Source organism: Stylophora pistillata, chromosome 10 (genome assembly GCF_964205215.1).
Source record: "Stylophora pistillata chromosome 10, jaStyPist1.2, whole genome shotgun sequence".
Lineage (NCBI taxonomy): Eukaryota > Metazoa > Cnidaria > Anthozoa > Scleractinia > Pocilloporidae > Stylophora > Stylophora pistillata.
The window spans coordinates 18,882,862-18,944,000 of NC_142528.1; the positions used below are offsets into that span (position 1 = coordinate 18,882,862).

Here is a 61,139-nt window from a genome sequence, read left to right on the forward strand (position 1 = left end):
GTACCTACGCACCATGATGACCGTCATGGCATGACACATCACGTACTTGTACATGTAACGTGTCTAGTTTATCATTTATCGTTTCCGGCAAAAAAAAATATTGGTTGAGTTATGGTGATAAAAAAAGGCAGCGGAAGCGTATGTTGCTGGCCCATTTGCAGCATACAGAAATGTTCTAAACGAGACCTAGACACCTGAGCCCGACACTGCGCAACAAAAACCTCCATGAGTGCCATGTAACATCTGCCTTGCACATTCACGCAGGAAAGGTCATAACATTCAGGGAAAATAATGGCAGATGCAGATGAAATTTGCTGGCGAAAACCAGGCAGTTGTAATGATAAAGGTTTTTAGAACATTCTAGTGGTGTTACCTTGAAAAGGGGCTTGATAATTACGAAAGGTCACGAGGTCACACTATAAATACCATTTTTACGTGGAAATTTCATTGTGGTGGTAAGGGGCAACAACAACACTTCCCAGTCTTGTTTTCTGGAGAAATAGCGCAATTTGTGACTTGATAGAGCTATTTATATCTCCTTTCAAGCAAGAGAGCAGAGTTTCTCGTCATCCTCTGTATGTAAAAGCCGAAGTTGTTGTGCTCGGGAACTTGTATGTCAACAAGCACGCGGCATGTGACTTTAAAATCTCCTCTCCTGTTACAATCTCTTGATTGTAAACTGTGATGATAAACGATCAAATCAAAGACTAATAAATATTTTTTGCCGTAAGAAATCCATATTTGCCTATTTTTAGCAAATCTCCTAAGTAAACGACAGAAGGGAGAAACGGTACGATTCTCCCATCAATATTTTGCTTATGTGCCTCTCTTTAAACGTGAAATTTACAATTTCTACCGAGAATCTGGAGAGTTACTTACATTTCTCAGCTTTACCTGTCTAAATAACTGCCTACAGCTAGAATTGCGTGACAGGTGTTGTTGAGAGAAGCTTTCACAGTGGCAGATTTCAAAAGGCATTCCAGACAAAAATATGACAGTGCCCAAGGATTTTTTTAATGATTTTCAGATATGAAATAATGGATTAGAAAGAGGCGTTCAAATTAGTGTTGTAGCTTTCTGGCAAGGGGAGATATTTGATCTCAAAGTTACCAAATATTTGAGTGAATCGAAATGTGTAAAAACACAATAATTTATTCACCTCTGTTGATTGACAAGCCGTCAATCGAATCGATTGAGACTTGTATCGTACGATGGGTTGTACCAATACGTATGCAAACCGTCACAGTAATTTGTTGAATACAGTTGCAGTAAGAGCTTCTTACATTTTACCGATTTTGAGGCCATTTTTTAGTGAAAACCTAAAAAAAACCAGGGGGTGATCTATCTCCCCCCGGAAATAACCAAAGCAGAAACCAGTTTGTCTATTTGAGTTTTGGGGTGGGTCCTTTGAACTGGCAAAGTTTCACTGAAATTGGTGAGATGGCATGTATGACGACTGCCTGGTGCTCTCGTGGACACGTTCTTAAACTAATTAAAACGCTGACGACAAAGACGGCATAAACTGACTCGAAACAGGCAATGTAGCCGAAATGGTTAAACTGGGAAATGAACTTACTGGCTGATTTGGTTAAACTTGTGAATACAGCCAAGCTAGCCGAAATGGTAAAACTGGTCAAAATGCGCAGAGAAGCTAAATTGGTTGAACTGGTTATGACAGTCAAACTAGCCGAAATAATTAAATTGGACAAAACGCACAAACTAGCTGAATTCATTTTGTTGCCGAAACTTCAAATCGACATCTTTTGTAACTTGTTTACCCCAATTTATCCCGAAACTCTGCCAGTGTTTTACAAAGCCAAAAAACCCTTCTTCTCTACTCCAAAACATGTGCTTTCTTATCCGGGTTACAAGTTTCTCATTTCACCATTCATGTAATATCAAGTAAATGTCCAATCCATAAAAAGGGAACAAAAACTAAAAAGAAACTATGGGTCTGCGGCGGTAACAAATTTAATTGGTTAAAACTGTAAAATTAGCCGAGACTGTTAAAATCGGCACAAAGCACAAACTGAGTAAATTGGTTAAACTGGCAAAAACAGTAAAGCTAGCCAAACTTGTTAAACTGGACTGGACCAACCGCACAAACTAGCTCGAAACCAGTCAAAGTAGTCAAAATTGTTAAACGGCACAAAACAAACTAGCTGATTTGGAACCTATTAAGACAGTAAAATTAGCCAAAATGCTTTGAGTGCCTATGACACACTAGTTTATTTTTGCGTATTTAGTTAGCTTATCGTATGTACAAACCAATTCCGATAGAAGAAAAAATTTAAAAAAGTGAAAGTCGGTTTTTTCGGGCTCTGAAGTGCTCTTCTTTTGTCTTAAAAGTGTCTTATAGACTGACGACGCGTTAGCAGGTAATGACGTAGAAAACTGTGAAAACTCTTAGTTAACACTTACAAGTCTCTCACATCTCTTGTAATTTTGTAGTCGGAGCTGAAATACTCTTAAAGTACTGTCCGATAGCGATGTATACTTACCTTTAGCAAGCTTAACCGAGGGTAGTGATACATAGTACTCGAGCAGTAACGAAGAAATGGAAGTTGCGAGTACGATTCAGCCCTATGAAGGACATCCACGTGCACAGAACGAAGATTTCTACGAAGACTAACAAAGACTGCTTCTCATCTGCGGTATTCAGGTCAAGATCAGAACAAAAAACTCCCGCTAATGAATGTTTAGTTCCTTGCGTTTGTGTTGTGTTTTCTTTGGCGAAATCTATGTTAAGAATGGGTAGCTGTGTTCGTTTCTGTTAGCATAACATGTTCCTTCGCCCTAAGTGCGGCGAAGGTTCCCCTTGGTCAGTGCTCTAGAGTTTCATTGCTGTAGAGTTCATTAATGTTTGTGCTTCACAATTTATCTCGTTGCATTTCTACTGTCGCAATGAAATTGCTATTGTTGCTACTTTTAGTTTCTTGAGAGCAGAGGTAAATCGATGGCTCGTAAGGGAGATTTTCGTAAACCTAGTAGGTTGGGACAATACATGGCCCCTTCGAGCTCTTGTTTATGTCAGTATCCGCCAGAGGTTTCGCACTGTTCAGGTGACAGGATGTCGGTCAGCTCAGGAAAGCACTTAACCTTTATTACAAATGATGTATTTCTTTTATTGAAATACGATAAAAATTAGGATTTTCATACATCAAAAGTGCAAACGTTGTCATATGGAAAGACAAGCAGTACAAGTACATCTGAAACAAGTGAAATAAGTATAGGTAATCGCATGGGGCCGAGTAAAATTAAGGATTAATTTTACGCGTGTTTTCGGAAGTTGCTGAAATTGCCCGAGTCGCGCTGCGACGAGGGCAATCTCTGCAACTTCCGAAAACACAAGTGATATTAATCCTTTATTACATCCATTTTGAAATCACTGGTGGTCCCTGTAATCTGATTGGCTCTAATTGGTGCGATTTATTCCCAAATCGCACCATTTTTTGCTGTAAATCGCATCTTTTTTCCAGCCAATGAGGAATTTACACTTAAAACAAACAACCAATCAGATTTCAAGGCTTGTTTAAAGAAACCAATGAAATTGCAGGAAAATGAAAAACAAAGAGTATCATCTGGCAAATTTTGCAACTTTTGTTTCCAAAACTCTTATTTTTTCCCCAAAAAATGGATGAGTTTAATTTCTTCCAGTTTTTGAATGATGACAGTGAGATTCTTCAGGCTGAAGACCAACATGCCAGGGACTTTCCTACTTTTTGTCTACATTTTGGTGAATATTTTGACGATTTTGTACCTTCTCAAGCTCAAAATCCGCGCGATCCCGAGTCCACAGAGTCAACAACAAACGAAGAAAATCAAAGCCACTACAAGAGTTGGATGTTGCAAGATTTCCCATCATTGCAAGTGATGAAATACATGAGCTTTAAGTCTGTCACTTCCAACAAAAATACGTCCCGCTCCACAAAACAATGGATGAATGTTTTCAGCAATTTCCCGGCGTCAACAAGGAAAGGGAAAGAGACCCAACAAAGCTCAGCCAATCACATCTGAAGAAGAGTCAGCCCTGGGGGAAAAGGGTCAGTTGGGTTATTTTAATGGAAAGGTCTTGACCGATGTTAACTTTAAAAATTTGACGGAACAACTGGGATTTCGTGGTCGCCAAGAACACTACGATGCGTACGTGGAAGACGTAATTATAAGACAGCGAGAAGAGGGAACTGACTAACAAAATTTACTTGTGCTTATTTATTCCAAATTGCACTCGAAATCATGTGATTACCTATACAAATTGCACTCCACTCAGTTCAATTACCATTATTAATTTTACGAGGAACCATGCGATTACTTGTTTATCATATAAGGGGCAAAATGTTTTCTTACTGATATCGCGCTCTTGCGTAATTTTTGAGGAAGCCATCAAAATGTTCCCGGTAAACTTCAATGAATCATGAAAACGCACAAATGAGCTGGATGAAGGTTTATTTTGGTACAACTACGGCAAGGGCCACAAAACTCTGAAAAAATACACTGACAAGATTTGTGACCAAATCCTTAAAGCAAAAACTGCTTAAACTGCAGAAATGTTTCTCGAGAACCAAAACACTGGATGAATATTCGCTAAAATGGACTGAAAGGAAGTCAATTGTCGATTAACACGCACAAACCCGCTGAATCGGGAGCTGAATGTGGTAAGCGTATTTGCTCGACTACGGGAAGACTCCAACAACTATTCTTTATGATCGAAGTAACAGAAAGTTCAGCCCTTTGACAGTTTTTAATGGGCAAAATGTTTCAAAGTTACTTGGACTCAGAATCCTGGATGACGATTTTCTCCGGAGTTGACCTCGCTAATGCTTGAGCTTTCCTGGGCTGGATTATCACTGAATTATCACCGTTCAACGCGACGCTGCAATTGTTGAAGTTGTACACATGGCCAGGAGCTGAGGATGGGAATGCAGAGGACCTTACAGGATAAAGTTGACTCAATACTCCTCTTGACGTAGCAGGACCGCTGTTGTCGATGATATTTGAAATCATTTGCTGCTCTCGCTCATCACCAGAATCGTAATCATCGAGACCCTGCGCAGAAGTGTGTCCCGTGATACTCTTGATCTCGCATTTTGGTATTCCGGAACTTTTCAACTTCTTTACGACAGTCTTTCGGGCACTATGGTTGGTAATCCTCTTCTCTGGACATAAATCAATCAGAGGTTAGTTTAGCTTCATTTTCTTCATAATGCTGTCGATTGTATTTTCCCCATTGGCGTTTTCTTGAACCATACGTTTGAAACCGGTTTATCGATCATAGAGAGGTAAAATGGGCCTGTGGTTTTCATTTCCTCGGGACGTTTCTCCAGGTAGACCTTAAACAACATTAAAGGGGATCTTTCCTCATGGCCTTTGGCAAACATCTTCGGTATAACCAGTCGGGATTTGACCTTTAGCCCTCCTTGCCTCGTTTTTGTAGGACCCTCGGCGAAAGTAAGGTATTCAATTACATCGTCGTCCCGCTGCAGACAAAAATCTTCAACTTTCATGTTGTGATGCTCTTGTCGCCCCATCAAGCCAAAGTGTTGTGTCAGCAACCACCACATCTGTTGATAAGTGTTCGGGGATTTCCACTGCCAAGCTGACCACTTTTCTAAGGGGTTTCTTCTTCTTCGTTTGTTAAGCCTTTGGATCGGTTCGGACGTTTTCCTCTCCCTTCTTCTCTTAGCTTTCGCGCTTTCCCCTCCAGGACTTTTCTTGAACTGAGGAACTCTCTATCTTTGATAATAGATTTCGGGTACAATTTTGACTTTAAGTGTCGCTCCGAGGCTGCTTGCATGACTCTGAGTGAATCGGGCTCGTAGTCTTCGCCGCTTTCTTTGCGAACCTCTGCATAAAACTGCGACAATGTTTTATCAAGGTCTACACATTCGTATCCTTCTAAATTTTTCTCCTTTCCTCTTTGAGTCGCCCACTTCACGAAAACGTTTTTCCATTGTTCTGTGCTCTTTTTCGAGTTTTCGTTTTCGCTTAGTTCTTTTAGTTCGTCTATACCCTCCTCGTCTACTATCCCAAAACGAGACGCCATTGTTACAAAACAAACAGAAATTTCTTTACCTTCGCAGCCGTTGCTAAGCGATTTTCAGCCAATCATTTTCAAGTAATTTTTCCCGGGGCAATTACAAAAATTAAGAAAAAATGCCCTCTATCTTGACCAATCACAATTCAGTAATTTTGCCCCTTATATGATAAACAACAATACTGAAGATCACCATTCTTCGTTTGCGAAAAGTCAGACGAAAATAACGTGGAACAATCGTGTCGGGCGTGAGAACACGCCTCTTAAACGTTCTTTTAGCTGAATCTATTAGGGGTGGCGAATGGTGAATGCGAGACTTTGCGAGGCGGCGAGACTAGCGTTTTTCTTTGGGAGCCCGAGACGTTTTGACTTTTTGGATTCGCCGTTAGTCTACCAGTAAAACTTCAATCCCGGCCTCGCGAAAACAACCACGCCACGCTTGGCAAGTCAAGTCCCGCTGTCCTATTACTGTAAACTACTACAGCTAGCTATGAAAGATCTGGGTCGCAAGTCGCACTGATGGTGGTTTTACCTGGAATTGTTTGCCCAAGATGGCAAAAGTTGGCAAAATAGGTCGAAATATTAAAAGTACCATACACTCGATAGCTTTCCGGCGATCGCGTCGAAAGCGGGGATATCGAAACCACCAGCTACGTACACAGGAAGCGAAAGTCAATATTCAAAAGATTATTTTTCCGGAAAACAAAGTTAATTCAAACCAAGTATTTGATGAAGGGTCTATTAAGCATAGTATTTTCTTATTTGTTTGCTTATTTCAATTTAATTTCATGTTTTTATCAGAAGATAGAGGAAAACTTAGAGCCGAAGGGAAGAACTGGAACTGGAAATTCGACTTTATGATATCCTAGAACAAAGTAACTGTTTTTTTCTGGCGCCAAAATGACGTTGCGGTAAGTTTTCTAGCTTTTTGTTGAATTCAGAGAATTTAGGAGAAGTTATGATTGACTTTTTCTCGGAAATTGAAAGTTGCTTTAATGAAATTCAATATCAAGTGACGAGAAGACGTCATTTAAAAAGAAACGAACAAACGAATCGGGACTTCGAGACCCTTAGCCTTGCAAAAAATCGAGACTCCGAGACACCTTCGTATAAGAAACGAGACTGCGAGACGCACATAACCGCTGAAAAAACGAGACTGCGAGACCTACGAAATTCGACTAAAATTTTGCGAGACCCAGAGTTTTTGAAGGACCATTCGCCACCCCTTTCATTGGCCATCTTCCCCTGATTTGACGAGTGGTATGTGTACGTAGCAGCCGTCTTCGAAGCCGGGAAAGAGCATAAGGCCGACGACTTTAGAGAGCAAAATCTCCTCGATGTCAACGATCAAAACGCGTCAATTACATCCTTTGGAAATACCCTGTATACGTGTATTGTTCCTATTTTCCGCTCCGGTCACGCGGTACATTCGTCCCCTCTTCCTGATTTCTCCTTTCTTCGCCATAGTTACTGACGTGTCTTCACAGTTTTCTACGTCACGGTTAGGTAACATGATCGTTACCGAAGTGTCTTCACAGTTTTCTACGCCACTGCTAGGTAACATTATCGTTTTGGCCGCTTTATTAATTAGACACTTTTTGGCCGCAAAATCGTACTTTCAGTGCGCAAAAAAATGGTCAAGAAGAACTCGCCAGGCGCTATGGTCAATTATTTCAAATTTTAAATACAGCTATCAAACAGAAAACGCCAAAAAAATTTCGTGTTTTGGGTACTTTAAACTGACCAAAACGCAGAAAAAAACGCTAAATTGGTTAAGCTGTTAAAAACAGTCAGACAAGCCGAAAAGGTAAAACTGGACAAAATGCACAAACTAACCAGATTAGTTTAACTTTTTAAGACTGTCAAACTGACAGAAATGTTTTAACAAGAGAAAACGCCCAAACTAGCTGAATTGGTAAAATTGGTAAAAATTAGTCAAACTAGCGACATTTTGAAAGTAGGACAACCGCACAAACTAGCTTAAAACAGTCGAAGTAGTCAAAAGGGTTGAATTGGACAAAACACAAACTAGCCCGATTGGTTAACCTAGCAGAATTGGTAAGAACAGTTAAACTAGCTGAATTGGTTAAACTAGTGAAATAAGTCAAACTAGCTGCAACAGTTTAACTGGACATCACGCAAAAACTAGCTGAATTGGTTCAATTTATATGATCGTTAAACTAACCCAAATACTTTGACGGAAGTGAGTTCACAAATCAAATTTACAAAAAACAGTCTAACTAGCCAGATTGGTTAAACTTGACAACATGCCTAAATTAGCTCGAAACAGTCAAAGTAGCCAAATGTTTAAACCGGACAAAGCGCACAAACTAACTTTGTGTAACTTTTAAACTGTCAACTTAAAAATGCTCTAACGGGAATAAACGTACAAGCTAGCTGAGTTGGTTAAACTGGTAAAAGTAGTCAAACTAGTCAAAACGGTTATAGTGGACAATATGCATACACAAGCCCAGTTTGTTAAGCTTTTTCAAAGTTCTCAAACTAATCAGACCCAACTGACTGCATATGACTGCATTGGCTCAGATGACCCAGTCCGTTCCTCTAGCCCCCAATACTCAACCAGTTCCAATGACCCAACTCCCTCAAAGGAACAAATAACTGTATCACCTAATCACCGGCTCAAATAACTGTATCACCGGCTCAAATAACTGTATCACCTAAGATGACGCAATCAGTTCCAACGAGCTAACTCTCTCAATTGATGAAATCAGCTCAAATGATTGAATTGCCTAAAATGTCCCAACCGCTTCCAGTGACCCAACTGCCTCAAATGAACTAAAAAGTTCTAGTGACCCAACTGCATGAAACGACCCAACCAGCTTAGATTACTATATTGCCTCAAATGATCCTATCCAAGCCAGTGACCTAACCGCCTCAAATGACCCAAACGGCTCAAATGACTAAATTTCCTCGAATGACCGAGTTAGTTGTAGTGATCCGAGCGCCTCAAATGACTAAATAGCCTTAAAGTGACTCAATCGGTTTCACTGACCCAACTGCCTAAAATGAGTTAGCTAATCTGTTCCAGACCCAGAACTGCCTCACACGACCCAACCGGCGCGGATGATCAAATCTGAGGTAATTTGATCATCCGTTCAAATGACTAAACTGTGTCACGTGACCCAATCAATTGCATTGACCCTACCGCCTCAAGTGAGCTTATCAGTTCTAGTGAACTAACTGCCTCACATGAAACAACCGGAATGACTAATTCGCCCCAAATGGCCCAATAAGTTCCAATGACCCAAACTCCCCAAGTAACCCAAACTCACCAAGTGACCCAACCATCTCAAGTGACTGATTTTCCTGAAATTACCCAATCGCTCTCGGTGGCCCAACTGCCTCAAATGACCAGACTACTTCCAATGACCCAACTGCTTTACACAAGCTCAAATGAAGGCATTGCCTCATATGACGAAGTCCATTCCAATGACCCAACCGCCTCAAATGACCCAAGCAGATTAGCTCACTAAAATTGCCTCAAATGAGCTAGTCATTTTCAGTGACCCAACTGCCTCAAATGACCAAAAGCACCTCAAATGACCAAAAGCACGTCAAGTGACTGAACTGCCTGAAATGATCTAATCAGTTCCAGTAAGGTAACTACCTCAAATGACAATCAGCTGAAATGACTGAATTGCCTCAAATGACAAAGTTGGTTCACGTGACAAAACTACCTTAAATTTACCCAAGCGCCTCAAATGACTAAATTCCCTTAAGTGACTCATGCACTCACTTGCAATGACCGTAATGCCTCGAATGACTCAACCAGCTCCATTCACTTACTTGTTTTAAGTGACGCAATCGGCTCTAGTAGGCCAACTGCTTTAAATGAGCTAGTCAGTTCAATTGACCCAACTGCCTCCAATACACCAACCGGCTAAAAGAATTGAATTGCCTCAAATGACCCAATCAGTTCTAATGACCTAAAGGCCTCAAATTACCCAACTAGCTCAAGTGACTGAATTGCTTATCCTAAAGATGAATTCATACGAAACTTTAGTAGTTTTAAAAGCTTTCTTCACTCTTTTTAGCGGGACAAAGGGCAGGAGTGAGTCCTTAGGCTGTCAACTGTCGCGTGAGGAAATATTTTATCCCATGATATGTTCTCGCGAGAGGTCAAGTCACACATCACAAGACATGTCCAGGGTAGATAAATTGTCTGTATCTGGTAAAATTCTCCACATTCAAAAGTATGATTGAAAAATAAAAGGCAACATCAACAACAACAGTAACAATAAAAGCAAATCATGTCTGGACGCGGTAAAGGGATAGGAAAGTAGGTGCCAAGTGTGATTGAAAGACTTTACGAGACAACATCCAGGAAATCGCCAGGCCAGCAGTCCGACGTCTAGCTCGCCGAGCCGGCGTTAACCGCATTTCTGGGCTTTTTTACGAAAAGATCAGCGGGGTCCCTTAAGTGTATTTGAAGAAACATTATAAGTGATCCTGTGACTTACATCGACATCGGTAAACGCAAGAATGTTACCGTCACCTTGGCGGCTAGAGAATCACAGAAACCTCAAATATTTGATTAACAGCTTCTTCAAGAACCACCACTTCTTGCAAAAGTCGCGATCACCAACAATGATAGTGAAACCTCAAAGTCTAAGGGTTTTAAAACGCGTGAAAGAAGTCGAAAAGCGATTTGTTGAAACTATGCACAATCATACTGTTCTTACGATTGCCCCTAACTACTATGTTAGCGCTAACGCAAACTTTTTAAGTCACATGTCTCAAAACTACCTCTAACTTGAAGGCAAACCAGTATTTTGCTCTAGTGAACGAGGATGGCAAGGACTAGAAAAGATTGGAGCGGATTTTAAAAACCAAGATTTTGATCAACAATCGTTCCATTCAAAGAAAAATGTGTGTCTTTGTCTGGAAAGAAAATAGTGTTACGTACTATAGATTGGAGCGGATTTAAAAGCAAAGTTGTTATCAGGCATTGTATTATTCAAAGTAAAATGGATCTTAATACGAGAGCAATATGTGCAATTTGCAATTTTGACACAAAAAAAGTGACAGCAAAACAATAACGGGCTGTGAAAGTGTCCCGGTGGTTTTGTTCCTTAGAAAAATATGCAATCTCACAATTTCCACTGTCGAACAAAGGAAAGTACAAAAAGTTCAGCGGCAATGTTTTTGATATCGTCAAAGTCCACTAGAACCGATTAGTTCATTTGAGGCTATTCAGTCATATGAGCTGGCTGGGTCATTTGAGGCAATTCAGTCATCTGCGTTTGTGGGGTTAATTGAGGCAGATAGGTCACTGGAACTGATTGAGTCATTTGAGGCAAATCAGTCTTTTAAGCCAGTTGGGTCACTTCAGGCAGTTGGGTCATGGAAACTGACTAGCTTATTTGAGGCAGTTAAGTCACTGGAACTAGTTGGGTCATTTCAGGTAATGTAGTAAGTGGTTGGATGAATTGATGCAGTTGGGTCACTAGAAGTGATTGGGATGTTGAGGGAGCTCAGTTACTACAACTGATTAGGTCATTTAACACAATTCAGACATGTGAGTTGGGTGTTTGACTTAAGGCAGTTGGATCATTGAAACTGACCGGGTCATTTAGGGAAATTCAGTAAGCCGGTTGCGTCAATTGAGACAGTTGGAACCAGTTGCGTCATTTAGTAATTTATACGATGATCCACAAGTATTACGGCAAAAGTTCGTAAACACCACGGCAAAAGTTATTGAACACCACGGCAAAAGTTTGTAAACGCCACGGCAAAAGTGTATAAACACCACGGCAAAAGTTTTCTGAACATCACGCAAAAGTTTGTGAACACCACGGCAAAAGTTTGTGAACACCACGGCAAAAGTTTGTGAACACCACGGAAAAAGTTTGTAAACGCCACGGCAAAAGTTTGTGAACACCACGGAAAAAGTTTGTAAACACCACGGCAAAAGTTTGTGGACATGACGGCAAAAGTTTGTGAACACCACGGTAAAAGTTTGTAAACGCCACTGCAAAAGTTTATGAACATCACGGCAAAAGTTTGTAAACACCACTGCAAAAGTTTGTGAACATAACGGCAAAAGTTTGTGAACACCACGGAAAAAGTTTGTAAACGTCACGGCAAAAGTTTCTCAACATCACGGCAAAAGTTTTTAAACACCACGGCAAAAGTTTGTGAACATCACGGCAAAAGTTTGTGAACACCACAGTAAAAGTTTGTAAACGCCACGGCAAAAGCTTGTGAACATCACGGCAAAAGTTTTTAAACACTACGGCAAAAGTTTGTGAACACCACGGTAAAAGTTTGTAAACGCCACGGCAAAAGTTTGTGAACATCATGGCAAAAGTTTGTAAACACCACTGCAAAAGTTTGTGAACGTCACGGCAAAAGTTTGTGAACACCACGGAAAAAGTTTGTAAACACCACGGCAAAAGTTTGTGGACATGACGGCAAAAGTTTGTGAACACCACGGTAAAAGTTTGTAAACGCCACTGCAAAAGTTTATGAACATCACGGCAAAAGTTTGTAAACACCACTGCAAAAGTTTGTGAACATAACGGCAAAAGTTTGTGAACACCACGGAAAAAGTTTGTAAACGTCACGGCAAAAGTTTCTCAACATCACGGCAAAAGTTTTTAAACACCACGGCAAAAGTTTGTGAACATCACGGCAAAAGTTTGTGAACATACAGTAAAAGTTTGTAAACGCCACGGCAAAAGTTTGTGGACATCACGGCAAAAGTTTTTAAACACTACGGCAAAAGTTTGTGAACACCACGGTAAAAGTTTGTAAACGCCACGGCAAAAGTTTGTGAACATCATGGCAAAAGTTTGTAAACACCACTGCAAAAGTTTGTGAACGTCACGGCAAAAGTTTGTGAACACCACGGCAAAAGTCTCTGAGTTTATAAAAGCCTACAGCGTAACTGAAATTCTAGAGTGAACATGGCTCGCGCCAGTCCTAACATAGCTTCAAATACACAAAATGGCGGATAGAGATGCACATGGAGAAGAGGAGGCGATTCGCGATTATTTCAAGAAAGGATTTACCTATGATGAAATACTTGCACTTTTAGATAAATAACATGGTATTCGAATGAGTATTGCTACTTTTAAAAGGCGCATTAAGGAATACGGCCTGAAAAGAAGAAATATGCGATATGATCTTAATTTAGTTCAAAACAAGATCAGAAGTCTGTTAGACGGACCCGACTGCATGGGAGGCTATAGACATATTTGGCATACTCTCAAGATGCGAGGTATTAGTGTTCCCCTTCCTGTTGTCGAAACTTTGTTTAGAGAGTTGGATCCCGAAGGAACGGAGGAAAGAAGGGCACACAGGCTTCGTAGAAGGACCTACAGGAACAAGGGGCCTAATGACACTTGGCACTGTGATTAGTGTGATGAACTCAAACCCTTCGGCTTTCCTATTCACGTCTGCGTTGATGGATGGACCAGAAAAGTGTTATGGTTGTATGTAACGCGATCAAACAACTGGCCGCATAATATTGCGACCTACTATCTAGAAGGTTTTTCATCAAGCTCGTTTTTAACAAACGACAGTGGCAAATTATTTGTGATTCACAGGCTTTATGACCTTGAAAAGGGTACAAGCGATGAATACTTGCATAGAATCACTCTCATCGGTTTCTTTTCCTTCTCCCCTCTTGTCCATTTTGCCGCATCTACCGACTTCACTGCAAAAATTCCACAGCAATGGCGGCAAATGTCACATGGCTACGTTACTCGACAGAAAACTGGCACGAGCCTTACTTCCGCTTTAAATTTCACTTCCGCCGTGGCGTTTTTAAATTTTTGCCATGATGTTCACAAACTTTTGCTGTGATGTTCTCAAACTTTTTCCATGGTGTTCAAAAAATTTTGCCGTGATGTTCACAAACTTTTGCCGTGGTGTTTACAAAATTTTGCCGTGGCGATTACAAACTTTTGCCGAGGTGTTCAAACTTTTGCCGTGGCGTTTACAAACTTTTGCCGTGATACCTGTGGGCTACCTTAAAATTTAAGTATTTAGTAATAGGTAATGTGCTAATTGAAGCCGATTGGGTAAATTGATCCAGCTGGGCCACTAGAAGTGATTAGCATATTTAGCGGAGTTGAAGCACTGCAATCATTTCGTTCTATAAGGCAGTGTAATCTCTTAAGCTGGTTGTGTCATATGAGGCAGTTTGGTCATTGGAACCGATTGGGTCATATGAGTTATTTGAGTTATTTGAGCCGGTTGGGTTAAGGCAGTTGGGTCACTGGAACTTATCACTTCATTTAAGAGGCTGTCAACGAGAAATCCATGCAAAACCATCCGGAAGGTGCTACAGGCTAGATCACACGATTGGCTTACATTCTTACTATTTTCAAATATGTTATGATTGGGGTCCAAGCTCCTTTCCTTTGTGTAGACGAGGAGGGGTCCCCTCGGGAGTCCATTTTTACTGTTATAGAGGGCCGAAATTTCCTGAAGTTTAGATGCCTTGGTCACCAATAATTTACGACGTGAGCGATAAATGAGTAGCCGACGGTCGAACTGAATGATTTAACTTCGTCTACACGTATAAACCTGAAAGACTGAGGCTTTTTACTTCTCGTGACCGTCTACTAACCGAAGGGCAGTTCAACGCTTTTCTAGAAGCTAGAAAATTATTGCACTTTTAAAATTATATCTAAAAATTTCTCGCAAACCTTACAATAAATGTAATATAGGTTCTGTTGAGAGAATAAGTTGGAGTTTTGTTGTACGCTTTAAAAAATCTGGGTATTGTGAAATTATGGACACTTCAGCCTCGGAACTATGACCACAGGTAGCCCATACAATCTGTTTGTGTAGCTGACTGTTGCTTTATAGTGAATGTACCAGATTTACCGTTTGCCTCACCTATAGTGATATATTGCTGACTATGTATATAAATCAATGATAAATAAACGTTGAATTACTTTACTGTAGTGCATAGCCGTCCTTTTGTCTCAAAAATGTTTTTTAGCGATTTTGAATACGTCTGAGTTCGTCGTTTATGTAACGTATAAAAGAAAGACAAGGGTGGAGTTCTTGTCTTGAAAGAGTCCCAGCGCCCGAGCGATTTTTCCCCCCAAAATCGCATCGCTTTGCTTTCAAACTTCGCAGCATTAAGGTCAAAAGATTCACAATTCTCTTCGTACCTTCCAATCGAAAATTCATCCAAACGGACCGGAGCTAGCCCTCGAAGAAAATCAAAATCCCACAGTATTTTAGCGTCCGGGATTCGTAGCAAGATTCTCACGTGCCAGCCAGAAACCTTCACGCGGTTGCCCTTTTCTGATTGGAAGACGTTACACGATGACCAATTCAAAATATTCAGTGCAAGTCTAACACTCGTCGATACCATGTGGCAATTCGAAGTACTATATATCGTAACATCAAAGAGTATGTGCCACTCCGTAGTGGCAGGAGAGATATAAGGGACTTTAAGCAACGAGAGGGGGGACGGCGACGGGGACTCCAAAACCCTTATAAGACTGGGGAGAGAACGTCGTCGTGGCGGGAATTTCTAAACAGTTAAGCAGCCATTACAAAACGCCGCTTATTATGTCTTTGAAAGAAGTTCGAAATCAACTTTTGATTAGCCACAGTGATGGTTTGATAAACGATGAGGAACTTCTACTCCTGTACGATTTAAACAGGTCCGGTAATGTCGATCTTCCTTATAATTCTTATCTTGGTTTTGACTTGGATGATTTAGAAGACGACGCGTGCCGTTCAGAGTTTCGCTTCTACAAGAACGACTTACCATTTCTAGCTGAAGTATTGGGAATTCCTGAGGTAGTGGAATGCTATCAAAGAAGTATCTGGATTGGAGGCTCTTTGCATTTTTCTAAAGAGACATAGCTATCCTTGTCGATATTCAGACATGATAGCTCGCTTTGGGAAGCCTGTTCCAGTGTTGTGCATGATAAACAACTACATGATCGACTACATTTACAAGGCACACAGTCACACAATTTTGCAGTGGAATGATAGCATCCTCAACCCTCATTCACTGGAAATATACAGTAACGCCATAACAGCTAAGGGATCCCCCTTGGATAACTGTTTTGGACAGTTAGACCAATAAGCAAGCCTGGCCAAAATCAGCGCATTGTCTACAATGGTCACAAAAGAGTTCACGGTGTAAAATTCCAATCCGTGGCATTACCAAATGGAATTATTGGAAATATGTATGGACCAATCGGTAAGGGAAATGGAATATAAAATTACCCTTCAGAAAAAGACCCGAAAATTTTTAATCTAAATGTTTTTAATTTGTCTTCTTTTTTTCATAGAGGGGAGACGACACGACGCTGCCATGCTAGCAGACTCCAATCTTCTTCAAGATATGCAACGCTACGCTTTTTCACCTGGGCCAGCGGATCGTCCACTTTGTGTTTATGGAGACCCCGCCTATCCATTGAGGATGCACCTCCAGACCCCTTTTAGAAACATGATACTCACCCCACAGATGGTAAATTTTAATAAGGCTATGAGCTCAGTGAGAGTATCTGTAGAGCTGCTCTTTGGAGACATAGTTGGGTACTTCAAGTTTGTAGATTTCAAAAAGAACCTCAAGGTAGGTAGGTAGGTAGATAAGTTTATTTCTCACATTTTCACAGAAAATCTGAATTACAATGCGGTTACAATTATTTAACAAATACATAAAATTACATGCGTGGATAGGGACTGGGCTACAGTGGGTTTAGAAATACAAGATAATTAATTAAATAATTAAGAATTAACATTTAACTATGTGGGTATGCAGACTCTTATTTGTTGAAGGCTAAAATAGTCCTTGGGAAAAAGCTGCGGCGCAGTCTTTCGGTCTTGCATTTAGGGAGGTCATTTTAAAATTCAACCAAAAGTACTTGGAAAATATGTAGTTATCTTAGAGGTAATATGACTTCATTAGTACCTACATGCAGCTCTCTGTAACTTTACTTTAAAGTACCCCAGGGGTCAAACACGAGAAAGGATATTATACTTCTCCCTCCCATCCCATCAACCTACACAGCAGAATGTATTAAATATATTAAGTATTATTAATATTCTTTAATGTGTGGCAAATCCTTATCCTCCCTCCCCAAAATTAAGCAAAGTATTCTTCCAAGATGGGAGGATCCAGCACAAAAACTCGGAGGTTGTGCTGTCATATAAGCATGTTAATGCATTTCTTAATAAGGCACAAACAATGTAAATCTTTCCTATTGAAGAAAGTCCAATCTTGGATAACTCCTGAACTCAAGCTCATGATTAAAGACCGACAGAAAGCATTTCACAGCGGCAACGTCCCAACCTGGCGCTCTTTGAAATATAAAGTCCAGCAAGAAATAGCGAAGAGGAAAAAGTCCTTTTATAAGAACAAAGTACAACACCTAAAGAAAGATGACTGCCGCAAGTGGTGGAACTTTATCAACCAAATGTCTGGCAGATCTGAAAAGCCATCCCTTATTTCACTGGAGCGTGGCGGGAAAATCATGAGCCAACAAGAACTCGGCGACAGTTTAAATCGATTTTACGTTTCAGTTAATGCGGACATACCGCCACTTGACAGTAATCTACTACCAGCCTTCCTCCCTGCTGAGGCAGAAGCCCCATTTGTGCAACCCCACGAAGTCTGCAAGAAGTTACTTGCCATAAAAGCCTCCAAGGCCCATGGTCCAGACAACGTACCCTGTCGCATTGTCAAAGAGTTTGCTTACGAACTAGCTGAACCTATCACCACCATCTTTAACACATCACTCCGATCTGGCATTGTACCAGCAGCCTGGAAAGAATCTAATATAATACCCATCCCAAAAGTACATCCACCTATGGATGATGGCGACACCAGACCTATTTCGTTGACTCCCTGTCTGTCTAAAGTCCTTGAGGACTTCGTAGTTACATGGTTAATTGACGATGTCAAGGATAAAATCGACCCAAATCAGTTTGGGTGCCTGAAAGGAACTTCAACAACGTATTGTTTACTGGACATGATTCACACCTGGCTTACGTACCTCGACTCATCCGGACGACACCTCCGCCTTTGCTTTCTAGATTTCTCTAAGGCTTTCGATCGTATCGGGTACAACGTACTGATAGAGAAGCTTTTGGGCTTAGGAGTTCGCATATTTTTAATACCGTGGATAATAAGCTTCCTGACTAACCATCGACAACGCGTTAAGTTACCTGGCTCCATCTCTGACTGGCTTCCAACAACAGCCGGCGTCCCCCAGGGAACAAAACTCGGTCCAATGTTGTTCCTGGTGATGATAAATAACTTGAACATCTCTAATCCTGAATCCTGCACTTGGAAGTTTGTAGATGATATATCGTTGTCTGAGGGGCTCGTAAGGAACAGCACCTCAACTATCCAAACAAGTCTCGATACTGTCGCCTCTTGGAGCTCCAGTAACTGGATGAAACTCAACGCTAAAAAGTGTAAAGAAATGCAGATATGCTTTCTCAAGGAACCCATAGAACTCCCTCATTTGAAGATCGGCGACCAACAATTAGAGCTTGTGACTTCACACAAAGTACTTGGCCTGGTGATTCAAAATAACTTAAAATGGAACAATCACATTGAAGCTACTGTCACTAAGGCTTCTAAACGCCTACACATACTCAGAGTACTCCGTCGAGGGGGTGTGGAGATGAATGATTTAACCACTATCTATATCTCACTGATACGATCTGTTCTTGAGTATTGCTGTGTAGTATGGCACCACGCCCTCCCATCCTACCTTTCACAAGAGCTAGAACGAATACAGAAGCGTGCTCTTAGAATCATAGTACATACTTTATCTTACCCAGAAGCTCTGCAATTCCTTAATTTAAGAACATTAGTTGAAAGACGTAGTGAACTTTGTGTTAAAACTCTTGAAAATATCTCAAGAGGAGGGCCACTTTTTAAACATCTCCCGAAAGAAAGAAAGCAAGTGCATCAGTATCAATTGAGGAACGCTAGCAATTTTTTGTGGAAGGTGGCTAATCTGGTTCCAGGTCTTAAGTCTGGTGACAAGGAAATGGTTGAAAACTATAGAGGGATATCATTACTGTGTATCATCTCCAAAGTCCTTGAAAAGTGCGTTAGTTCATGTGTTTTTTCCTTTATCCAGCCTAAACTTTACCATCTACAAGACGGTTTTGTCAAAGGACGTTCATGTGTTACAAGTCTTCTCAGATCTACATTTTTCTTTGCCAAAGCACTTGATGAGGAGAAACAGCTTGATGCAGTATTTCTGGATTACAGTAAAGCATTTGATTCTGTATCATTGAACTGCTTATTAAGGGAACTGTATGGCGTTGGTATAAGAGGGAACTTGCTATCTTGGTTTAGAAGTTATCTGACAGATCGTTTGCATATGACAGTTATAGATGGCCGAGCATCCTCTTTACTACCTATTTCATCCGGTGTGCCCCAGGGGTCTATCCTGGGACCCTTGTTGTTTATAATATATATTTACAGTGCCCCAAGTGTGACAGATGGTAAGACTACTGTCCAACTCTATGCGGATGATATGAAGTGTTATCGAGTTATTGATAACGGTGCTGACGCAGTTCAACTACAAAGAGACTTACTAAGCTTAACTGGCGGGTCGTCTGAGCATTTCATGAATTTCAACGCTAATAAGTGTAAGTACCTTGTCGTGACAAAGAAAAAGAGTTTTATGCACACATCATATAATCTGAGCGGGTCACGGGTTGCAGTCGTTTCAACTGAGAAAGATCTAGGCGTTCATGTTTCTTCGAATTATCCTGGAACGATCACATTGACTTTGCTATAAGTAAAGTAAATAAGATGTTGGGTATTATCTACAGAACGTGCACCATTGATTGCGACCAAAAAACTATGTTGATTCTATATAAATCGTTGGTACGACCGCAGCTGGAGTACGCATCTCAAGTTTGGTCTCCCTATACTAAAGAAAAAATTAAGGCCCTTGAGCGTGTTCAAAGGCGTGCCACCAAATTTATCTTGAAATGTGATTTAACTTATCCAGAACGTTTACTAAAATTAGGTCTTTTGTCTCTCGAGTTTAGAAGGGAGGTTTTAGATTTATATTTCTTTTTTAAATGTTTGAAGGGGCACATTGATTTTGACGTCCTATCATATGTTAGCTTCAAATCATATAAGTACGATATGAGGAACACAGAAGCCATACTTGCCAAGGGTCGCTTTAGAACCGATGTTTTAAAATTCTCATTTTTTAATCGCATTGTGGATTTATGGAATGACCTGCCTCTAGCTATTAGGACAATTGATCGAGTATCATTGTTTAGTAAGAAAGTGAATCAGTTTTATATCAGTAAATTTAACTTAAGTAAGGATAAATTTTTATAATTTTTGATTACGTATTGTTGTCGCTATTTGTCTAAGTTAGTTTTTAATTTTTTTTGTATTTTATCACAGGCAGTTTATTTAAGACAAGGAATCTAGAATTCTGTATAAACTGGCCTAATTACTCAGATATCTCTTTTTTATACTTGTATATATATTTAACTCCTTGTTTTTGTTTTTGTTTTGATTATCTGAGTAATTGAATTTGAGTAAATAAATAAATAGATAAATAAATTTAAAAAAAAAACATGTAAGGATGCTATGACTTGATTAAAATTTGATGGACAGATAATCATGAGACTAACTAGGTTACAACGCCTGCTGGCATTTCGTATTTTCCCCCGGTTTGTCTGCTCTATGGCTCATTTTTCCCGAGAAATGGGAATGTTCATGAGCATGGTGCTGCGTTTTTGAATACCCTTTTCGTTTGATTTTTTTCTGATAATTGCTTTTTTAAACGGGAGATTGAATTATTTCTCTTCGAATCATTGTCATTGAATTGCGTCGATGTATCGTTGTTATTTTCTTCACTTGCGGAATTTTGTATAGAATTTAAAACACTTTCGTCACTGCTAGTGATCACACTCACGCGTTACAGTTTATTTTTAATTAAGATTTGAACTAAAGTAAACATATTTATTGAGAAAAAAGCTATCGCCTGTTTATACTTCGAACGGACCATTGTTCATTCTCAGAGAATTTTGAATACTCATGAACTGAGTGATCACCATCCGAACTATTTTCATTTTATTGGAGTGGGATGAATTATTCACATCCCATCCTAGGGTTTAGGCGGAAACAAACCTCTTTTATTCTCGATTTTTTTTACACGATACCAATGCTAATGACATCTTGAAATCATTTTCCTTAAGGGAGGATTAAACACCATTTTAGGTTTCATTATTTTTATTGTTTTTACACCATCTTAGATGAGCTTTATTTTCAAATTATGAAAAAAAACACGCTCTTATAACCTAAGCAATTTAACCCTAAACCAGGATTTATTCAACGCTTTTATTTTGTGATTCCTTCCTACATCTCTCATACATTTCCTTCTAATTTTCAAGTGTGGGTACTCTATTGTCCTAGAACCGGTATGGGTAGTTGCGTGACACTGTGTATCATTCATAAGAAACATTCATATTTCGTATATCCACTTTGGTTTCTAGGGTGCTCTTATTCTTTTTAAATTGTCCTGCCAAAACGCTTCTCTCTCTATTTCTTTTTCTTCTTTTAGTGCACACCATTCGCACTGACCGCAAACAAGTGACTACCTACATCGAGGAAAATTAAACCTACGACCAGGAAGTGGGAGAAAAAAAATACATCCATCGAAAAATCATCCAAAAACATATTCCATCGGTTATACTGTCAACTGACGCCTTCATTTTTGGTCTATGTCACTTATTTTCAAGTTCTTCGCTCTAAATACCTTGTATGACAACGTAATGTGTGACAAATAACCGTCTTTTGTGAAATATGCAAAAATCTTGCGTGTCTATTCTTGTTTACCAAACTTGCGTTTTAAACGACATTCATTTTTTAAACGTAAAAGTCATGCGTCCTGAATAACCTTTACCACATGCGTGTGAAAACCTTTTGGGACTCTTATAAATACCTATTCTGCTCGCAGTCTTAGTCGGTTAGACTACAATGTCTAACCCGCGATACCCAAACGCTTAATATAGGGTCCATTCTCTTTTCCCTGTGTTGTGTGACAATAAACATAATGTATAACGCGGTTACGCGGTTGTTTTCAGCCATTGCTCTCACGTTAATTTTTTAGATACACAATGACACCTGAAAAACAACTGTTCCTAGCACATTTGGATGAAGAGATCGAACAGAATCCCCAGTGGGCCGGAGCCGTCTTAGGCGAACTTTTTTCCATTGTCAAAGAAAAAGCTACCACGCAAGATCTTTGTGAAATACGCAGACAAGTGACAAGATACGTTGACGAGATTGAAACCTATGATGCACAAGTAGGCGAACAAACTACTTTCCATCAATTGTACAGAGACATGATGACTGCCTTTGTAGCTTATGTCACGTATTTACAAATAAAATACCGCGCTGTGACAATAAAAATTGTACTATGCAAAACAGTGTGTTGGAGATAATCCCTTCGCCATTTTGGATTCTTTTGTTTTCGTTATGAACCGTTAATTTTTTTTAAAAAACTACTCGTGAACCTACGCGAAAAACAAACCCTAACCCTAATAACCCCTCGCACACCTACGCTACATTTAACCCTAACCCCACCTAACGCCCCTTAAACCCTAACCCCTAAAAACCCCTCGTACACTTACACGATATGAATAACTAATTAGATCTTACTCGGCCGAGACATTCGGACCCAGACCTCTCGGTTTTACCCATACAGGCCCAACATACTACTGCTTAACGTAGCATGCGTTACTGCGTAACGTAGCATGTATTTAACCGTATTGTTCATCGTAGTTTGTGAAGTTTGTTCAGTATTTGTCCAGTTTTCGAGTTTTTGGTCACTCGCTTCGTGCAGCTATTTCGCCACTAGGCAGGAAATCCACAACATATCAACAAATTTTTAATCGTGTCGTTTCGTTTCGTGTTGAAAATTGTGCGGTTAGAGTTTCTCCTTACCAATAAAAATAATCAGTTGCCCGTGGCACTTACATCGTTAAAATTTGTTCGAAGCTTTAATGATGTCTTCAGAACGAGCACTTGAAGAATCGGACGAAGTAAATCCGCGAACAAGACCTAGAAGACCGGATACGATCCTCGAATCGGATGGAGTTCGTAGCGAAAGGATACGAAGCCTTAAGAACATTCGAAGAGGTCCCATCAAACGTAACTGCTAAAGTTAATGAAGTCATCGAATTACTTTCTGACGAAAGAAACTTACAAAAAGTAAAGGAAAATCTTACAACCTCCGAAGAGGCCTCTTCGTATGTTTGGGGAAACGCACAAAAAGTATGCAGCGGAACTCGTAGACGAAGAAGAGAAGATTAAGTGCATGGATTATTTCAGCCGCGTAGAGGAGAAGTTTATTGACATCTGTCGACAAGTATTAGACTGGATCTTCAGAGTCGAAGAAAACCTCCTGGTTGTTTCACTTCAAGTGGATTCTGAAGTAAACCCAGACGATTCCGTTAACTGTGCAGATGCGAAAACTTTCTCCAAAGCCTCGAAGATTTCAGAGCACTCAGGTCACGCCAGCTCACATGCCAGCAGCAAATCATTCCTCCTACTAGCGAGGGCAAGGGAAGACGCTCGTGTTGCAGAACTTAAAGCAGAGGAAGCTATGTTAAAGAAGAGACAGGAATTGGAAGAGCAGAAGTTCCGCCTAAAGTAGGAAGAGTTGTGTCTTGATTTAGAAGCCGAGATTGCAAAGACAGCGGCGAAAGAACAAGCTTTGAGAGGCACAGTAACTCAGCCACTCCCTTCCACGAATCTAAAGCCCGTGAAGTTGGAGAAAGAATTTAATCGCAAAGAAGAATTTAGTCCACCTGCGTGCCCGCAAAGCCGTACAGCTTTAAAACCACTGGCACTCGAATGGCCACAAGCCAGAGCTGCTGTTTCCGTCCCAAACGTGCCCATCGCGAGCGAAAGGTTAGTTGATGACCAAAGTACGCTGCAACGAGAACAAAATTCCCTGCAGATGCAACAGAATCGGATCGTGGAAATGCTGGTGATTCCAGCTTTCGTTTTGAAGCGTTACTGTAGCTTTGAAGGTTTCTGATGTATGGTTGCCGTTTATTTTTGTACTGGTTGCCAGAGGAAGCAAGTCAAACTAAAAAGCAAATACAGATTTTTTTAAATATTGAATAGCATTTGAGAGTTTAACGAAATTTTAACTTACAATTCGTAGGGCATTCCATACTTCTTATATATCTTTTGGTGATTTCTGGCTGACCGTTATCTGAATATTAGATTCTTCGCGACTTTAAATAAAAAGAGGGGTTGGTCCCCAGACTCCCTGGGACAACGCTCTGGCGCCAAAACTATAAAACACTAAGTGCAAATCAGCTGGCATCTAATCAGAACAAAAGTAGAATTCCCCAACCTCGTCACGATTTTTGATGGCAATCTTTTGGAGTATAACACCTCTCTTCGTCCCTTCGAGAGCTTAGTCGAATCAAGAACGTCTATTAGTACAGAAAGACTGTATTACTTATAACGGTACACTGCCGGGGACGTAAAGGAGCTTATACGTTCGTGTCATCATTTGCCACCCGACGAAGGGTATCACGAGGCCTGCAGACTGATGACAAAGAAATTTGTTGACGAGTTTAGAATTGCGTCTGCATACGAATCCAAAGCAATGAATTTGCCTCCCATTAAGCCCGAGGATGGAACAGCTCTCAGTCGATTCTCCATCTACCTGGCTAGCTGTAGAAACGCAACAACGCACGAGGTGAGTCACGTGCTTAGCATACGTCATAACATTCCTCCCTTCCTTAGGAAAAGTATCAACGAACACTAAATAATAAAACGTCATAGTTCCTTTGGACAGTCTCAAGCTCACTAAGGAACTTGTTCAATAAGGCGCTTAGGCGGTCTTCGGACACGAACTGGGTAGCGTCTCTCTGGAAAAACAGTCTGGTCACGTCGATCAGACTTCTTGTATGAAACGGCTGCTTCTTGATTTACAAGATCCCTTGGTTGTTCTGGGGCTGGTTTCGCCTCCGTGGCACGAGGTTGACTCTGGTTGGGTGTTGGTTCAGTATGTCAAGGAACGTGTCCTACTGTGGTGACGGGCATTTCAGTTGGCGAATATGCTGCTAAAGACTGAGGCACATTCACTTCCAAATCCTCTGATTGTTCCTGCTTAGGGGGTTGCATCTTCGTTTCTGAGAGGTCTTTCAACTGATCGATCTGTCGTTTCCAAAATAACTCTTTTACCTGTACACGATAAGTCACAGGTCCTAACTTTGCAACTACCACTCGCTTGACTCAAGGATCTTGACTCTTCCTGTAGTCTTGTACCAAGACTGGATCTCCTACACTAAGCTGTCTCTTGGGCGCAGTAGGTTGTAACTTGGAGGATTTAGATACTTTCTTTCGAAGATCTGGGCGTAAAAGATCTAGACGTGTCCGTAGTCTTCGGTTCATCAGCAATTCAGCGGGCGTACATCTTGTTGCCGTGTGCAGTGTAGTGCGATAGCTCAATAAGAATGAACAAATCTGCTGTGATATGGTACCAGGCTCACTTTTAGCTGCTTTCATCGCTTGTTTAAAGGTTCTTACTGCTCTCTCCGCTTCGCCGTTAGATGCTGGATGGTATGGTGCGCTGGGGATTTGTTTCACATGGTTGTATCTTAGGAAATCTTTAAACTCTTGTGGAATAAACTCAGGGCCATTATCTGAGATAATCTCTTCGGGTAAACCATGAATAGGAAAGAGAGAGCGTAATGCGTCCACCGTTGCTTGAGCTGTTGTGCTTGACATGGGTATCACTTCTAGCCATTTAGACTTCGCGTCTACGACAACCAAAAAGAAACCACCAAGAAATGGACCACAATAATCGACATGAACTCGTTGCCAAGGTCGGTGCGGCCACATCCAGGGATTATCGGAGGTTAGTGGCGCTTTACTGTGCGTTATCTGACAGGTCTCACAGTCTCCAACTAACTGTTCAATATCTGAGTCTCCAACTAACTGTTCAATACGCCGGCCACCAAACATGAATTCTAGCTAATGCTTTCATTCGTACAATTCCAGGGTGACTCAGATGTAACTCTGCTAACACAGTCTCCTCTGGAATCACTGGAATCACGACTCTTGTTCCTCTCAAAAGACATCCGTCCTCCATTGTAAACTCATTTCGTTTAGCAAAATAGCTTTTCAAATTTTCTGAAACCTCGGACTTGTCCGACCATCCATAAAGGGTGAAGTGAATGACTCGCGATAACACTGGGTCCGGCTCGGGCTGCATCTTCCCGAAGCCGTGTAGAATTGATTGGAACTCTAGCAACTTGGACCCTGTTGACGTCTGCGGATTCTTCGTCAATGTGTAAGCCAACGTCAGTTCCTTTACACGGAAGTCTTGATAAGGCGTCTGCATTCTCATTCTGCTTTGATCTGCGGTACTTGATATCATACTGGTAAACTGAAAGCTGGATTGCCCATCTTTGAATCCGTGATGCAGCTACGGCTGGAATCGCCTTCTTGGAACCAAACAATAACGTTAGGGACTGATGGTCTGTCAGAAGGGTAAATCTGCGGCCATACAGAAATTGCTGGAATCTGCGAATACCGAAAATGATGGCTAGAGCTTCTTTTTCAATTACCGAATAATTTCGTTCAGATTTGGTTAAAGATCGCGAGGCGTAAGCAATAGGACGCTCAGTTCCATTAGCAGTGATGTGTGAAGTTACTGCTCCCAGGCCTACTGGTGAAGCGTCTACGGCTAACTGAACCTGAAGCTTGGTATTGTGATGAACCAACACTTTTGAAGAAGCCAGAGTATCTTAAAGAGCTTGAAATGATACTTGACACTCCCTATTCCAACACCAGGGTGCGTCCCTCGATAGTAACTGGTTCAAAGGACTGACCAATGTTGACATGTTTGGGATGAATTTGCGATAGTAGTTTACCAAACCTAAAAATGATTTTGACCAGTGACGATCAAATCATCCAATATTGCGCCAGTTTGGGTCAGGCCATCTAGCATTTTGTCAATCATCTGTAGGAATATTCCAGGTGCAGCTGCCACTCCAAATGGTAGTCTAGTGTACCGGTATAAACCTAAGTGGGTATTGATGGTGACATAGGGTTGGGTCTTCTCATCCAGGACTACTTGCTGGTAGGCATGACTGAGCTCTAGCTTAGTAGATAATTCACCTCCATTCAACTTTGTGAATAATTCGTCTGGTGTCGGCATAGGGTACTCTGGGACATCTAAGTAAGGGTTAATGGTGAGTTTGAAATCGCCACAAATTCTCACGGTTCCATCTGGTTTAAGAACGGGAACAATTGGTGTGGCCCAGTCCGAACTTTCAACCTTTTTTAATACTCCTTCTTTCACCAGGCGCTTCAGCTCCTTTTTACCTTCTCCCTGAGTGCGTAAGGCATCGGACGAGACTTGAGATACCGACGTGTAGCATTCTCTTTTACTTTGAGTTGAGCTGTGAATCCGGTAATGGTACCTAGTTTACCATCAAACAATTTGGGGTACTGTTGAACTACGTCTTCTAACTTGGGTCTTGGTTGGTTAGCTTGTCAAACATCATTAATGCGGTGCCACTTCAACTTAATCTTGGACAACCAATCTCTTCCCATGAGAGCAACACCTTTCCCTTTAGTAACTATAATGGGTAGGTCAAGTTCTTGGAAGCCATACTTAACATGAAAAGCAGTATCTCCATACACTGGTATCGAATGCCCAGAATAGCTCCTTAAAGTCACGTTAGACTTTTGCAAAGGAACTGAGCCAAAATCTTTCTGCCATATTTCTTCAGGGATCACAGTCACTGCAGCTCCTGTATTCAATTCTAATTTACAGGGAACATTGTTGATATTAAGCGGTATCAATATCTCATCCGATTTCTTTTTTGAGGAATTTCGTACAGAAAACATAGGCCATTCACGGTGATATGCGTCACCGGAGTTTTCAGGATGTGAGGAGTCAGAGGCCTCACTACCAGAACCACTTCCAGTGCCTAACTACTTAATTCTTGAATCTTTTTTCTTCTTCTTTCCCTGTTTAAATTTTAACGGCTTGAGTTTACCTTGGGTTGGGGATTTCGCAGACTTCTTCTGCAGACATAGTGGACTGATGTGCCCATTTCGTTTGCATATGTGACAATCGGAATCTTTATGAAAACACTTTTCAGGTGAATAATTTCGCCTGCCACAACGAAAACATGGATCATGTACCTCCACCTTCCGAACGGGTCGAGGCTCACTAGAAATCTCGAATATTTCCTTGTCCGTCAACTCCATGCCAACGGCGATATCTACTGCTGTCTTTAGTGTTAAATCTGCTCCTCTTAATAATTTTTATTCGAATCGTTTGTGAGGTAATGCCACACACCAGTCTATTCCTCAATGCTTCATCGCGATATACCCCAAACTCACAAGTTTCTGCTAATTTTTGCAACTTAGCTAAATATTCACGAATTGACTGACCTTCCACTTGATTGTACTTGTGAAATTTGTACCTTTCGGCGATGATAATTGGTTTCGGCGTCAAATGTCGGCCCATAACTTCTACAATTTCCGTGAACGATAACTCAGTCGGTTTAGTCGGCGTAGTTAAACTCTTTAACAAAGCATACATCTTCCCACCAATCAAGGTAAGTAAACTGGCTGCGTTTTTCTCGTTGGGAACATTGTTCACCACAAAGAACATCTCCAAACGCTCTACGTATGTCGACCACTCTTCCACTTTCGGGTCAAAATTCTCCATTCGTCCGAAATAACCAGCAACTGGAGCACTGAGTGAAGCTGCACTCGCTCCTTCGACTTCGACCTCGGTGGTATTATCTCCCCCGGGCATGTTACTTAATCCCGTAACTCGTCGCCAAAATTTGTAGTGTTCGGAAAGACGAGAATAGAGTCAATTGCAATATTAACTCAACTAGTTTAATGGCGGATGCACTAACAACAACAACGCACGAGGTGAGTCACGTGCTTAGCATACGTCATAACAGTGGGGTCCTCACCTGATTTCGGCAAGAGCTAGGGGCAGTCATTGCGGACATCCAGGCGATGTTCATCAGTTAAAAGTTCCAGACGCTAACCGCTCCTTTCTTCCCTTTCTGTGGTGGCCGAATGGCGATTTGTCCTGTGCACTGAAGGAATACCAGATGTCAGTTCACTTGTTTGGTGCCGTTTCTTTGCCAGCCTGTGCTAATTTTGCACTCCTAAAGATGGCAGAGGATAACAGCCAGCATTTCTCAGCCGATGTCATAAGCACCGTCAGAGGAAACTTCTACGTGGATGACTGCCTCAAGTCATTGCCTTCAGCAGAAGATACTATTGCCCATGTCAGCGAGTTGCGCAGCTTACTACAGCGAGGGGGCTTCCGAGAGCACGCACAGACCACCAAGGAAATCAGCCTCGAACATGTAGTTGAACGAGCACTCGGCGTGCAATAGAGAGTAAACACCGATACCTTTGGCTTCGACGTCAGTGTCAAAGAAAGATCCCCCTTGCGCGGAGAGGTATCTTGTCCATTATTGGATCAGTGTTCTACCCCTTTGGCTTCGCTGCACCATTTGTCCTTACAGCCAAGAAAATTCTACAAGACCTTTGCAAGATGAGGTTGGGCTGGGATGATGAAATACCTCCAGAGTACAATGTACTTGGCAAAAATGGCTTACAGACCTTCCTATGCTGTCAAAGCTTGCGATCAACCGTTGTTTTAACCCAGCCAACTTTGGGACCATCGCTTATAGCCAGTTGCACCATTTTTCAGACGCTTCAGAGATTGGTTTTGGTTCAGTATCTTACCTGTGCCGGGTTGATATCAACGATAGAGTCCATTGCGCCATCCTTCAAGGAAAGTCATGGCTCGCACCTTTGAAGAAATTTACTATCCCTCGATTAGAGCTTTCAGCGGCAACAGTGTCAGTGCGGTCAGACAAAGCCATAAAGAGAGAGCGAGAACTCCCACTTACCGAGCCATCAGTTTTCTGGACGGATATTACATCAGTGTTGCGTTATGTGAAGAATGAAGACAAAAGATTTCACGCATTTGTAGCTAACTGCATCGCAATCATTCGAGACGGATCCGACCCTGACCGGTGGAGGTATGTGAGTGAAGAATCTAATCTAATCGACGACCTCTCAAGAGGGCTATCAGCAGAGACGCTGCTTGACTGCGTGGTTCCTCTCCTTGGAGATCAGCTTTAGCGACAGTAAGCCATCTACAACCTGGCTGTTACTAAAGTTCGGAGACTTTAAAAACGTGTCTCTGTAAGAATCAAACATCTTGGGAAATGAAAATTTTCAACCCCCTTCAAATTTTGCATGCAGTTAGGCACTCAGGGGGATGCACAAAAATGCCTTTTTAAAGGCTGCAGCACTCTTGTTTCCATGGTAACAACGACTGCTTGTTCGAGGCCTGGGACGTCATTTTCATACAAAAACATCGTAAAAAGTGTAAAAATGTTTATTTCTCTAGCATACATAGTGACATCATTCGTCTTTACTTTTATGCACTCAATTTTCCCTGGGAGTGAATGTGAATACATCAATAGATTACTTATCTTGGTACAGTTTCGGTCATTCTTACTGTAGGGTAAAACAGGGAAAACGTTTGTCTAAATTTCTCGAAAAGTACACCGATTCTGGAACTGAGACTACGCACTTAGTTTGTTATAATATTATAGTGTGTAAATATGTAAAACCTCTGTGGTAATTCTCTAGCGAAGCTCAAAAATCAGATATTGCATAAATTGACAATGTTTACATCTAATGTTCTGAACAACAAACGTTTCAGACAAACGAAAAGTGCAAGACTTTGGAAGAATGTTATCTTCTAAGCAATATCCCCAAGAGAAATCTCGCCTCTAGCTTTAATATTTTTAAAAACAATTCATCAACCTTCATGAAGGACTTCTCGACGTAACTAAAGACTTGTACCTTAAATTACTTGCAAATTATCCAGATTCTGAGTACTGTACCCTCTTTCATGGGAATTTAAGCAATCCGAAATCCTCTGACGATACAGCGTTATACTTGTCTGTCATTTGAAACATGTTAAAGTTGGCTGATCTACACGAAGCAATCGTAACACGACAGGGATGAAAAACGTCTGCCCATGCGTGGCGTGAGTATGTTGATGTTGTCGTTGCGTCGGCGAGTTCGATCGTTTGATCAACGAAATGTTGGCGCAATTTAAGCTGTGTATTCGTGGACATATTTTGCCTTTCAGACTGGAATGTAAGGACGCTATTTGAAAATAGCTTCTGTAAACTGAACTCGTCGACATGTTGAACGTATTATTTTTGGGAAATGTTTATTTGCTTGCTCAACAGCCAACTTTCAGTACTCGGTAAGAAAACACATTGCAAGCTTAATTTCTTTGAGTCTAAGTTACCTCCAGTTTAGATAATAAGGTAAGATTCAAATTGATAGCAGGTAAATAATGCCATGCTTTGGTAATACATGTGAATCTCGAAGAAAAATGGAAGTTACCATATTTTTATCAAGGCAAAGCGAAAGCACACCCATCCTACACGGTGTTACATGAACAAATCAAAACCGCTGTAAAATATCGCGTTACCCCATGCATATCGCTCTCACTGGAACTTAACATTCGTTACAGTCCTAAGAGTGTATTGGAAATTAGTTATTTCCATATGGTATGAGAGGAGCTCCTATGAATGCTGCCACTCAGCAAAAGCCACATGAAACCCATTGTTCTCGTGCATGTGCTATCAAAAAGAAAAACTCCTGGGAAGGTTGGAATAAGTACAATGGTGTTGGAACTCAAATGAAAACAGAAGCCAGAATTGCTTCAGGATTAGTGCTGACAGGAAGTTCAGGGCCAAAAGAGCGTTTTCACTCACGTGACCAAATTTCTTTATCGTCATGGTAACCGACTTCATCTGCCATGTTGGTGTTCCATGATAATCAGCTCTGAGTATTGTGACAGGGAACATTTGGAGCACATTTTACGGTTCTGAGAAGACAATCGTGTAATATTTATATTTTCGCTATCACAGTCCTTTGCCTTGTCATTAGCTGTGGGAACAAAACAGGGAAGAAGTGGTCTAACGTCGAAAAAGTAATGTTTTTTCGTGTCCCACGTGTTCAGTATAGTCAAGGAGAGTACACCGAAGAACTTACTTCTGAGCGAAGAAGAATGGGGATCTGTGCGATAAGTAGAGATGACTTAACTGATGATATTTAAGAACGCGATAGGGTCTGCAGCCGGCACTTCGTTTCAGAAGAAGCTGCGAAAGATTGGGATCGATTCAACGTAGACTGGGTCCCTTCCCTCCATCTTGAGCATTCAAGTATGCAGGTCCATTGCATCGGGCAACTATTTTATTTTCACTATAATAAAGTGGGTATTCTTTCTCTCCAAAAATTGTTTAACTGTAGATGTACCTTAAGCAGTCTAAAATTTAGGAAACATTTTCAATACACCAGATTTTAAAGACTGATCGATATAAATGGTTTCTCATTTTAGGGACATCAAATTGCATTGTTTCAAGGTGTATACCACGAGCAAGACATGTAGCAATGGTGGCAGCAAATAGTCCACAGTCACTGCTATTTGTCTGTTGTTGCACAGGGACAACTTGAATGCTAGTAAAATTTGAACGTCCAACAAGATTGAGTACCTGCTCTTGTACTTCATTTAGAATAATGTTATGATACAAACTGTCATACAGGTTGACAGTGCCATCTTCACACCCAACTGAGCTTACACATACCCAGTGGGCATTGCCAGTATGCAGAATCTAAATAAATTCCCCAATAACCTGATTAAAGTTTCTAACAGGGCCTAAAGTTGGTCTCTGAAAGCCCTCCACATCTGGATTAATGTTTCTTAGACAAACATGTACTTCATGGATCATAGTCAAGCCACAGTCAAGCCAACCATTGGGTGATGAGCTCAATTGGTAATGCCCATCATTCAGCTTTGCAAGTGATGCTGACTTTTCTGAAGAGTATTTTGAAACACCAGTTATCACAACACCATCATCAGATGCATTGAAAGTGTCACTAACAACCTTTGTTCAGTTTTTCCTCCTGATTTACACACCATACATTCCCAAGTTGTCACTGCATTGTTCAGCACCTGCTTGAAGTATAAGCAGGGCAAATGAAAAAACTTTCTACCTTGACAAAATGGGTTGTGGCATTTGAGCAGTTTATCTGAACAGTAGCTTCTGTTTGCATGTGTAGATAAAATCTAATTTGAGAGCTTCATCCAAGATATCTCTCGTCTGTTGCATTTTTGATTTTTCATTTTTGGCTGCTGGTGTTTTTAGACACAGGGGAAAAAACCACTTGTTAGGTACTTTTGTAATTTTCAAACAAGATAAATGAAAAGTAGAGATGGGACATGCTTGGTTTGTGCATGTTACCACAGGCTCTCTAGCTGCCAGTCTGCAAAAACAAGCGAAAACAATTGGGATAAGGGGATGAGTGAGACGAACTTCACTTTTGAGTATACCACCTTCCCAAAATTTCTGGTAGCACACAGTATCTCCAGAAGTGATTAAGTTTGGAAACAACAGAGTGCCATTGTCTGACATCAGGCAAAATTCTTTCACAGAAGAGATCAATTTGCTCACGAAAACCACAAACAACAAAGTCACAATAAAGCTTTTCAGCAGTGAATATTTAATGTTGGATTTGGTAAAAGTAGGCATGAGTTGTATTTGTTAATATACAGCTCCAAGTCTATATCATTTAAACAATACGGGCTTTTGACCTTCCCACATCCATTCCCACAGCAATCGCACCTACACAAAACGTCAGGTGTGGCATGTAACCATGGATATTGTTTATTGATAAACGTGCCACATTTCGTTACCTGAAAGTTGATGTGCTTTTCCATCATGATCTTTTCATAGGTTTCAATATCAACACTTTCATGTTTACAGCCATGTTCTGTAGACTTCTATACGCCTTAAAATAGTCTTTACTGTAATAACTCGTGTCAAGCACCAAAAACAACAATAAATCCATCGATTCGACCAGGGGCAGGCACTCTGGATCGTATTTTTTGTCTGATAACAAGAGAGGATCGATTTCAACGCAAGAAATCTTCTCTATTAAGGTTTTTTTACGAGGGTATCGAGCGTGTTCGCATAATCTGAGAGAGGATATCCCACCATGTTGAAAAATGTGGAACTCCAACATGGCGACTCAACTTTCCCGCGAAATTTGTGACGTCATGTGCAAACGCTCTATAGTGGTATGGTCGATGAAATTGTTTTGTGCTTTGGGGCCTTGCAGAAGTTGTAGCACACCAAAGGTTTGGGGAACTTTTGTGTGATTGAATCATAGATCCTGTTGCCTAGTAAGATTCCTTGAACAATTATCTGGTACAATCACGCCTGACTCAGTGGACTTCTTATCACAGATATATCCACATTGGATGAATAAAACAATTTGCTAAACAAAAGGGCAATAAGTGTACACGAGTCGCTTCCTGTTCTGCCAAGAACTGTTGACCGTAAAATAGTGCTCAGAAAGAACCAGAAAGTGACATCGCCATGTTGATGTGGTTGGATATTGACTGTTTTTTTTTATTTTTTGAGAAAGAAAAACTTTTTTTAAAAAAATGCAATAGATCTATCTAGCAACCTTTGTGGCATTACATGCTTAGAGCGCCGGATTGTGTTGTGAGGGAGGTCGAAGGTTCGACCCCAGCTGGAGCAATATTCATGGCCTCAGAAATTACTGAGGAGAATTTGCTACCTTTCTATATTATCAAGAAATGGATAGATATTCTAGTATTCTCGGATAAGGACGAGTAAACCGTAGGCCTCGTCTCCTGCAGGGTTAGGGGTAGGAGACGTGGGAAATTTCCCACGCACAAGATTACTGTGTGGTTGATGTCCTCCCCTGGGGTGGGATGGGTGGGTTGGTGTCTTACGTTTCATACATGAACCTCTGGCTTGGGCAGTCTGGGTAACGTATAGTCACGTATAGAAAATAAACTTGATTGATTCATTGATTGATTGTGTAAGAGTATGGAATCCCAAATGAAAGGGTTCCCAAATCTCCACAAAAATAGTGGGTTAATAAGGGGAAAGGAATGGTGAGGGTGGCAAGTGTTCAAAGTGTGAAATGATGAAAGTAAGATGTTAGTTGTTCAATAGAGAATTTGCACTGAGGGACCTACAAACTGCAAGGCAGTTATGTCAGTCATAAGGCAGCATTAAAATAAAAACTATCAGTAGTTCAATTGGGTACGAGCATTGAGGGTCCACACTTTCATTTTAATTTTTACAAGGTATTCCTTTGACCTGCAGATAGTGGGTCAAATTTTTCTTAACTTAATATAATTACACTGGAAATAAAATGAAAATGAAGAAATACAACATAAAAAGACAAAAAGATACACAAGAAAAGAAAAAAAAGGAAAATGAAAGATTTTCATTATAAAGGACTCCATATAAAGGAACCTTTAGTCTCTAGAAAATTGGAAAGCCCATTTTGCTTGTTTTTTTCTTTTTAATTTCTTTGACAAATTTGTTTATTCATTATTTTTATATTCAATTTGCAAGGCAGCCACTTCAAGGCAGTACAAAACTTTATAATAATAATAATAATAATAATAAGGAAGGTTACAATGAAATAAGAAGAGATAGTCATGATCAGAGGAGAAGGAATGAGGGAGATGAGTAACATGTTGGTCATCCTCGGAGACCCAGGGGCTGTTCATGCCCTAACTTGAAATCGACCCACAGCCCATGGGTCTCCGAGGATGCATGTTGGTTAGTATTAAAAGGAATAGAGGAGGTTAGGTATAGGGAGCCAAAAAAGTTTTTGAACTGAAAATTTTGATTGATATGATGGGGGGTGGGAGTTAAGGATGGGCTGGTCTGAGTTGGTTTGATTGACAAGTGGTTTAAAGTAAATGATTGATCGAAATTACTGGTATCTGTCTTGAACTTGAATGGTGATAATAACAGACACAGAAATAAATTATGAAACCTTAACTAAGCTATTTTGACAACGCAGTAAATAATGGAACTGTTGCACGATATTAATGAAAGAAAAATTCCCTCTTCTCCAATATTAGCGTAATTAAAATAGTGGAAGCTTACCTATGTAAAATTAACAGTAATTCGTCTTGAAATGATATATATTTAACGTGGGTTAAAAAATAAATGGCTTCTTGTTTCGTAATTTTTCCAATCCTAAAGATAAAAAAATAAAGTAAAACCAAAGGCATGATTTTGAGTCAACATAGTGTACAACGAAATCCATCTGTTATCGCCATACCTTAGTCTCCTTCGGCACTTAAGTAAAATTTTATTTCACAGGCGTTACACTACTTGCTCCCTGATTGATATCTCGCTTTCTTTCGTCCCTGTATGTCCAAACTTGCGAAAAGGCTTACAGGAATTAAGTTTGATTAATTGGAATGTCGGTCGGAAAACGGCGATGAGCAGCGATTATCCACAGGAGGCCCAAGCTCTGTCACAGGCTCTTTCACAGTTTGTATAGTGGTTTAGTTGGACTTGCTTTTGAGCTCCGTAAATGTAAAGTTGTGTGAAATAATCAAAGAAATAAAGTCTTATCTTCATAGAGAGTATTCTGTGTTGTTCTCCTCGCGATTTGAAGCCGTTTTGATGTGTTTTAGCTTGACGCCCTAAATTACCGTGCGTAAAATACGGGAAGGTCGGAAACCTCTGTTGACACATGCTCGCCAAAATCGCTCGAAAACAACACTTAAATACTTTCCCTCGAATCAAAACTCGGCAGCACGAGAGCCAAATAGTTTCCCTATAAGTTCACCGAAAAACATCCCACAATAGTCGGTTTGTCGAGCAACCAATCCAGCGAGAATTTCAAATTAACGGCCGTTCTGAATTCTTCTAATGCGTGGAGCGTGAGTAGTCCACTATACAAACTGTGAATTCTTCTAATCCGTGTGAGGCGTGAGTGATCCAGTGGTCAGTGCGCTGGACTCTGGGTTAAACGGCCCGGGTTCAAGTCCTGGCTGGGGCTTAACGTTGAGTCCTTAAGCAAGACGCTCCACTCACATTGTTTCGTGTTCTCGGATAGGCCGTAAAGCCGGAGGTCCCGTCTCTTAAAGGGTAAGGAGTAAGAGACGTTATTTTCCCACGCACGAGATTACTGTGGGCTGGAGGTCCTCCCCTGGGGTGGGTTGGGTGGGAAAACAGCAGGTCCACATCAGCTTATACAGTTGCCAATAAATTCAACCTGCTTGAACAAATAAACATAATGATGATGATGATGATGATGAGGAACTTCTTGTGCAGCTGAGAGACCGTTAATGCGCGGTCAACTGGGACCCTAGTCAAATCTCTCTCAACGAGTCCTCCCCATAGTCTTCTAACACCAACTCTTCACACATACTAAGGTACCACGGGTAAGAGGATATTTGTAAAAATCCATTGAAAACAGTGAAGATGGACAGTACTGTTGCATAGTCAGCAATTCACTTGCGCCATTTATTCACGCCGCCATTTACGATTTATCACAATAGAAATCGTTGCTAATCAGTGTACATCGTAGCGTGACCGTAATATATGCAAAATGCTAGCAGGTATAAAACTCGTGAATTTTGGCTCTACATTTTATTATTACTTGGATTAGTGTGTGCCGAATAAAGAACTTTTTTTACATAACCGAGTAGTTAACAAGTATCGACGATCTAGTCAAGTCGATGAGTTTACCCGGGGTACCTTAGTAGGTGTGAAGAGTTGGTGTTAGAAGACTATATGGAGGACCCGTCGAGAGAGATTTGACAAGGGTCCAGGTTGACCGCGCATTAACGGTCTCTGAGCTGCACAAGAAGCTCCTTCCACGCATTAGAAGAATTCAGAGCGGCCGTTAATTTGAAATTCTCGCTGGATTGGTTGCTCGACAAACCGACTTTTGTGGGATGTTTTTCGGTGAACTTATAGGGAAACTATTTGGCTTTCGTGCTGCCGAGTTTTGATTCGAGGGAAAGTATTTAAGTGTTGTTTTCGAGCGATTTTGGCGAGCATGTGTCAACAGAAGTTTCCGACCTTACCGTATTTTATGCACGGTAATTTAGGGCGTCAAGCTAAAACACATCAAAACGGTTTCAAATCGCGAGGAGAACAACACAGAATACTCTCTATGAAGGTAAGACTTTATTTCTTTGATTATTTCACACAACTTTACATTTACGGAGCTCAAAAGCAAGTCCAACTAAACCACTATACAAACTCTTTAATTATTCACTGTGAAAGAGCCTGTGAGAGAGCTTGGGCTATCTGTGCGATAATTAAGTGAATAAATGAATGAGGCACATAACAAATGTGCTACTTTTTTCTTTGTTATTATTATTATTATTATTTTTTTGTAATCCTGCACCTTAGAAGAGAATTTGGTGTTAAATCAGACAATATCTCCAATCCCTATTTTTCACCTTTCTGCTTGTACTATGTATTGATTTATGATTTATGATTTATGATTTATGTACTATGTTTTGATTTATGTGTAATTCTGCAGGGTTAAAAAAAATTAAAATTGAAAAGCAGGAACTAATGTGTATGACAATTGCAGGGGACAATGCATCTGTTCTGTATAAACTGGATCCAAATGGATTGTAAACGAGGTGTGCAGCTAATTCATGCCTGTACTTGTTGCAATTGTGCTTTTTGATGATAAACTGTTAAGTAGACTTTATGGATTACTGGACTTGTATGTGTGACATTTCCATGATCTCTTTGAGTTAATGGCTCATGCTGGTCCCTTGACACACTCTGGGTGGAACCATTCATGGTACATGTAGCACTCCATGTAGTGTTCACCATCATCTGGCGTTTTGCATGTGCAGTAGATTGGCCCAACGGCTTTTGACACTGATTTAAGCATAGGTACCCTCTTATCTGGGGTTGGAAATGGAGTCATCTTGAGAGACTCCAAACATTTGATGTAGTGCACTCTAAGAAGGGGCTGATCATACTTCATTTCCACAGGATCTCTACCAAAGCAGAGAGTAGTGGCAAAAGCAATTGCAAAAAACCCACAGTCACTGTTCCCTTTTTGTTGTTGCACTTTCTGGTTTGATACAGTGACTTCTACAACTGTGTGAAACAACATTTGAGAAGCAGTCAAAATTGCTGTAGTAGTAGGCCTACTAAATACAGCTTAACAAAACCACTTGGGTATTCCAGTGTACCTAGTAAGCAAATCCAGTACATACCAGTGTTTACAATTTGGATAAATTCTGATATTGCAGGTGTCACCAGATCAGCTTTGATGATATCTGAGTCATTAAGGCCGTCAATATGTGGAAATTGTATTTTCAGAAGCTGTTGAGCAGCATGGATTCCAGAATCCGTCAGCCAACCTTTGCTGTTATAAATGTTTGATTTGCTTGCTTCATATAGCCTGACATTAATGCCATTGGTGTTGTCACTAAAGGTTACCCACTGTTTTGGGTCTGCTGATGTGTCATCTATGACAACCGGTTTGTTTTGGTTGGTTGTAACAGTTAATTTAGCCATTGTTGAATTTAAGCTTTCATACCACTCCTTTTTGCACATTGACTTCCAAAAAGTTTTTTTCATTTTCATTAAGCCGCGTTCTTCTTCTACAAAACATGACATACCTATGTACAACCCCTAAACCCGTGGAAACCCTGAGTATTCTTTGTGGAGGGTGAGGGAGGGATTGGTTTAGACTCTAACACATCATTCGAAGTTGTTGCTTTTTGACTTGATGGATTTTTGTGACGGACTGGTAGCGTGCCACCATATGACCCATGTGTTCTCTTTGTTTTCTGACCCTTTTGAGTGAAAGACTTTTCTTTGGCAGTTTCGTTTCCGTGAATTTGCCATTCTCTGATGCCAGCAAAATGTTTTCACATTATCAGTTTGCAGTTTGCGAACCATGTCCATAACCTGCTTGAATATTTTACTTTGAATTCATTGAGTTTCACCCTTGCAATTTGAATAAGTGATTCATATCTGCACCACAAATGAGGCACATTTCAAACGTTTCGTACGATTCTAGGCAGATAAATTTAGGTAATACCGTATTTCTTCACCTATAAGCCGATCTCGGCTATAAGCCGAGACCCTGACTTTCAGGGTCTTTACGCTACACTCAAGCTGCCCAAAAAAAAAGGTAAAACCATCGGCTATAAGCCGAGAGCGAAATTATTGATTGTAACTGGCCATTTGAGCAAGCGAACCTCACGGAAAACATAAGAAATTGACTCACTAAACACAAAACCTAATGAATTACAATAAACACAAAAGAAAAAAAGCGAACCAATCAAGAGATATGAATATCAATTGATCCAACGAACTGTATAAATACTACCACGCGACAACAGATTAACCACAACAACAATAATAATCTCAGTTAAACGTTTCAAAGTATCAATCTATCGAGTATACCTTTCGTCGCTGTCACTTTTTATCATCATGCCTAAAGCACGCCGTTCCTCGTATAGTATGGCTTTCAAGATAAAAGTTATCGCGGAAGCTGAAGCGGTAGAAAACAACTCGGAAATCGCTCGAGAATATGGACTAAGCGAGTCCATGGTACGACGCTGGAGAAGAGACCAGGCGACTATTCTTTCCGGAGAGCTGAAGATGTCTGCAAAACGTGCGACGATGGGCCGTTTCACTCCGAAATATCCCGAACTAGACCAGCAAGTGATGGAGTGGTTTTCACAGCAAAGAGAACAAGGTTGGTATTTACTTTTCTGTCTAAAATTTTAAGAGTTTTTGAAGAGTTGAATGATATCGTCTTTCAGTGCGTGGGAAACAGAGACTTTGATTGGTCAGAAATATGTTGTTGTCATGACAATTTCATAACATGTCACGAAAAGAGTGCTGCAGTCACGAATCTACGGTTATCTCGCAGCAAAATAAGATTGTTATTTTATTTTTCGTAGGTATTGCGGTGAGTGGATTGATCCTTCGCCTTAAAGCTAAAGAGCTCTCCGATGATCCTGCTTTCAAAGCTTCCCGTGGATGGTACGAGAAATGGAAACGACGCCACTCGGTCAGCATGCGAACCAAAACAACTCTGGCCCAGCGATTGCCCGCCGATCTCGAAGAGAACATTGTGTGCTTTCATCGCTTCGTCATTGCAGCAAGAAGACGCGCCGACTACCCTTTATCCCGCATCTACAACATGGATGAGACACCCATGCGTTTTGAGCTGCCATCGAACCGAACACTGGAATTCAGTGGAAGCCGAACAGTGCCAGTAAAATCTTGCGGAGCGGAAAAGCGGAGCTTCACCGTCGTTCTTGCTGTTGCTGCCGATGGAGCAAAGGTGCCACCGAAAGTCATCTTCAAAGGCGTCCGTACACCGAGAGATCTGGTTGTGCCGCATCCTCTTCGTGTTTCCTTCCATAAGAAAGGGTGGATGGATGAACAGGGCATCCGAGAATGGATTCGACAGAGTTTGCCCCGTGCCGAGCGTTCCCTTTTGGTGTGGGACTCATTCCGAGCTCACTTGACCGATTCCGTGAAAGATGACCTGAAGCAGCGAAACATTGACGTCGCAGTTATCCCTGGTGGCCTAACCCCGGTTGTACAGCCCTTGGATAAGTGCCTAAACAAGCCATTTAAAGATAATGTGCGCCGAAAGTACTTGGCGTGGATGACATCTGGGCCATTTGAGTTTACCCCAGCTGGGAAGAAGAAGGCGCCAAGCAGAAATCTTGTCCTCAGGTGGATCAAGGAAGCATGGGCAGAGATACCCGAAGAGATGGTTGTCAAATCCTTCAAGACCTGCGGTATTTCCAATGCCTTGGACGGAACAGAGGACGACGTGGTCTACTCTGAGGAAACCCCAGAAGTAGATGATGAATACATAGAAGAGAACGAGTTCGACACAGACAGCGAAAACGAAACGGATGGCGAGTAAACCATTGGGTTGAAAGCCCTTGCACGTATCCGTCAAACGGCTCCTTTAGGAGCCACCAATTTCATAAAAGTGAATAACCAATATTCAGAAGTTATTTTTGTTGTGTTTTATTACTTCTGCTTCATTGCTAACTTGACTACAAGCCGGGGGGGTAAAGTTATTCAGCAACTGTATATTTTTAAAATGTAAAACCCTCGGCTATAAGCCGAACCCCGTTCTCCGTGAAAAATCTCCCAAAATTTTGGGTCGAAAACTGAAAAAATCGCTCGGCTTATAGGTGAAGAAATACGGTATGCTTCTGCTCTATTTTATTTTAATGAGTTTCTTTTGATTTAAACTTTAAAATTTAATTTACTTCTTAAACTGCTTACAAATAATTAAATTTTGTTTTAATTCGAGTGTGTGAAGATAAAACTGAGGTGTTGCAGGGTTCTCTTTTCAAAGTAAACTCATGTGAACAAGTGTCACTCTTGATATAGTATGATTCTCCCAAATCTGCAATATTATTGCCCTGGATCTTTACAAAGCCTCCTTTGTATATCTGTGTTCTAGCCAATGATTAAAGTCTCATTAAAAAGATATGCTATATTTTAGCAGCTCCATTTTAAGTAAATTCCATCTTTAAGGTTTTTGGTATTTCCCCTCTGAAAGTTTTAAAATGGCATTGCTGCTACGTCCTCGTAAAGAGGTATTACACATTTCTATTTTTAAAACCCGAATTACAAAGTCAACTTTACTTCAATTAGTTTGAAATTCTATACTACAGAAGAGCACCTTGACTGAAGTATGATACAGTTTTACTTATTTGCCATCTTTCTCATCCATAGGACTGTGTCTTAAACTGGGCAAATGATTTATATTGTAGTGATTAAAATGCTTTCAAATACATGTATGAAATAATGAATAGCTGTTGTGAAACACTTAAAATGGGAAAACCTGCTACTGGTAGCCTTGGTGTTAAATTTCTAAGCTGTCAGAGATAAGGAAGTGAATTTAAATCTTCTCATAATTCTTACTGCTGAAGTTTTTTTGTGATTGAGTTGGGACAATTAGAGTGATAGTGGCAGGAAAAACACAGTGAGGCTTTTCCCATTTAAAAGCAAGTTTATAAGACCTTGGATTCTACATTTAAACTTGGTGAGATAATCAGATTAAATTTATTCATATCTTATGTTTCAATGTGGTTTGCTTACATGGATAGGTAGTTGCAATTATAGCTTCACAGATGTTTTTCTCATAAAACAGGAGGTTTTGATTTTGAATGTAGGAAAATCTCATATGTGTAATGTGGCTTCATGAAATGTATGGAAGTGTTCCTCGCGGCAATAACCCTGCTTATCTAGTAGGTGAAAATAAGACCAAAAAAATGACTTGCTCCCAGTTGGCTTGTTAGTTCGGTTGGTAGAGCACTGCACTCGTGTCGCAATGAATTTTGAATATATGAAAATCATATATGTGTACTGCAGTCTCTGAAATATGAACCAACATAATGACCAGCTCCCAGTTAGCTTGTTAGCACAGTTAGTAGAGCACTGCACTGGTATCGCAGAGGTCATGGGTTTCAATCCTGTACGGGCCTGAATTTTTTTTCAGGCCTTATCCACAATTACAACTGAAATTAATGGGCACCCCCCTCTTTAATTCATGTTTTTACTGCCTTCACCCCTTCAATTTTAGGGGCACACATGAAGAAAATGGTTGGGTTGAAATATATACCACAAAGATTTGCCAGCTTGTTACAGCATAAGTGGAAAATGTAATGTTTTGATAGTATTCCTATCGGAAGTTGTCCTAGCGGAAGTGCTGGAACATTGCAAAGGATCATGGATACTTGTGTGGGCCATGCTTTCCGGTTGTCATGGTATTTGAATAAAGTGTAGTTTCTTTTTATAGTTAAATCTGGTTTATTACACGACCATCCAAGTGACATCGTTACATTGGCGGCGAGGATGGGATTCGTTTTGTGAGGTAGTGGATATTTTGGAAGTCATTTGTGCGCAAAGTCTTCGCATTTTCTCAGACGATGGTGGACAGTGGAACCAGTTAGAGTACAACTTCAAGTTCACAAGCTTCGCCAGCTGCGACGTTTGTTCCTCTTATTCATGTGGCCAGCCTTTCTCCATTCAATCCAAAGGAAGATCCGAACACACTTGCAGCTCGCTGGAAGTTGTGGAAACGCTCGTTTAATCTGTATTTAGTGGCAAAAGGTATTACGAAGGATGCACAGAAAACTGCATAGCTGTTACATACTGGAGGGTTGAGTTTACAGGAGCTTTATTACACGTTATTGACCGGTGCTGATATCAAGCCGTTTGCTGATAGTATGGAGTTGTTGGATAACTATTTCCCACCACAGTTGAATAATAATAATAAGTCTTTTATTAGGAGCTCCATCACAATAGTGGTTTACATAGAGGTCCTAAATACTAGATGTGTATTATATAAAAATATAATTAAAATATAGAAATTTGAGCTAAAATCGAAATATAAAAATGATTACAACATATACACTGCAAAAATTAATTTAAAAAATACTTAAGTATAAAAAGAAGAAAAAAGACACGTCTTAAAAATTGGCAAACTTACTGAGTTTCTTACAGTTCTCTCTAACTCCTTAAAGTCTTTGAAACAGTGATACCGCGAACGATATTTTCCCCAATTGTATTTGATTCTGGGGAGCTTTATAGTATCGTTATTGCGCGTATTGTAGGAGTGCATATCACTCTTTCTTACAATGTCCAAAGAATGATTAATTTCGCCATTAATACACTTGTATGCATATATACATCGATGGCATTTCATACGTTCTTCAAGATTTAGCCATCTCAAGGCGGTTAATGCATCAGTGGATGAGGAGTGAAGTGATCTGTGGATCAGTTTGTTTGTCGGTTGAGGCAGAAAGCGATCTCCTGCGAGTTTGAAAATGTCGATGAGGCGATAGGAGGTCAACTTATTGAGAAATGAAAGGATTCCAGTCTTCGCCGTAAGTTCCTTGAGAAAGCAAATGCTACTCCGAAAGATTTACAAGATTTGGCTCGTGTGCAGGAAGCAGTGAACATGCAGGTCAAGGCTATGGATCAATCATCGAGTCAGGTAAATGCTGTTTCCGGCCAACCTCATTGCCAAGGAAAAAGGACGGCACAAGGTAGTGGCAGAGGGTATAAGCCCGGTAAACCGTCTGGTGGTTCTCAGGAGACAAAAGTGAGAGGCTGTTTCGCTGTAATTACACTGACCATATGGCTCGCGACCCGAATTGTTCTACCCGTGGCAAGAAATGTAATGCATGCGGCGAGATTAGACATTTTGCAGTCTGTTGTAAAACAAAGGGACGCAAGCTTTTCGCAAGAGATGACGAGCGAAGGAATAATACACGGGGTAGAGCTTACCAGCTATCTGAGGATTCAGCCACTGGCCAAAAAGATTATTATGCATTTGCAGTTGGAGTTGGTCAGCCTACAAGTGGTAGTGAAGTAGATTTGAAGATTGGAGGAGTGATGTTACCCGGGGTACTTATTGACTCTGGCGCGTGAAGCAATGTGATCGACCAAGCAACCTGGGAAATTCTGAAGAAGAAGAGTGTTCAGTGTGAATCCAAGAAATCAAGCAAAAAGTTGTTTGTTTATTGGCAGAAAGATCCTATTAAGGTGAGTGGGACATTTGTGTCTGAGATTGCATGCGAAAATTAGTGGCATCAGTTGTGTCGATGAATTCACAGTGGGTAAAGGTCTAGGGAGACCTCTACTCGGAAAGAGCACTGCAGAGAAGTTGGGTGTATTAAGGGTCGGTCCAGATCTGTGCTCATTAACTACTGAAAGAAGTGATGCCGACATCCGTAAGAAGTACAGAGAGGTTTTTACAGGGGAAACTGAAGGATTTCCAGCTGAAATTACATATAAAAGACAATGTCAAGCCTGTTGCACAACCCGTACGGAGACTGCCATTTGGGTTAAGAGACAAGGTTGACGAGAAGTTGGATGAGCTGTTAGGAAAAGATATCATCGAGGAGGTGTCACACAACCCAACTGAGTGGGTGTGGCCGTTGGTTGTTGTCCCGATGACAGATGGTGACATTCGGATTTGCGGAGACATGCGTAGGGCGAATTCAGCAAGAGAGAGGGAAAGACAGCCTATCCCGACAATTGAGGAAGTCTTGTATGACCTTAATGGCTCAACTGTTTTCTCAAAGCTCGACCTCAAGGGGGGTTTCCACCAGGTGGAACTTGATAAAAGATCACGCGAAATCACAACGTTTGTTTCACACCGTGGTTTGTACAGGTACAGACGTTTGATGTTTGGGGTAACATCGGCGCCTGAAGAGTACCAGCAAGTTGTGGCGGATGTTCTGCATGTTAGCGAGAGAGTAGCTAATATGGCAGATGATTTGATTGTGCATGGTTGTGGCATAAAGGAACGCGACAGGAATTTACATGCCGTACTGACCCGATTGAAAGAGAATGGACTGACTTTGAATGGGGACAAATGCCAGTTTCGTCTTCCCAAGCTGACATTCTTCGGTCACGACCTAAGTAGGCAAGGTGTTGCACCCAGTGAAAAGAAAGTAGCTGCCATCTTGAACGCAAGCCCTCCACAAGATGCTTCACAGGTCAGATCATTTGTTTAACTTGTACAGTATTCTGAAAAGTTTCTTCCCAACTTCGTGCAAGAAGCAGAACCACTCAGGAGCCTCCTGAAGAAGAATGCGCCTTTCATTTGGGGTGAAGCACAGGAAAAGTCCTTCCAGAAGTTGAAACAGCTTGTTGCACAGGCCACTTCGCTTGCGTATTTCAGGGGAGACTGTAACACGCGTAATTTAATTTAATAATAAGTTCTTATATAGCACATTAAAATTGAACTCTATGCACATTACAATTACAATTAATAAAATTTCAATAAAAATCCTATACATGCAATTTTCGCTACTCTATCTAAACTAATGAATTATTACGTGTTATACATATATTTGACAACATACAATATCAAAAAAAATCTGGTGGCTTAATTTTTGAAAAGATAAGTTTTCAATAAGCGTTTAAAAAAGTCAACAGATTCGGCGTTTTTATGCATTCAGGTAGTTGATTCCACAAATACGGTGCAGCGTAGGAGAATGCTCTTTGCCCATATGTTTTAGTTCGAATTGTTGGGACCTCAAGTAGACTCATGTTTGATGAACGGAGGTTTCGTTCAGGAATATATCGACTAAGAAGCTCAACAAGATAGGTTGGAGCCATGTCATTTAGTGCTTTGTATGTTATCAACAGTATCTTGAATTGAATTCGTTTTGTGACCGGGAGCCAATGAAGTTTCATAAGTATAGGTGTTATACTGTCTCTTGATTTAGCACCGACTAACAAGTGGGCAGCTGTGTTTTGGATCCATTCGAATTTTTCGATGTCACAAATCGGTAGACCGTACAATAGGCTATTACAGTAATCAAGTCTCGATGAGATGAAGGCGTGTATCAATCTTTCATTTTGCTGCGTCGAGAGGTATTTACGAACGCGACCAATATTTCTGATTGCTTGAGACGACGATTTACAGATGGAATTTATACGCGAGCGTAAGTTCATCACAGAATCAAGCATGGCGCCTAGGTCTCGGACAGTATTAGATAAATTAAATATATCATCTCCAATATTGATATTACAGAAAGGAGGATTTTTTGAGAAGCGTGAGAGGAAATGAATGATTTCTGTATTTGAAGGGTTGCACTGCAATCTGTTTTTCCTGGCCCACTCCATGATTGCATTAACACATGATTTCAATCTTTCCATACCCAGCATTCTGTCGGAGGAGTTTATCTTCATTTACAGTTGGGAATCATCAGCATATATCACAGTTTAGGCCATGTTCAGCAACAATGTCTTCTGTAGGCGAGGTATACATTAGAAAGGGTAGTGGACCAGGTACTGATCCCTGCGGTACGCCGTAGGAGATATGTCGAGGCTTAGAGATAGAGTGTTTGATCTTCACTGACTGAACACGATGTTCTAGGTATGATTTGAACCATTTTAGTGCGATACCTCCAAATCCGAAACGTTTCTCCATTCTTTCAAGTAATATGTTGTGGTCGATCGTGTCGAACGCAGCGGAAAGGTCTAGCAAAACAAGTACTACTTCTTTTTTTATCTACAGCTCTTAAGATGTCATTTGAGACTTTTAGTAAAGCAGTTTCAGTTGAGTAGTACTTGCGGTATGCTGACTGCATCGCTGGAAATAACTGGTTCTAAGCCATATATTTGTATATTTGATTTGCGACCACCCTTTCGATTGTTTTCGAGAGAAAAGATAGATTTGCAATCGGTCTGTAATTTGAGAGACAGTTCGGGTCCAATGAAGGCTTCTTTAAGGATGGACGTACCATGGATTGTTTTAACTGATCAGGAAATTCTCCGTTAGCCATGGAGGCGTTGATAATCTTGGTTATAATTGGCGTCAAGTGTGGAATTGACTTTAGGATTCGTCTTGAGATGGGATCCAGTTGTCAAGATTTAGTTGGAGATTGAACGATAAGTTTGTGAACAATATCAGCAGATACAGGTTGAAAAGTTTGGAACGACGAGGTGACTGGATAATTGACGTTGATGTCGGGTGCTTGGGCAGTATGGGAGTCCAAATCCGATCTTATTTTCTCGATTTTTTTGATAAAAAAATCGTTAAACGTCTCGGTCAATGTATCCAGTGAATCATTATTAGGGAGTGCAGCAATGTTCTTTGATAAGAATAGGCGAGATACCATCTTGAATAGTTGTGATTGGTCAGAGGAGCTGATCAGAGTCAGATAATAGTTTGTCTTTGTCGATGTTAGAAGATCATTGTAGTGTTTGCAGGAATCAATAAATATTTCGTGGTGAATTTGAAGACCAGATGAAATATATCTTCTTTAATGACGAAGTTTGTCTTGCTTAGCCTTACGAAGTTCATCGGTATACCAAGGAGAATGCGGTCGCAGAGTGACTCATCTCTCGTTCACAGGAGCATGTTGATCAAAGATAGAAGAGATTAGTATTATATTGTGTAGTCAGCTCAGTTACACAAGACTTTAGATTAGTAATGAGATTAGATTCTTCGATGTCTTTGATCATACTAGCTAAATCAAGCCTTTTGGTGTTTCTGTGTTTAACATGTAGTGTAGAAGGTTTCGGTTTTGTACATGTCACCTTACAAGTAACCAAATTATGATCTGAAATATTGTCGGCTGATAGAATGCGAACGTCCGTTATAACATTATTCTCTTCACGGGATAATATTAAGTCCAATGTGTGGCCCAGGCGATGAGTGGATCCAGATACATTTTGAATTAGATCAGTGGACTCAAGGAGATTTAGAAAGGAGGCAGCTTCAGGATTTGATAGATCATCAAGATGGTAGTTAAAATCACCGGCAATTACAATGGGCTGCCTTGATAATGTAAGTTCTTCAAGAAAAGATGAGAATTCTTGCAAAAAGCTATTTCCAGTGTTGTTCTTTTTGCACAGAGGAGGGCTATAGAGAACAATTAAACGGAATGTCTCACTTTTGTTGGATATGGTCACATCTAAGTACTCAAATGAGCTTGTGTTCATAATGGAATTTTGCAGTACGGTATAACCATCTCGTATCAACAAAGCGACTCCGCCACCCTTACGATTCCTTCTTGGTATGTGGTTGAGTTTAAAATGCGGAAGAATGTTGTTGATGTCAGTAATAACATGGTTGTCATCCTCGGTTCCTTTAAGCCAAGTCTCTGTTATGGCCAGGATGTCTAAATGGTGGGAGATGACCAAATCGCATAAATTAGTTGATTTTTTAGCAATCGAACGTGCATTGAGGAGAGCAAAATTACTGGTGGATTTGGCTCTCGGTAGATGGCAAACGCGTGTCATAGAGATTACATTGTTGATGTTTCTTGAGTAAATTTTCTTTGATGGTCGTCGATGCTAGAAACAATGCTTGGAATGTAATGATATTGAGAATCTTCGTTTTGAATAATTAAATCTTCCATCGGTTGAGAAATTGCTCCAAAGTAAAATTGTGACGATAAGAAACTTATTTCAGGACCAGGGTTAGAAGCAATGTCACCACTTAAAGTAAGACGAGCTTGGTTGAAGGTGGCAGTTGAGTTAGCGTAGTATTTGACTTTGGATGCGTTGTAACCTTTAGGTCGTAGACAAACAAAGCGAGGTCGATTAGATGTTGAATACCAAGGTAGTAATACAGCAGAAATCCACTTGTTAGGATACAAACAATGATTCTTGCAAATATAATCCAAAGAGAAAATGTTTAGGTAATCCATATGTCGTTTTTGAATTGCAATAATATAAAGAACTGTGAAAAAAATAAAGAAAATCAAGCAGCAATATGAAGCACGTCCGTTCCCCATAATTAGCGCTCTTCTTGTTCGAGAAGTTTCTCTTGCGTATTATTGCCGATGCAGGTCCACAGGGTTTGGGTGTGGTGCTGACTCAACTTTAAGACGGAGAGTGGCGAGCAATCTCATACGCGTCCAGGAACCTCACCGAAGTGAAACGGAGATACAGCCAGACCGAGAAGCAGGCCCTTACGCTAGTATGGGCTTGTGAGAGGTTCAAAATTTATGTGTTCGGGCGGAAATTTGAACTTGAAACTGATCACAAGCCACTGGACTGTATTTTTGGCAAGCTTTCCAAACCATCAGCACGCATTGAACGATGGGTTCTGAGACTCCAGGGGTATGACTTCAGACTGGTTTATCGGACTGGCAAAGTGAACATTGCAGACTCTCTCTCAAGACTCAGTCAATGTGAACCTAAAGACTCAAGTGGGGAGGAATTTGACTTTGTCAAGGCAGTTGCTGAGGAAAGTTTACCTGTTGCTCTGACAGCGAAACAAATCGAATTGGTTTCTGATAGTGACCCAGAACTTGCGAGCCTGAGACAGTACATTTTAGGTGGGGACTGGTCTCAATGTAAGATGACAGCTTATGTGTGTGTCAAGGATGAATTGTGTGTGTTGGGCAAACTTGTTTTGCGTGGTACAAGAATTGTTGTTCCGAAGGCTTTACGGGGAGAAGTCTTGTGTCTTGCCCACGAGGGACATCAAGGCATCGTTAAAATGAAGGCACGCTTAAGGACAGGTTTGGTGGCCAAAGATTGACTCAGACGCAGAGCGGATGTGTAAGTCTTGTCATGGATGCCAAGTCGTAGGTGAATTTCAAGTTCCTGAGCCCATGAAAAGAGTAAAGCCGCCTACTGGACCCTGGCAAGACATCGCCATAGACTTCTTGGGCCCCCTTCCCACTAGAGAAAGTTTGCTCGTAGTCGTAGACTATTACAGTAGATTCTACGAGGTAGCGATCATGCGCTCAACAGCAGCTAAGAGAGTGGTGGATGTACTGACACAGATATTCTCCAGATATAGATTTCCATTTACTCTCAAATCTGACAACTGTCCCCAGTTTTGCTGTGAGGAGTTCGAGAAGTTTCTCTCTGATCACGGAATCGAACACTTGACATCTCCACCACTCTAGCCGCAGGCTAATGGACATGTCGAAACTCTGCTTAATTCTTTGAAAGTTGCTCACGTCGAGGGAAAGAACTGGCGTGAAGAGCTGCAGAAGTTTCTGTTAGCATATAGTTCCACACCGCAAACAAGCACTGGTGTTACTCCTGCGTTCCTCATGTTTGGCAGCGAGTTGAAAACAAAACGTCCAGAGTTAAGGTGTGGTGGTAACCTGTTTGACGACGGGGTCAGAGATCGTGATTGGAATCACAAGTTGGTCCACAAGGAACATGTTGACAACAAGCGGGGTGCTACAGAAAGCCCTGTAGCGCCTGGGGATCTAGTTTTATTGAAGAACATGAAAACTTCTGGCAAGCTGGAAGCAAATTTCGAGAGTGAGCAATACACAGTGCAGACTAAGGAAGACAGTGAGGTGACTGTCAGGTCCAAAAGAGGGTATGGAATGTAGGCGGAAGAGTGCATTGGTTAAGCGGTACAACCCACCAGGGGAATTACCGGGAGCCACAGAAGCCATTATTTAAGACGCTTCCAATACCCTTCCACTGGAGGAGAACATAGCGACATCAAGACCAAGACGGACTGTCAGAATGCCGGAGAAGTACAGGGACTATGTACTTTATGAACTGAACTCTGTTGACACGTTGGACTTATGTTGAAGTCTGTTAGATTCGGTTTCATGTTACTAAGTTTTATTGAAAAGTTTTCATGCAGATAGATTTATTTATGTTTTTTTGCGGTTGTTTGTTTGTCTCTATAGAAGGAAAGGGATGTAATTTTTTGATAGTATTCCTACCGGAAGTTGTCCTAGCGGAAGTTCTAGAACATTGCAAAGGATCATGGATATTTGTGTGGGCCATGCTTTCCGATTGTCATGGCGGTTGAATAAAGTGTAGTTTCTTTTTATAGTTAAATCTGGTTTATTACACGACTGTCCAAGTGACATCGTTACAGAAAAATGGAAAACATAGCTTTGCATTTAATGTATAACCTGAGTTGCTGCATGGGTTATCCAATTCCAACAAATATCCAAGCCTTTTCAAAAACTTTCATGTGAACATTTTTCTTAGTGAACTGGTTAAAGTCTGAGTAGGTGGTCAAATGATTACTTTTTTCAGTTTATTGCTGTGTTTCATATTAGAATGTTGCTTCAATTCCACCTTCCAGGAAATTCATCTATAGGCTGACATGAGATACCATTTAAAACCCCTTTAAGGCCAATAACAACTTTAAAACCCAATGAATTAATTTCTGTAATTTACATGTACAAATGAGATCCAGTTATTTGTTCTAGGTGTTGACAAACATCTTCATTATTGAATTCTAAGTCTCTCTAAATCATTAAGTTTGAAAACTAATCTTGTTCTAGCTTGTCTTCGTTTAAATCAAACTTTGGCAGCGAAAAAAAACAGGTGCAAGATAAATTTTTTATCTCAGTAGCTAGAGTTTCCAAGATTATGTTTCAGACACTGACATTATCTATAGTTACAGCAGAGGTTACCAAATTAGATAACAGAAAACTCTCAAAAGGACGCCGTGTATCAATAGCGAAACGCGAATTGTCGAAAGACAAGGAAGAAATAACAGAGGAGAGAAGTAGAGAAATAACCTCGAGTTGAAAGTGACTTCTTTTAAATTTTCTACGCTTACCAGCGGAGGGTGACACGTTGGAGAAATTTGTTGGAGCAGTCCCTCCGTCTCCTCCCCGACACAGACTGGTCCGTTAGTCCCCTAGATAACCTCTTTGACAGCCAGTGCTGATAAAGATAAGTTGATAAACTGATCAATTTAATAGAGTGAATGGCTAGAAATACATTTACTGGAGCTCTGCTAAATCTATCTATTAAAAAAATACGTTTTTTCTTGTTTGTAGGCACTTGTTGCAAAACCGTGTTTTCTGAGCCACTTTCTACTTTTTCAGCAAGATTTCGCTAAAAACATTGCGTTTCCTCTAGATCTCGTGTTTTCTTACAGATTTCAACGCAATCCAATGAAAAAAGTGCATTTTCACTTGTTTCCAGATACCTTTTCCAAGAGCGCGTTTTTGAGCCCGATTTGAGCTTGTTTTAGGGTAGCCTGCGAACCTCTGCTTCGCGCCGTTGTGCTCCTCCAAGCCGGGAGCCTGTTCGCAGGCTAGTTTTGGGGCAACCTTAGCGCTTTTCACTCTTTGGCTAAATTTTGCCGACAACATTGCATTTCACCTGGATTTCATGTTTTCTTATAGATATCGACGCAATATAATTAAAAAAATATGCGTTTATGCTCGTTTGCACATACTTTTTGCAAAACCGTGTTTTTGACCCCTATTAGAGTGTGTTTTGATCCAAATGAGCTATTTTTGTACACTTCCGGCTGAATTTCGTTGAAAACTTTGTGTTTCCGCCTCACGTCGGTGTTTTCTTACAGATTCTATATTAATGTAACTAAGAACATTGCGTTTTGGCTTGTTTGCAGCGTTTTTAGCCGGAAAAATACAAAACTAGCGCGTTTTAGGGTAGACTTAGCAATTTTTACTTTTTGGCCAGATCTCACTGAAAACATTGCGTTTAAGCTAGATTTTATTGTTCTCTTACAAATTTCAACGCAATCTGCAGCAGGAAAGGTTTAACTATGGTGTTAAAGATCCTGATTTTGATGATGATCTTCCGGCTAGGCTACGCCCAAATGTTCTCCTTTTGGAAGAAGAAGAAGGATGCTCTCACTGCCAACTTTCACTTTTACATCGGTATCGGACCCACTGTGTTTATCAATAATGCCACCTAGGTAAGAAAACTTTTCATGTCTTAATTTCATGGTTAGCTCATTTCATTTCATTTTGAGCTCACAGAACGCGTTTAAAAATTACCAATATTTCAAAATCTAAATATCGCATTTTGTAGCAAATTTTCAGTTATCATTTTCCCCATATAAAAATTAGATTGGGGCTTTTCATATCCGCACGGAAAAACTAGGCTGAACTTTGTGAAAATCGCAACATCGTATTTACGTCACAACGTAATCTAATTAGGCACCCAGTGTTTAAATCCGGAGTTACGAGCACATTTTAGAAGTTCGCAACGTGTTCGATCAGGAATTCAATACAGTGAGCTAACCTTGCATAACCTCGCTCTCGTTTCAAGTCCTCCATTTCCCATTGCGAAATTGTTTATAATAACACCGTTTTCCGTAAGCTAGCGGAGGGCGTCTGTTTTTCTTTCTTGTCTTCTGCCGAAGACGCTGAAGACGGCAGGCAATCTGATACTAATGTAGATTTAACATACTCAAGCGTTTGTCACGCAAGGTCGAAATAATTTCAATCACAAAAACATATTTTATTGGTCCCTTCTTGCGGTTTTTCGGTCACAAAAGTCACTTTTAATAAACGTCTTCACTAGATAATATAGAATATGTTACCTTGGAAGAGTGTTTCATTGAAAAGCAGAGATACAACTGTAGGAGGACCCACCCCCATCACGTTGAAAACTCCTATTTTTAACGGAAGATTATTAGACTCAGTCGTGGGTGATAGAACACACTATGGCACGGTTTTGCTCGGTAATTATCAAACAGATGACAACGTTTGACGGAGGGGTACTGAAGGTATTATGCTAGAAGAAAAAAGTGATGCGTTGATCAACCGTCTCCCGGTTAGCCCAATGGATAGAGCGCTGGACTGTTGTGCGGGAGGTCGAGGGTTCGACCCCGGCGGACCAACACTCGAGGTCTTAAAATAATTGAGAAGAATATGCTACCTTTCTATAACATGAAGAAATGGTTAGATATTCTAGTCTTTTCGGATAGGGACGAATAAATGGAGGTCCCGTCTCCTGCAGGGTTAGGTGTAGGAGGCGTTAATTTCCCACGCACAAGATTACTGTACCATGGATGTCCTCCCCTGGGGTGAGATGGGTGGGTTTGTTGAGCTTAAACCTTGTAGGGGACCCATGTCCTATTGTTTCTGCTCCAGTACCTGATACAAATCCTTAAATAAATAAATTAATTAAAAGTTTCAACATCGCCTCGCCTCGCCTCCCCTCAGTAATTTTAACTTTTAAAGATTGGTTCCAGCCTTCCTGAGCCAAAATCATGTTAAAATGCCCTCCCCAGGTACCAGATTTTTGTGGATCCCACCGGGGTTAACTGTTAGCCGCAAAACGGCAAAAATTAGTCGCTAGGCGCAAAAATTGACAAACTTTAACCGTGAGTGGTAAAAATAATGTAACCATAAAGAAAGTTAGCATTAGCCACTGACACTGATTCAACACCTTTTGAACGTCACCATCTAAAATTAGTACGCTAAGCAAAACTAATTTGATTGAGTTAACGACCACACGAATAAAAAAAGACAACAACAAACCCTATGATCATCAATTTGTCTAGAATGAATTTCTAGTAGAAAAACGCAGGCACGAGGTAAAAAGTTGCAAGGACAGGTATTTTCAAACAAAAAGCTCAGTGAGAAAATAAACTATTGATGAAAATATCTCAAGCTTTAAGGTTATAACAACGTACTATATAGCAGGGCAATCGTGAGGTAAATCCGAGCCTTCTTACTTGGTCTGGATTTTGTCAGATGGACCATTTCCTCGGAAGCGGTTCATGAGCAGTCTATTTTTGCTCCCAAAATCCGAAAAATTAAAAGTAGAGAATTTTTCCCGAACGCCATGTTAGAATACTTAATAACATCGCTTGCTTGAGCTGTTTTGGGAAATATTGGTCCTCGGTCGCTTTTGTACGGACCTCGCTGAGCTCGCGCCTTGCTACCACGATTTCGGGCCAATAATCCTCAGTACGGCCCTGGCGCTTGGTTGGTCAGAAATCATTCTTTGCGGCAACTGCCTATTTCTCTTCCTTTGCACAGCCTCTGTAATTAAGAAAGCTGCCACAAAAGTCTCTGAGCAGACCACAAATTTAAAGAAAATGCGGATCTACGTGGCGTGCCATTTTGGCAGTTTGTCTAGACCGGCTCTTTGCAACATTTGGAAAAGTTCTTCGAAATGATAATTTTTAGCGACGAAAGCCTGAAAAAAAAAAAATAAAAAAAGGGTAAGCTAGAAAATTGTTCTAAAGGATGCCTTAATGACCCTGCGATAAGGCTTGCGCGATTTTCCTTTAGCATGGCTGGCTAACTCTTCTAGAAGGCACGGCATTGGTATTTAGTCCATGGGCCAGGGCCCAAAAATTGGCACTTCAGTACCAGTGTTATCATACACTTTTGAAAACTACAATTACAATCAGGTTTAATCTAATGTATGATAACAGTGTCCAATGAGTAGCTGAACAGGCGTTATCACGTGATCAAGTGACGTCACTGCTCTCTACAGAATTGACAGAGACAAACGATAACTGCCTGACGCTATTCTTTAGAAGCGCGTTAACTTTTCTTTAAGGGTGTATTTTTTTTGTATAAAAACGATATAGTGGTTTCTTCCAGATGAGTTTTTAAACTTACATTTTAACGACTTTTTTCCACACCAACGCTAAAATTTACCCAGGTATAGGAGTAAAATTCCGAAGTATTTTTGCTTCATGTCTTTTCTCACAAAGCTCTCACCAAATAGAAGAAGAAAATAATAACAGATTCACAGCCAATAGTTAAGTTAGATGCTATCGCTAAAAAGACAAGATATCTTAACTAATATCCGCGCGCCATCGTGCATCTGCCGTGTTGCTTTCGCCATCTTGGATATTTAGAAACGACTACTCTAACATAAAATGAGGCGAAATTGTTTGAAACCATAAAGCATCGTACGTTTCAAGTAGAAATACTTATTATTCAACTTTCAAACACTCTCTTTATTAAAAAAGGATACAATTATGATAAAATGTTTAATAAATCAGAGTATTTAAGGCTCTTTGATTAGCCTGAATAGAAGGATCCGATTCACATGGAGGAATAATGATTTCGTAATTATTGTAAGAAATACACAACTTTTTTGAGAGACATGTCTCGGCATGCTTACGCCATCTTCAATCAATGAGTAACTGAACGTGAGTAATTATATAGCATACAAGTAGATGAATAAAATATTTACAGTATGATGTAATACAAAAGCGGGTACTAACTACAAAGTGACACCAAACATCAAAGGTGTGAACTAAAACGATAGAAAAGTGTTATAATGCTGTAATTGTTTGTTAAGTTCAGGTTTGGTCTTATTTATATAAAAAGCTTCTTTGAGTTTTAAATCAATTGAGTTGTTAATAGAATCCAGAATACTAAAGCAAGAAAGGGAGTATTTGTTCTTACAAGAAGGAGATGTGTTGAAATGCTTAAAAATATGCGAGTTTTTATCGCTTTCCGTATGCTCCTTTATCCTACTACAAATGAATAAAGGCTGATAGATTCGAAAGAAACTGTTTGGGGATTAACTAGGCTCGTCATCCTCAAGAGGACACCAATTTTGCAGTTTTCTTTCTTACAGACTTGTTGAATGTGTGCATCAAAACTAAGTTTATTATCTATAAGAACTCCTAATAGTGGTAATGAACTTGTGCATTTAATTTCTTCATTGTCAATGACAAATCTGCGCCTCTTGCGATTCTTTGCTTTGGACGCTAGAAACATTGCCTAGAATTTGGCTTTGTTTGCCTGCAGGAAATTATTTTTATACCAGTCGGATACAATCTTAGCCAAGTTGTTTAACAGAGTAGCAACGTTTTGAATCAGCTGATGATAGGCACATATTCGATGGTCGTTTGCATCCATAGATAAATCACAGTTTTTAATGTTATAACTGAAGTCATTCTGAAACGTGTTCCACAACAATGGTCTGAGACATGGCCCTTGAGGGCAGCCTCTTTTTATACCGCGCCAAGAGCTGTTAACGGTGGCAAGCTTAGCCCTTCCTTGCCGGTCTGGGAAATTCGATCTTAGGAGACGTATTGAAACGTCAGAGAAATCTTAGGCTTGTAGTTTCTTGCCCATGAGCGACTAAAGGAGAGAGTCTGAAATGGATGACAATTTGAAACGAGAGCAGGGATTAAAACCAATCTGCCGTCGTTAGCTATGCAAGGTTAGCTTACTGTATTTATTTCCTGATCGAACACGGTGCTAACTTCTAAAACGTGCTTGCAATTCTGGATTTAACCACGGGGTACCTAATTGGATTATGTCGTGACGTAAATGACGATGTTGCGATTTTCACAAAGTTTCACCCTGGTATTTCTGTGCGGATGTGAGGAACCCCTAACTAATTTTTGTATCCTCGAAAACAACACTATCTCCACTTATCATGAGCTTAACCTGAACCGATTCTGAGTTATGCCGCATGGGGAAAGTGATAATTGAAAGTTTGATACGAAATGCGATATTTCGATTTTGAAATATTGGTGATCTTTAAAGTGTGCCGTAAGCTCATAATTCAATTAAATGATCCCGTGTTAGAGTTACGCCATACCTTGACTATTCCTATAGAAATCTGTTCAATACATACCCGCTCGTAGTTCTTTTGCGAATTTCACGAGCAAAGCTGATTTGCCATTACTCGGGGGACTGATCTCCGCCATTTCGCAATTACCAACACTCACTTTAGTTTTTCGTGAATTTTCTAGGATGAAGAGGCAAGCTCTAGGAATATGAGGATGGTCATTTTTCGGTCAATGTGCCACCTGTCACGCTGTGTTGGAAAAAAAGTCGCTCTTAAGAAGACTCAGCGCTTTTGAACTTTAGGCCAAATTTCGCTGAAACATTTTAATTCACCTGGACTTCGTGTTTTCTTACAGATTTCAACACAAACTAATAAAAAGGGCCTTTTGCTTGTTTGCACATATTTTTTGCAAAAACCGGCGCCAATGAGTAAATCGCCCCTGACTGCATGATTGACTGATGGATTGGCAGGCTGACTCTTTCACTGACTGACTTGCTGACTTAGAGGGTGACTTACTGGTTGACAGACAGCGTTACTGACTGGCTGACTAAGTTGGTGACTGCTTGACTGACTCGTTGACTGACGTGCTGGCTGACTAGTGACTGACTGGCTGACCGACTGGCTGACTGTATGACTGGTAACTGACCGGCTGACTGACCGGTTGACTGCGTTATCGACTAACTGACTGGTCGAATGACTTTCTGATTGACTGACTGGTTACTGACTGGTTACTGACTGGTTACTGACTGGTTACTCACTGGTTACTCACTGGTTACTGACTGGTTACTGACTGGTTACTGACTGGTTACTGACTGGTTACTGACTGGTTACTGACTGGTTACTGACTGGTTACTGACTGGTTACTGACTGGTTACTGACTGGTTACTGACTGGTTACTGACTGGTTACTGACTGGTTACTGACTGGTTACTGACTGGTTACTGACTGGTTACTGACTGGTTACTGACTGGTTACTGACTGGTTACTGACTGGTTACTGACTGGTTACTGACTGGTTACTGACTGGTTACTGACTGGTTACTGACTGGTTACTGACTGGTTACTGACTGGTTACTGACTGGTTACTGACTGGTTACTGACTGGTTACTGACTGGTTACTGACTGGTTACTGACTGGTTACTGACTGGTTACTGACTGGTTACTGACTGGTTACTGACTGGCGACTGACTAGCTGACTGACCCACTGGTAACTTACTGGCTGACTGACTGGCTAACCATGACTTGTTGACTGGCTAACTGACTGATGGGTTTGTTGACCACTGAATTGCCTTGAATTATTTAACTAAGTCCATCTGATTCAAATGAACTAATCAGTTCCAGTCACCCAACTTCCCCAAATGAGCCAATCAGTTCCAATGACCAAACTCCATTAATGACTGAATTGCCTAAGATTATCCAATCAGTTACAAACTGCCCCAAATGACTTAGTCAAATAAGGGCATCCGTTCCAGTGACCCAACGGCCTTAATTGACGCTACCGGCTCAAATGACTAAATTGTCTCTTAGTGGCTGACTAAATGATTGACTGACAGCCTGAATGACTGACTGGCTCACCGACATGCTGACTGACTTGTTGATTGATAGGCTGACTCACCATTGGACTGGCTAGCCGTCTGACTTTGCTACGGCCTGACTGTTTTGCTGACTGATTTGCTTACTAAATAGTTGACTGTAGGTGGACTGACGTGCCCACTGACTTGGTGGCTGAGTAGCTAATTGACTGGTTAATAGACTAAGTGACTGACTCGTTACTGACCAACATACCAGTGACTGACTGGATCGCTGACATTTTGAATAAGTGGTTGACTGACTGTTTTCCTGACTGACTGGTTGACTGACTAGTTGACTGACCGGTTGACTGACTTACTAAATGACTGACTGGTTGACTGACTGACTGACTGGCTGACATGCTAATAGGGTCGAGGCAGAGACTGAATACTCTCACAGCTTCACCAACAATTAGAATGAAAAATACTCAAGTGAGCCAGGTTTCAGCTACAAAATCGCTTGGTGTAATAATAGACGATAAACTCGATTGGCATAGTCACATCGAAAAACTAACGAAAAAGATCGCCTCTGGTATCGGGGCCCTAAAGCGAATTAGGCACCTGATCCCAGCATCAACCTTACATCTCATCTACCAAGCTTTAGTAAAACCTCACTTTGATTACTGTGACATTGTTTGGGGTAGCTGTGGGAAAACGCTACGAGACAAACTGCAGAAATTGCAGAATAGAGCAGCCCGTGTGTTGACATTCTCTAACTATGATGCTGATGCAACTGAGCTACTCGAGTTTTTAGGGTGGAAAAATCTTGCACGCCAGCAGGAAATCCATAAAGCCACCATGATGTTTAGATGTCTGCACGGGCTAGCTCCAAGGTATCTATATTCAAAGTTTACGTGGCGTGACTCTGCTTATGACC

The 61,139-nt window shown here is 40.7% G+C and overlaps 3 protein-coding genes, 1 long non-coding RNA gene and 2 pseudogenes across 5 annotated transcripts; 3 read left to right on the top strand and 3 right to left on the bottom strand.

The window, feature by feature from the left end:
• Positions 1–4,429: 4,429 nt before the first annotated feature.
• Positions 4,430–6,192, bottom strand: LOC111341601 (uncharacterized protein KIAA1958-like; annotated as a pseudogene).
• A 9,361-nt stretch (positions 6,193–15,553) lies between these two features.
• LOC148722119 (uncharacterized) lies at positions 15,554–16,792 on the top strand (annotated as a pseudogene). The gene is made up of 2 exons (XR_015992762.1): positions 15,554–16,235; positions 16,327–16,792. The product of XR_015992762.1 is annotated as an uncharacterized LOC148722119 (transcript).
• An 8,500-nt stretch (positions 16,793–25,292) lies between these two features.
• LOC111341602 (uncharacterized protein K02A2.6) lies at positions 25,293–26,024 on the bottom strand. Its single transcript, XM_022948591.2, has one exon. The coding sequence runs from the start codon at positions 26,022–26,024 to the stop codon at positions 25,293–25,295; it is 732 nt and encodes a 243-aa protein (XP_022804326.2).
• A 143-nt stretch (positions 26,025–26,167) lies between these two features.
• Positions 26,168–28,839, bottom strand: LOC148722120 (uncharacterized). Its single transcript, XM_088736995.1, has 4 exons — positions 28,470–28,839; positions 27,607–27,832; positions 27,183–27,487; positions 26,168–26,787 (listed from the first exon to the last, which is right to left on the bottom strand). Exons 1-4 carry the CDS (start codon positions 28,837–28,839, stop codon positions 26,168–26,170), a joined length of 1,521 nt encoding a protein of 506 aa, XP_088593121.1.
• Positions 28,840–29,675: 836 nt separating this feature from the next.
• On the top strand, positions 29,676–30,197 carry LOC111341603 (uncharacterized). Its single transcript, XM_022948592.1, has one exon. It carries the CDS (start codon positions 29,676–29,678, stop codon positions 30,195–30,197), a length of 522 nt encoding a protein of 173 aa, XP_022804327.1.
• Positions 30,198–37,801: 7,604 nt separating this feature from the next.
• Positions 37,802–59,098, top strand: LOC148722121 (uncharacterized). Its single transcript, XR_015992561.1, has 3 exons — positions 37,802–38,120; positions 54,001–54,110; positions 58,881–59,098. It is a non-coding gene; the product is annotated as an uncharacterized LOC148722121 (long non-coding RNA).
• Positions 59,099–61,139: the final 2,041 nt, after the last annotated feature.

Coding starts and splice junctions, on each gene's coding strand:
- LOC111341602 (XM_022948591.2), bottom strand. CDS start 26,024: ATGTTTGGTGGCCGGCGTATTGAACAGTTAGTTGGAGACTCAGATATT.
- LOC148722120 (XM_088736995.1), bottom strand. CDS start 28,839: ATGCCCGGGGGAGATAATACCACCGAGGTCGAAGTCGAAGGAGCGAGT. Junction 27,833..28,469: donor CAAGTACAATCAAGTGGAAG/GTCAGTCAATTC, acceptor CCTGTAAATTAG/AATTGAATACAGGAGCTGCA. Junction 26,788..27,182: donor ATTCACAAAGTTGAATGGAG/GTGAATTATCTA, acceptor CTTCTTCAAAAG/TGTTGGTTCATCACAATACC.
- LOC111341603 (XM_022948592.1), top strand. CDS start 29,676: ATGCTGTCAAAGCTTGCGATCAACCGTTGTTTTAACCCAGCCAACTTT.